The sequence below is a fragment of the Seriola dumerili genome, unplaced genomic scaffold, assembly GCF_002260705.1.
Source record: "Seriola dumerili isolate Sdu_G_001 unplaced genomic scaffold, Sdu_1.0 BDQW01001124.1, whole genome shotgun sequence".
In the NCBI taxonomy this organism is placed as follows: domain Eukaryota; kingdom Metazoa; phylum Chordata; class Actinopteri; order Carangiformes; family Carangidae; genus Seriola; species Seriola dumerili.
In genome coordinates, this window is record NW_019175379.1 from 4,969,611 (window position 1) to 5,032,162 (window position 62,552).

Genomic DNA, 62,552 nt, shown 5'->3' on the forward strand with positions numbered 1-62,552 from the left:
TACAGACATTCATGTTCCCCAGAGGATGAATCCTATTTCCTGCAGCAGGTTTTTACTTATCTGGTGAAATATCTGAACATCTACATGATGGTTCACAGTAAAATGTCTTAACAACTATTACTTGGATTGTCTTGAAATTTTGTACAGACTTCCGTGTTCCCCTCAGGATGAACTGAAATAACTTAGATTGTCCTTAATTTGTCCATTACTTTGGTTTATGACCAAAATACCTGCTAAACTAATGACGCTCCCATGAGCCTCATCTGTACCTTAAGCTTATCACTAATTAGCAAATGATAGCATGCTAAAATGCTGAACTAAGATGAATGGTGAACATTAAACCTGCAACGCATCAGCATGTTAGCATGCTGACATTATCATTTAGCTCAGAGTACCGCTGTGCCTGAGTACAGCCTCACAGCTGGGCTCAACAGCATGGCTGTAGACTTGGTCTTGTTTCATTATAATTTTAAAGGAAAAAAAAGCATCTTGCAAGTGAAGTTGACAGGTGCATGAGCTAACAAAGAAATGAGACGACAGGACACGACAGTAACATTTTTAAGGCGACGTGATTAAAATGGATTATTTCCTGGCAGAGACTTTCTTTTTTGCTGTGGGTGTCGAGAGATTGACAGTAAAGAGAGCAGGACATAATGCATGCTCTGATTTAAAAAAATATATATATATACTCCATTCAGGCAAAAATTAAATAACCTGAAAAGTCTGACAAAAAATAAATTAAAACTTCATGTTTTTCTGTGATGGAAAATGTAGCTTGGAGAGTGTTTTTAGAATAATTTTTCACATGAGCTGCAGCGCCTGAAGAACAAAAAAAAAAAGAAGAGAGTCCTGGTATCGTCAAATGTAATGTTCTTGTATTATGTGCATATATAATGGGTATTACTGGGTTTTAGGTAGGAGTCAGGGGCACCTCTGTGCATGGAGTCACATTTATCCTGACCTAAACCCTCAAATCCATCTGTTTCAGAGAGGAATGCTACATTAAAGCACACATGCCATCACACACATACGCAACCAACCAGCCCCAGATACCACCCCCCCCCTTCCAAAATCTCTCCCTCAATACAGCACATATCCATCGACACATCACATGTCCTCCTGCACACAGACAAACACACACAGAGCAGCTGTAGCTAAGTTTAGCCTCCATCAGGTCACAGTGGAATATTCAGCCGAGAGAGAGAGAAACACTGCCGGTGTTTTAACAACCATACGGGAGGATTTGACATTGTGTGGGAAAGATTAAAAACACTTTGCAGTTTCAAAAAAAAAGAAAAAGAAAAGGCGTGAGTCTGTTTTTTTTCCTCTTTTGCGAGTAGCCTGCACGCTGAATTCTGAACTAGTGTAACCCTTCCATAAAACAAACACACCCACACACACACACACATAAATCGTGAGTGTGAGCCAGCGCCTATTCAGAGACGATGATCATAACTCTCCTGCAAAAAGTACTTTGCGGAGAATGCGGCAAGAACTTGCAAGTGCGCGACAAAGCAATGTTTCCACATTGATGTGCATGTGTGACAGCAGTTGGCAACTGTAAACACACCGGACAACTTGTAGCCTGACACTGTAAATAAATCTCCATCCCCTCGTCTGTCTGCATGAAAATAATAGCATGACATCCACCGGCGTGATTTTTAAGGCCGGTCATTATGAGGTTAAATGCCTCCCCAAAAGGTCACAGCTTACTCTAATGCCAAACGCTATGTGCTACTCCTGACACTTGTAAAATATTTGACAGCTTGGCAAAACTTCGGCGAGTTTGTGTACCTACGCTGAATCCTCTGAGCTGTGTCTGTGTTTCTATTCCTGTCACCATGGCGATGAGGGCACAGATAGGTGCCGTGCCAACGTGCCCTGGAATCTTGGTCACAGACTATAGCAGCTGTATTTACCGATGAGTTCATCTGCCGGGATAGACACTAAACCCCTGCCAGGCTCCCTTTACTCGCTCTGTGTGTGTGTGTGTGTGTGTGTGTGTGTGTGTGTGTGTGTGTGTGTGTGTGTTCAATGTGTTTATCCATGCATCTGCTGGCTTGCAAGGGATGGGGGGCATGTTGGATGCATGAATTTGGGTGATACTCCCTCCCGGACTGAGAGAAAAGGGCAGCAGACAAACACAAAGCAAACAGAGCCGGGATATCACAGAAAGAGACAGGAGACTTCGGGACGGACCATGTCTAAGGGGCCAGAAGCGGGCGGGGGTGGGGTCACAGGATTGGCAGTTGTTAACCTTCCTATCATGGTGTCACATGCTCGCCGCTGCAGACAGAGCAGGACAAAAACACAGATGGAGAGAGCTCGACTAAGGACACGCACTTTACTCTTTTCTACTTATCGCTCCTTTCTTTTCCTCTCATTTCCTGCCTCTTGCTTTTAACATCTCATTATCCTTCTGCTAGTGTCTAATGATTCTCTATAGTACATCTTTTTTGACTACACTCTCTGCTTTTTTGCTTTTGTGTCTTCCTCTTAATTTCCTGAGGTTTCCCTCTCACTGCTGCTTCCTTGCACCCTCCTGACTAAGCTCTTTCTGTAACTTGCTACTCATCCTCTCTTTCCCGCCTTCGAACTTCTGTTCCCTCACCTCCTTTCTTTGCCTCCTCTTTTTTGGATGGATAGCTACTCGTGCCTATACAGTTCCTCCCACAGAACCGGACTCCTCTCCGGCTTCCAGCGTCTTCGCTCTGAGACTAAGATGTGTGATGTTGTCCTGGAGGCCGGCGGCGTATCCTTCCCCTGTCATCGCGCCCTTTTGGCCAGCTCCAGCGAGTATTTTTGGGCTCTGTTTGGAGAGACCACCGCAGAGAGATTAGCGGGCTCCATTAGCCTCCCGGCGCTAACACCTGAGGGTTTAGATGCTATTCTGGATTTCCTGTATTCAGGCTGGCTCAGCGTATCACCCTCCACGATTCATGTCGTCCTGGAAGCAGCCAGGTACCTGCAAGTGGAGCCGGCGGTGTCAATATGTGAGCGCTTCATGATTGATGGTTTAACCGCTGAGAACTGCTGCTGCTATGCTAACCTGGCCGATCGCCATGCACTATCAAATGCACTTGAGGCTGCCAATCAAACCGTCGCTATGGAGATGGGGACGTTGCTGCAGGAAAGCAGGGATGATCTCCTCGAGCTGAATATCCAATCACTGATGGCGGTGCTTGACGCTGACGAGTTACCTGGCGTCAAGGAGGTGGAGCTCATAAAGCTGGCTCTGGATTGGCTGGATGACAACGGACCCCTCCCACTGCTGAAATCAAATCTTCTGCTGAGTCGTCTGCGCTTCGGATTGGTCAGCGCTTCTGATCTCACCAACCTTAACCACAGAGCCATGGCCACGCCTTTGATCAGAAGTCAGCTGACTCGAGCCTTGGAGTATCACAGGATGGGTTCAGCTAAGCCAATCAGACAGAGCAAGCAGTCGACACTCAGAGCCTCGCCCAATCGTGTGCTGCTCGTGGGTGGGGGGTCCAGCGCTGATTGGCCAGAACAGCAGGTGTTGGCGTTTGATCCAAGAAGCAAGAAGTTTTCATCTCTGAGTTCCTGTCTCCCGCTGCGACTGAGAAATCACTGCGTGTGCTCAGTGGGAGGTTTCCTCTTTGTGATCGGAGGGGAGGAAGTGAAAGAGGGAGACGAGGATGGGAAAAAGTCAGTCACCACAGCAACAACCAACCAGGTGTGGCGGTACGATCCTCGCTTCGACTGCTGGGAGCAGGTGGAGTCCATGTTGGAGAGGCGGGCGCAGTTCACCTGCTGCGTGGTGGATGATGTTATTTATGTCACCGGGGGACAACACACACGACAGGACACCGACACACACACCTCAGTAGCCTCTGTTGAGTTTTATGACATGACCACACGGGCGTGGAGGAGAGGAGCAACGATGCCTCGCCCTCTTTACGGCCACGCATCTACCGTGCTTGACAACAGCATCTATGTGTCAGGTGGTCTCCCGGGCAACCAGGGCAGCGTCCATGGCAGTAACCATGGTGATAACCAGGATGAAAACAGGGAGAGCAGCAGAGAGTTCCTGCAGTGGGACCTCAAAAGTAGAGTCTGGGAAAAGAGGGCGTCCATGTCTATCGCCAGGTTCAGTCATCGCTTGGCAACCGCCCACGGCTACATCTACGCCCTACTGGGGATGTATGAACCTTTCTGCGATATAGAACGATACGATTCGCAGTCAGACCACTGGGCACGCCTCAGACCGCTTCTCATTGGCTCCTTCAACTACGGGATGGTGTCAACGCCGTCTGGGAATCTGCTGGTATTCGGAGGGAGAAGGTGGAGCGACGGACAGGAGGTGATCATGAAGAGTGTGTTGGAGTACGACACAAAAAAAGACCGCTGGAGAGAGATCTGCCAGCTCCCCAGACCTCTCACTGGCACTGAGTGCACACTGCTACCCCTGCCTGACTAGAGTGTAAACAATGAGAGAAAATATTTCACAAATTATGTGATCCGGTGCCTATTGAAGCTCTTACAATTACAAGTAGCTGCAAATTAATCTTAAAATGCTGCGAATAAAGCGCACGCGTTAAAAATAATGACGTGAAAATATCAGAAAATTGGACTCTCAATTTTTGTATGTCGAGGTTGCTCAACAGTTGAACATAGGAAACTAGAACTACTGGGTTTCAGTCATAAAAGAAACAACTAGAAAAGAAGAGTATTCCTCATCAGTAGAGAGCTTTGTGGCCTGGGTTGGGGAATGAAACTGGGTTGTCAGAGATGAAATGTTCACCCACTCCAGCTTTGACAGCTCTACTTTCCTACCCACTGTATATTTCAAGCTGTTTGCAGTCCTGTCTCATTAGAGGAGAGCAGGTGTGCATCATTAGTTTGACATTTTCTTGCCGAGAAAAAGATTGACGCTACTCTCATGCCTGCACGAAGCTAGAACCAGGAGTGTTATCTTAGCTTAGCATAAAACACATAATCTCCTGTAAAATCACAACTTGGCATTTTTGCACCTCTGTTTTTGTACAGACAGAACAAACAAGAGATAAAGTAAAGTATTAAAAGGTGCTGGTAGGTGAATTTTTTTCCACCACAGATACAAGTTAGAAATAGTATAGTTAGATGACATTACTGTGCATTAAATTTGAAGCTACAACCAGGAGACAGTTAGCTTAGCTTAACATAAAGCACACAAACTCCAACCGGTGACCGGTCACTTAGGTTTTTGTATGGATTACACAAATCACATACACCATCTTTATTGGTGAGCTGTCTCCCTTACTAGTGTTTATGCTAGGCTAACCCTTACCAGACTTTATGCTAAGCTAACTCTACTACTAATACACGACATTTTGGGAAAAACATTTACTTTTTAAGCAAAAGTTAGATGAGAGGATCAATATCACTCTCATGGATTTTTGTTAAACATAAAGCTAAAAGAAAGGCTAAAACCAGGTTTGTTAGCTTAAACTACTGCAATAGTTTAAGCTACCACAAAACAACATGTTGTTCTACACTTTCTTTTAACATATAAACAAAACAAGATATAAAATGTTAATTAGTGAGTTTTATTACTTATAGACTGCTTTTCTGACCTTTGGATGCAGCCAGGCTAACCATTTCCCCCTTGTTTCCAGCCTTTATATGCTAAGCTAGCTAACTATCTCCTGAATGGTTCTAGCTAGTGTACAGAATGTTTTCTACAGAAGATTATCTTATAATACTATCTTGTAAATGTTGGCAAGAACTCAAATAAGTTGTTCCCACGATGTTGAACCATTCATTCAAGAAAAACACGTCAAGACTTACAAAATGACACAGGCTGAGGGGCATTTTTATTGTATTTTTGTTTTTAATTTTTGTTGAGTGCATGTCCAGGTCAGATAGCTAACATGGATTTGACAGATTTATTTACATTACGTCTAAATTCTTTTAGGTATTTAACTAATACTGTTATTGAGAGCTAATTATGAGTCTAACAGTAGAATAAGCTTAAGGTCTGAGCTCACCAGAGATGACAAGCAACCACTAGAGAGAAGTGAGATAGTTGGTGGTTTGACAGTGATATTCCTGTGACCGAAAGTGAAAATGTTCTGAAAAAGAGAAATGAAACGGGAGCTAAGGACAGAGATAAAAGGGGATTTGGAGAACGAGTGGAGGAGAGGTGAAGAAGGTAATTCTTGAACAGATTTCAGGACGAGGATGAGCCAGGCTGCAGAGGAGGCTATCACACATAAGAGGGAATAGAGAAGAAGTCAAAACAGGAGATAAGGTGATGAAAGTGGAGGGGGGATTTCTTTGAAATAAAAACAACAGTAAAGCTAAGCTGAATATTTTATAGAAGTTGTAGATAAAAGTTCCATGCATGTTACATTCCTGTTTATTTACTAGCGATGAATATTTAAAGTTTTCTATAACATAGGATAGATATAGAAATAGAAGCAAAACCAAAGATATTGAGTGACCCTTTTTCTGTCTTGTTTTCTTGATTCGCCCATTTCTATCTGCACTGACAACCAGATGGACAAAGTGGGTTTAAGCTGCAGAGGAGATGAAACATTAGCAGGAAATCATATGCATGATTTGTGGCTATTAGCGAGGTAACCTGCTGGAATTCATTATTCATGGTCTTTTGTGCTTGTATCCACTTCCATTTAATCCTGAATACATTCTGCGCTGTCTGCGTAAACGTCATTTATTCAACATGGTTTATTATGTTTGAAGGTAATATTACATTCAAAATTAACTGGAGGCCTCATAGTAGTATTTATTGTTAATAAAAGATGTGGGGGGAAAAAACTCCAGTGTAACACGAAGGAACTGCAACTTCTAATCAACTTAAAATACTTATTATATAAATCATTTTAGTCACCTATTACCATCAAAACATTGTTGATTTTAAAGCATTTTTTTTTATTTTGCAAATTTGTACAATTTAACATTCCAATTGGTAATTATCATAAAGTAAATGAATATGTATTATGAATTCTGATGGATCAAATGAACTCAGTGTGATCACAGCTACAGGACAAAATCATAAACCACAAGAGAATATTTTAAAAACTAATGCATTCATTGTGTTACTAATATGTACCAATAAAACTTTGCAAAATTGACATGTTATGGTGTTTTTCATTTTATTTATCTCAGTTTTAGTCTTTTGAACAAAATATCATTTCATCTTTATATCTTGCTAAGATTTTCTCTGACCTGGTTACTTTACAAGCTGGTTTATTATGGAAAACCACATAAGGACAGTTGCTGCATGGGGATGGTATTGGGTTAGCTAACATTTCTGGACAACTAGCGCAGTTTGGCTTCCTCGAATCATGGTGCCTTATGTAATACAAGAACATTCTCGATGAGTCGATCAATCGATTGGTTTATAAAACATCAGAAAACAGTGAAAAATGCTACTCACAGTTTCCCAAAGCACAAGCTGACTTCATTAAATGTTTAATCCTAAACCAAAACATATTCAACTCGATATAGGAAACACCAAAGTCTGACATTTATCAAAATCGTTGCTGATTCATTTTCTTTCAATCAATTAATCTATAGCTATACTTGTTATAATATCGTATTGTTTTACAGAATCTTTTAATATTAATGATTATAAATCAGAAAATTTGTTGTCCAAATATCATTTTCACGGTTTCACAGCCGCTTCCAGCAAAGGTCAACCACTTGTCTTCACTGGAAGTGTGTTTAGCTGGTTGCAGAGCTGCAGCATCTACATGCAAAGGGAGGACAGTGGAGTTAAAAGATAATATAATTTTATATTTGTCACAGATCGGACAAAACAGTGTCATGCCAGTATCAGAATAGTCCCACTGCAGGTCCAGACAGTACAGCAGCTGTTACCGGTGCTCATCATGTCAGCCCCTCTCCTCTTCGACATCCACAACCCCCCCGCCCAAAAAAAACAACACAAAAACACCTGCATCCAAATAACCAAACTTTATTGATCCACCCCTCTTCTTCCGACAGAACACGAAGATTTATCACGTAAATAAATACTGTTTGTTTTTTTTTTCCCAACCATAATTTATAGCTTTAACATTAAACAACCGTTACTCAACGACAGTCTGTCCAAAAAAAACCTGATAGAATTCAAGAACATTATCCAAGACACTTAGTTTGCACTCTACAAAGAGAGATCTACTGTATCTAGAGATTTCAAACACAAAAACAGAAAAGGAATATTGTGTTTATCTACAACAAAGACATGCTACTACAACCAACCACGGGCAGCAGCATAGAAAGAGCATTCAAACTGTGTGTTTCTGTGTGTGTGTGTGTGTGTGTGTGTGTGTGTGTGTGTGTGTGTGTGTGCGCGCGCTCGTCATTGTGTGTACTGTGTGCATTTGTGTACATGATTGCTTTCATAGGTTTTGTGCAGTGTCTCTGAGTATTAAGTCATTTGGCAGCAGCGTACAAATAACAAACTAATATATTTTTATTAGATCCATATTTCAATTCCTATGCAGATAATTCCTCACACTCTCTATGTGGCATGCAGGGTACAGAGAGCCAATTGCTCTCTGAGGAGAAGTCCACCCGTGGAGACTTTAACACTGTTGAAGTATAATCAATGAAACTGTCAGGAGTTGTTTTGTGACAAAGGCTCTACTCTTCTACTTTAATTAAAGTAAAAATTAATTGGATTTGTGTGTGTGTGTGTGTGTGTGTGTTGCTTTTCTATGGCAACCAAGACACCTTTACGACTTGTTTTTGTCTCATATACTTGTAGTCGCCATGGTGACTGTATCTCAGGTGTTATGATGAGGATGAAGTTGCCCATTAAAGCTAGAAAAACAAACAAAAAAAAAAAAACATCCAGAGGCAAGAATCCAGTCTTCCCCCTAGAAGGTGCTTTTCTTGTGTGTGTGTGTGTGTGTGTGTGTGTGTGTGTGTGTGTGTGTGTGTGTGTGTGTGTGTGTGTGTTTTAGTGTGTGTGTGTGTGCTGCCTTAACATGTCGTCTGCGCTCCAAAAGTGGTAAAAATATGAATCATTTTACATTAAAAACCCCTCTGATAAATAGGGGAATGTAATCGCAAAATATTAAATGAGATTGAGGTGGTTTTATGGAGATACAGGACTCATTTACACCTGGCATTAACGTGCAGTCTGTACCTGGATGAGGAAAAGAAAACGCAAGCTGGTCTGACTCGCACTGTGATCGGATGTCAGCCAGGTGTCAGTGCAATTCATACAGCGCATCCACGTTCAGAGTCAGAAACAGGTTTATTGCCAAGTAGGTTTTCACACACAGTGAATTTTGCCTTCGTGTTCTGATGCATAACGGAAGAGAAAAATCACTTTCTCCGAACCAAAAAATTTTGCCTCTTGGGCGAAAGACAAAAGCTGTAGCAGTGGCTAACAAGTCATCGCTCACAAGAGGTGATTTAAAAATTAAAAATCATGCAAGTCAGCGGCATCGCTTCTCTTTACCTGGCACGTGCACTGTTTGTTGACAAGCACACCCCCCCCTCCCCCTCTGATCACAGTGCAGGCACAATTGAGATAATAAGATCGCTTATTAATGCCAAGTGTAAACTGAAAAGCCCTGTGGAGCAGATACGGATCATGTCACATGATCACGAGGTGCAAACGGCATGAAACAATAATGATGATGAGATGGAGAAAATATTTAGGCCTCCAAAAGAATGAATGATGGTTATATATTGAAGATTAAGTGACTGGTATCTGTGAGAATACATCATCGATTACTCCCTGACACAAGACTGTAATAGTGACTGTTCAAGTGGAGTAAAGTGATGATTCCTTCACTTAAAAACAAAACAAAAAAAACAACATTTATCTATCAAAATAACACGTACTGTAGAACAACATGGGCTCTTAAATGCAAACTCAACAGCGTTAAAGTGCTCTGAGGGTGGGTTTTTCCTTTAAATGAGTCCTATCGAGTGTGCATGCTTCAGGTCCAGCCCAGCACAGTTCGCATTTCTACCAAACCAGCACAAACAAAAGTCTCTAAAACTAGATCCAAAACTGAGACTAGTTTAAAAGTTCTGCCGTAACACTCACTGTACAGAAAAATATCATCATAGACATCAAGTATAAGGCTTGATGGGATACAATGTATGTCACTCTGAGGCTATTGGACCGTCTATGAGACACTGTGCAGTCGGTATAAACATTTGCACGACAAGCAGGATGAGATACAGTGTAAATGCAGCTCATGAAGACACTATTCTGACATCTGTCCACGTCAGGGGTCTGATCAACCTCGTCCGGAGTGAGTCGTGTCAGTTCCTTATATCCGTGGAGAGCATTTTAGGTACAGAGCACAAAAGCTAACATGTAATACTTAAGAATCAGTGTATCGTCCGCCCCCGAGCCAGCTGGAGTGGCATAACCAATCAGCTCGTGGATTGATGTGACATGAGGGCACAGAGGCGTCCTCCCCTCAGAAGGCTGTCATGTTGCACTTGTACACTGTGGCTGCTGAAAGCTATCGGGATGTGAATCAAGTTGTCCTTAACGTCCCTCTCTTGAAACAATCCATCACTATCTGCGCTGATGCAAGAAACCTCCGCTGATGCGTCGAAAAACGTCAGCTGTGGTTTTGTTCAGCTCTTTCCACACTCAGGAGAGATGAGAGCAGCTTTAAAGCGATTGTGTGTGTTTTTGTTTGGGTGGGTGCGGGCGAGAGTGCGTTTCACACGTCACACGTGGGTCTCGATGTAGGAGTGCGTGTGAGAGAGCGAGGGGGTCAGCGGGGGGCCGGGGTCTGATTCGGCGGTGGAGTTTGGCTCCTGAGAGAACAGCTCCTGATAGGCTCGCTTCCACTCCTGGAACTCAGCCGACGACAGCTGGGGATTGGCCAACAGCCTTTCAATCAGCGCTAGCTCCCCCTCCCTGTCCTATGGGGATGCAGAAAGACAGGAGGGGCTTTTTAATAATTTTTTTTTTCCTTTAACCACTATTCTTTAAAACGCAGACACACGAAAAGCAAGACACACACTTAAGGGGATACACTGAGTTTGGGGAGATTTGCATCAGGGGAGTGAGAGTCAGTCAATGTGTTTGTTAGGTAATGAGAATATAGACACGAGGATCATCCATTTGCTCTTGGCAGATTATTTGTTTGGTTTTTCAAAGATGTCATTTCAAACATTAGAAGGAGAGAATGAGTGTGCAGCTGCTTTAATACAGGTTTAATAGTTACTAATTGCTTTATTATACCTTTATTAGTGAATTAATCACCGATAAAGTCAATCTGGCAACCCAGATTTCTCACAATTTTGTTGCCAGATTGTGAAAGATCCCTTTGGCTGGTGCTTATCCTCCCCCGGGACGATACAGCTCTTTAATTTATCAGGATGCCACATCAACGGCTGCCGAGCATCTGGACCATTTATCAACATTTACAACTACAATCGTGATCAATTATTGTTAGAACCTTTTCATCAATTTCTTATTCACATTTAGAATTCATGCTCGTGTACGCCTCATTACCGTGTGTCTTTTTAGATTGTTGTTAAGATTTTTTATACCCATTTATGAATATATTCATTATCAATGACCCACTGTCAGGCCGCAGCGTTCAGTTTCAATTTTTGAGAAAAACTTCGCTGAAAGTTGATATTTTGAAGACAATTTGTAATTGTGATTTTTCATTAGTGTTTGATTAATTGATCATTAATCAGGCCATAAACTACGATTCCTCTCTTATTGACACGAGAATTAAATGTTGATAGGACCATCTGCGAGATTAAGTTCTTCAATATCTGAAACTGTCTAAAAATAAAACATTAACAATACTGACTTATTGACATTTCAGCTGTAACATTTATTAAAAAAAAACATAAACTTTGGATTAATAAAAGGTGCTACTTTGTGTCACTCAACATCTTTAGACTGACTCATGTCAAAATTGAGATACTGTTAAGTGATATAAAATTGTCTCAATCAACTGGTGACAACAGAAAACATTACAGCGATAAGTCTTAGTCTGGCTGCTTAGAACAGATTTCAATCCTTTGCCATTTTAACACTGCTGATATCACTTCCAGAGCACAGTCAGTCAGCCATGATGGCGTAATTAAACAGATATGAACCTCCTCTATCGTTATCGTCGTCTCCTACAGAGAAATTCTGCCTCACTAAAGCTTAAAAAAAGAGTTTGAGAACACTCCACTTGTTATCTAGACTGCAGCGCATTGTTTTGGTTCAGTTTTGATGGATGAAAAAATACGGAGAAAATATGCATGCCTTTGTCGTTTCCACAGCAACCAGTGCAGATAAGTTATTACTGCCTGAACACACAAATACAGCAGCCGCAGAGAGACAGAGTCCCCTGATCCCCTTGGAAATAGCAAACCAGGGGCGGGGTCTACCAGGAGGTCACATGGATACTTTGGTGTCTACTGTATGGTCACGGTCTCTGACAGAGAAACGTTTCATCCAAACTCCCCCTGAAACTTGGTGTATTCCTTTAAGAAACGCCAGACAGGGAACAAAACATGTAAGCTCCTCCACCCAACCTGTACCAGCAGACACGGGCAGCCAAAGCCACAGATCGTCCCAGAAAAGAGCTACACGCACAAAAGCCCCCACCCCGCGCCCTCGACAAACCATCCCCGCCCGCGAGCACGGAGGAAGCAACAAAGATACAAACTATAGAGACAAAAAAAATAAAATAAAAACAAAAAAAAAAACAACAGCCACAGTTAATGAGCCATTCACAGGCACCCAGCCAGGAACATAACCACTGCTTATATAGCATGAAGCCACAGATGGCTGCTTGACAGAGCTCGATAGAAAAGACTCAAAACCAAACCGAGGAGACAGACTGAGACAGATGACAGCACTACAACTAACAAGACAGAGACAGTTACCAGCATGTGTGCGTGTGTGTGTGTGTGTGTGTGTGTGTGTACGAGTGTGCATGTGTAAATCACAGTCAGAAATGAACGGTGAATCAGACCTACAACACATGTGACAGTATCTTCTAAATAACCAAGTATCATTTCATCCATTTCACCCTCTTAACACAGTGTGGTGCCTTCACTGTAACCCCGTCCGCACCGGAGAAGTAAATAATATTGGATTAGGCTCCATCAAATAAGATGTATTAGAATATGAAAGCTTAATACAAAAGATGGGCTTGTGAAGGAAGAACAGGAAGAAGTGCACCCTCTGTTTCTGTGGGATTTGACAGTGGGATACGAGATATGTGTGAGATACGTGACACATACTGCAATTATGAGTTATAATCCTTAAGAGTTCCATGAAATCAAACCACGAGTCAGATGTTATGCGATTAAACATTAAACATTTCCTCGTTGCTTCTCAACTGCTGAAACATGGGCGGGCTTTTACTGTGAAACAATATATACAAGACATGATCATCTTTTTGCATTTCTTTTTTGACAGAGGCTCAGTTTTAAATATTGGAGATTATTGGAAGGAGGAGGAGCGGCCACAGTGAGGAGCTGCAGAGTAATTTGTGCAGCATGAAATCTGACTTTTTTTTATTAAAGCAAGTTTGTTCGGCTGCACTGTAAACAGATACACGTCGTAGTAGTGAACCACACTGTTCAACTAAAACAGAAATCTTAAGGATTATAATTTGTTTGCAATAAAATAAAATATATACTTGCCCTGGTCTGACATCTTCTCTAAGTGTGCATGGTATCCACGCTATGTGTATCCTGATACATGTGTCTGTGTGTGTACACATGTGGGGATTAGACTGTGACACCAACCTTCAGTGTGGAGGTGAGTATGCGGAGGCGGTGCAGACGCTCATTGAGCTGAGGGTCGGCGGCCCGTCGCAGGAACGACTGCCTGAACTCTGACTGACCTTTGGCCTCCGACCCGCGACCTAAAGGGCACACCCCGCCCTGCTCGCATGCTCGGAACAGGTCGCCGAGGGACGCGCCTTCGCTGCCACCTTCGACAAAGCCAAGGCAGAGAGAGAGTCACACGTTTAAAACCCTCCTTCAGAAGACTTGGATTTAAAGGCTATGGAGCTGTCAAACATCTGATTAGATTGAGTTATATCTCGGTGCAACCACTGGAGGACAGCAGCACACACCTCAACACTTGACTTCTATTAGTCATAGACAGATTACTAATGATGATAAAATCCTGTTCCGTCTTTGCTTTTCAGCCTCAGGGATAATTTCTCAGCCTCGGGGATGATTTTATTTCCTCTGCCTGACTAATTCACATAGTTGTTATATTTCACTGCTCACATCTTTGGTTAACTTTTCCTTTTCTTTCCCCTAATAAATCTATCATGTCGCCTGATTACATAAATCTGCCTTGTTTACTATTTTATTCAGACACTTCTCTTCCTGTCTGCCACTGGGCTCACCTTGGCAACCAGTGCACCATTGTCTCATTAGCCTCATTAGATTAGAGTATGGATGGAGTGTGTGTTACCCTGCTCGATACTGATGATGATCTAAATGGAAATGTGTCTGCCTGAGAGCGTTTTTATTTCTGGCACATGTACTGACGTCATCGTCTTCACCTTAAAAAATCTCTTTTTTTTTCCCGGTCTCTGGTGGCTGTCATTCAGAGCGAGACACATTTTTGCTTTTCTGCTTTCACCTGACGTGCACCAGCCCACACACACACACAGACACACGCACACACATTACAACACAAAATGTACGATCATCGTGCCCTTTTACTCTCTTGTATGTGCTGAAGTTTTTCATAGCACATGTAGTATGTTCCTGACTCCAACTCACCGTTGTGCGTTTGCTGTTCTTTCGCAGGGGGCGTGAGGAGTGTGTGTAGGTTGCTGTCTCTTGGCAGTGTGAAGCTGCGGGGTTTCCCTCCCTGGGTTGCCATAGGAATCAGCCTCTGCATCGCCATGGGCAACGGGACATTCCTCTGTGCAGGAAGAGTGTAAACGGCTCCGGCCGTCATAGTCCCACCCCCAGGACCAGGCTCTGCAAAGACGGCGTCCTCTGTAACATAAAGAAAACATAAAGGAATAACAGAGACATTATATCTAATGTGTCGTTAATCAACTACTGAACAGAACTATCAGCAAGGCATCACTCATACACAAAGTACATGCATGAACAAACACAACACATTTACAAACAAACATTATGCCAAGGCAGGGAACACTGTGTTAAACATTTTCTTTACTAACAAAACATTTGACCAAATGTATATTATCCATAGAATGAGTGACTTCAGAAATTGAGATATTACTTAAATATCTTTTCGTGCACATGTTTAGACGAGTGTTTGAGGATCCCGGAAAAACTTCACAACAGAGGGAAGTTGTTGAGTTTTTTAAAACATCAACATTTATTTTTGGGGAAAATTGTACGCTTAGCTGCGGCACAGTTTGGGGCTAAGTCAACTTATTATCAAAATAACAGTTTCAGTACTTTGTACAAAAATTAGAAAAGTCGTCAAATGGTTGGCTCCATGAAGCCTCTGGTTAAATGTGGCATTACCTAAAGGTCCAGTTTGTAAATAGTGCAGTCCAGCCTCAGTGAGCGGCGTCTCAATCAGGTCCTGCCAAGAACGTCTCTGAGACGACGAGGAGCGGCCCGGGGACCCCGTCTCACTGCTGCCCCCCGCGGGACTAGAGCGGTACTGCAGGAAGCAAAAAACAGAGACAGACAGAAGGTTAGCTTTGTATTATTCATCAGTGATCATCTGCAACAGGTTTTTGGGAGAATACTCAGGTATACATGTGTATGCAACACATTTGAGTTACTTGTACCTAGCAATTTATTTTGCATTTGCAAATGAAGATTGAAACGCTTCATGCTAACATGCTAACACTCGCTGTGATCCAGGCTAACTAAAAGAAGCTTGGTGAAAGTTGTTGTCTGATCAAAAAAAACTTGTTTGTAGTTTTGCTTTTATTTACATTTACATATACTCATTTGCTTCACTATAGGTAATGTTCGAAGGCTGGTAGCTTAAGTGTGTAATTTTGTTTTATTCATGTGACTTTTACAAACTCTGTCACAAACTGCCAGATCTGGTTCATTTAAAAAGACGTAAATAATGATAAAATAAGTAAATTAAATTAAAATAAAAAAACCTTATGGTCCAACAGTGGCTCTCTAGTTGCAGCAATATTCATTACACACCACAATACAAAAGTTTAGGAAGAACAAACAACATGCTAACAGCTAGCGAGGGGGGCTAAAATGCAGGGCAGCCATGCAACAAAAGCCATTAAAATCATTTCTAAAGGAATAAAAATATTTTGTGGGTGTCGATATGTCTGATGTAGAGAAAAGAACAGTTAGTCACACAAAATTCATTCATAAATATTCACTGCATATTTCATGAAAATCAGAGCATTTGTTCATATGTTTTGAAAAAAAGACGGATGACAAGACAGATTGAACGACCAGTGAACCAGCTGTCTGAAATTATCAATACATACATTTAGTGTCACAGCTGCTCATCACATACAAGATCTTCTATTTAGCCAATAAGTTTACCACCTTCCACCTTTTCCTTTTATTTAATATCAAACATTAACACACACACACACACACCTCTACAGGATCACATCTGTACTGCACGTCGCTGCTGCTGCTGCCGCCTGGTTTTCTCCCGCTGTGTGTGGTGCTTCCTAGAGGACCAGGGTGGTACTGCGGCTCTGCGGCCGCTGCGGGTGGCTCGCCACACAGGAAGTCCTCCTGGGAAGAGCGAGAACGAGACGTCTCCGTGGAAGACAATCGAGTGGTTCGGCCCTCCAAGTAGGCACTCATCTGACAGAGAGAGGAGAGGAGAGAGTGAAGACGTGGCAGACGTCAACTGATCACCTGTGTGTCATTCAATTGTGAAGACAACACTTCAGAAAGGATTTAATCCGGTGGAGGAGCCAGATGACTGCCAAGGAGGCAGGGTGATGACTGGATAAGTGTGTGAGAGGGGAAATAAGAGACGGGAAAAAAGAGAAGAAGAGCATAGAGTGGAAAAGGCAAACAAAAAAAAGACTCTTTATCACCATTATTTTCAAATATTAATATCTTAAAAACTTATCAGCCTTTGCGTCTGGTGTCCCTGATTACTTGAACTAAAAATGTGCTGTAATAATTGTTGTTGTTTTAGTTTTTCATTTTATCCTGGGCTAAAAAAAATATGCCTCAAGACAAAGACTCTTAATGTAGAGCAACCAGTTCTAGGGCCAATTATAGCAACAATTACATCAAATTTAGCCCTTCCACTCCCTGTAGGCTTAATTGGCAATAACTTTAACTGTTAAAATGGACCGTGGAGGAGCACAGAGCATGATTTCAAGTACAATGCGTGCTTTATATGAGTGTGTAATACAGTTGTGTGTGTGTGTGTGTGACTCACTGATGGAGGCCGTGGGTAGGTATCATATGGAGGTGGGGGGCTGTCCTGTTTAGGGCTGGAGGTGGTGTCATCCTCATGTTCACTCTCACTCCAGTAATCTGCAGGAAACCCACACACATACTGTCAGAAAGACGAGATAGTTTTCTGTTTATCTATAAATCCCTTCAGGAAGATCTGACAAGCATCATGAAAATACCTCAGGGGGGTAGAAAATACACTGAAGTAAATCTACTGCATCATAACAACACTGTAAGTCCAGCAGGAATATAGTAAGAGTATGTTTGTGTTCGGCAGTTAAAGACACTGTCGTGCAGAAACCATCTGCTGAAGTGCCCTTCAGCAAGTCCCTCAGTGAACCCTCACCCTGCTCCTGGCGCATCCTCTCGCGCTCAGCGTAGCCCACAGCCGCCATGTTGAGACGACTCAGCCATCTAACAGAAGGACAGAACATCCAGAAGGGAGATGGCATTAAGATTCATGGATTTACAGTATTACACACACAAACTAACAAACAGGATGTGAAATGAATAACTCTGCAGACTGAAACCACATTACACTGAACACAACTGAATGCACTGAGGAAAAATATCTTGATTCAAATGAGAATAGGAAAAGTGAAATAAATAAATAAATAAATACATCTGAATCGACCATTCTGCATCATTAGCACTTTTCTTTAGTAATTTAAGTACATTTTGCTGCTTTTATACTTTTACTTGAGTAACATTTTGTATTTTGTGTGTAACTACGAAAAGTCTTTAAAATATTTTTCACTCATAAAATAGTAAAAGATGTTCAACCCAATTTATTATTTGTTCTCTTATTGGAAGCAAGTGGAATGATCTATTCTAGATGTTTTAACCTGCTCTTTTCTGTAACTACAGTAACTAACATGTTAAGGCAGATACTTATTTTGATTATAATCCTGTAGATGGTGTAAATTACACCATCGTTTGGAGAGTCCTCTTGCACTGAACGACACTGTACCCTCTATGGAAATATCCTGCAAATTATATTTTTTTATACTCATCACTTCCCAAATAAAAACAGGCTTCCTTTTTTATTATCAAATGCAAAGCGTATTTGCTGTGGGGATGGTAAACAGGAAGCTGCACTCTTGCCACCCAGCTGGGAGTGTGCCCTTCTGCATAACCTTTGTCCGCATTTAGCACGTGCTGATTTACCTGTTCATGTCATCTACTCCATCTGCTGCAAAGTAGAAACTCTTGACCTTGGGGTGACATGCTTTGAAAGCACTAGAGAGATGGAGGAACAGAGGGAGTTATTTTTGCAGGCAAACATTCACACATAAGAGCACATCAACCGTACATGCACACAGACAAGTAAATACACATAAATATGCAATAGACCGGTTTTCATCATGCACTTACTACTTCTTGCGACATTCACTGGCCCGGTCGATCTTAAACTCTGGAAGACTGACAAAACCCTCTGCCTTCTCATCCTGTACAGAAGAGATTAAACATATAAATAGAAAGATGAATAAAAAGCTAAAGAGAAGATGGAAATAAAAGGAAAATTACAGTTTATTTCAATCTGGGATATTTTTTTTATAAATGTGGCTCTATGGCTCGTGATAACTTTCTACTCTCCACCTCCGTTGTAGGGATTCAGCTGCACGAGCCTCCTACAGCTTTCCAAATGAACATGATTTGTATGTGAATCATTTCAAACGCTCAGAAAGCATCCACCTGAAACTTGCCATTATGGCTGTCTGCAGAGAGACCTGCATCTGGGTCAACCTGCACTCCGTTTGTTTGCAGTACATTCTGTGTGAGGCTGCAGATAGCTTTCTATTTAGCATGTGTTTGTGCTGAATTAAATGAGACAGAGTGTGAAGCCATGCTAGCTGCTCTGTGAGGCTTCATACATGCAATGTTAGCAGAATGGGAACAACAGCAAAAAAAATCCTTTATTTCAACTTGGGAGTTTTAATGCATTAATTCCAAGGAGGTTAGCACAGTGCTAACCTTCTAGTCACACTAGTAAACAGACTAAATTACCTACTTTTGTTGCGTTCAGTAATTCTAGCAGTTTGTTACCAGGTACAAACAAACAGTTCCTATAAAATGATCGGTGTTAACATTCAATTTAATTTTGAATGCGGCATTAGGCACAGCTATCCTTTAAGCTAAAGGCTAACATCAGCATGCTAACAGGCTCACAATAACAATGGTAACATGCTGATGTTCAGCAGATATAATGATTATCAATCACAGTTTAGCGTGTTAGCACGTTAGCACTTGCTAATTTTGACCTGATCACCAAAGGTCATGAAAGAGGTCATGAAATGTGTGTATTAAATTTAATGGCAATCTGTCCAATAGTTATTGAGATACTTCACTAAAAAGCACAAACGTGAACCTCTTGGTGGCGCTAGAGGAAAAGTAAGGGGATCGTTAACGTCAGTAAGATGAAATGAGTGTCTGTACAAAATTTCAATGGAAATAATTCAGTGTGCTAGACTGACAGACTGACAGACTGACACTGTCAGTCCACTGGAGCATGGCAGAGAAGAAAATGTATTGAATACAGACCCTGAAGTTCTCCCAGAAGTTTGACTCATTTCAAAGAGTTCACAAAACTTTAACTTCATGCAACTTTAAGATGATATCAGCGTGAAAGTCTTCAAGTGTGATGTGCTAGCACAAGGTTTGACTTCAGGGTAACTTGTACTGGGTGTTCTCTCCCTTTGTCTTTGCCACAGAGCAGTAACGTAGCTATTTCAGAAACTTGCACAGCTTCCATTATGTTACAGCAAGTACAGGTTTTGACGAATTTCATCATTTTGTCTTTGTTTCAGAGTCTTGCTTTCTTAAACTCTATGAAATGTCTCACAGTTTTTGGGAAACTGACACTTGAAATCCTCCTCACCTCCTCATTGATGTACCAGTACAGGCAGTTGTCCTTCAGAACAAACCAGTACTTCTTCCATTTCTGAGAAAAGTAACCCTTCGCATCTCTCTTTCTCCACAACCAGCCCTCGCAGTCTCCTCTGCCGAGCGCCTTGCAGGAAACACGCCTCCGACTCAGGGAGGCCAAACCTCGCCCTGGAACGAAATGCAACGTAAATAGCAGAGAATATAAATCAGAAAACTGAAAGAAAACAAAGAACAGGAACATAGTGCTAAAGCTGCTTTTTAAGTGCTGGCTTTAAGTCTTTCACCGCGGTACAAATAAACACATTCATAAAATGCCACATCTTAATGTACCAATAATTCTTGGCTGGAGATCAGTGTGAGGATTTGACAGAACGCTGCTGCACTGCAGTAAGGTAAGAGGTGTTTAATAAAAATTGGCTTTTCCTTCTGGCATAAAAGCCTTGTAACATTTTTCTTAGCAGGCTCCTCATTAGAGATTAGCGAGACTTGGCTTCCAGTTGAGGACCACGGAGAAACTTTTATTGTGCTGTATCAAAAGTCTTGCAACTTTAAAGGGGAAAGGCAATTCAATATTCCATTTAATTCTGTGGCAATGGGAAGTGCAGCACACAGTAGATCTCTAAAGGAAAGAGCTTTCTTCTACAGTGCTACACACAAGGAGACTAAAGCTGAAACATGCAGTGTGAAAAGAGGAGGCTCTGCAGACAATTAATAAGTTATATATTCAGATATAGAGAAAAATATATATCCTGAAAATGTGCAAAAGTGTGGAGGAGATGCAAAACTACATTGAGACGGTTTCTTAAAAGCACAAATATATCTTCTTATGGATCAACATTTCAAACAAAACGGAGGAAAACTGTAAAATATGGGACCTTGAAAGCATCGATAAATCCTTATTTTCACAATAATTTTCAAAGTTTTGTTCGATTGCTGTAAACAAACAACGCCGTCGTCGAAAGAGTGCAGATGGAGCTAAAGCTTTCGGAGTTTCTCACAACGGCAGATGGTGAAACAAGTGAAAGGCCAGTGAAAGAAAAAAAAAAAGAAAAAATCACTCCCAACATGTTGATCCTCGATAGTGTGGTGGAAGGAAAAAAATAAAAGGTTTGGTCAAAGAGAGAAACAGGGAGCAGGCAGTTGGAAAAAAAAGGACAATTAGGAGCTGAAATCACCTCACAAAAGAGGGAGAAAATGAATAAATGCAATCATCTGAACCATTGTTTGAAGAAATAGAGGAAAAATTCTACAAAAGTAATTAAAGAACCGCTCTCACAGTGAGAGGGATGATTAAAAAAAAAAAAAAAAAAAAAGTGACCTTTTATGCTCGGTAATGAAATGTGACCTAAACATAAGTAGTTTTCATCTTGATAGCGACGCCCTTCTCACGTAAAGAAAGTGCTGAATCACTGGATTCAACATCTGGACTGAAGGTACATCGTATAGCAAACTAGACTGAAAGCTGCCTCGCTCGCAGTCCTGTCTGAACTCATCAAACCATGATGTGTGAAAATGCTAATTCAGTGCTCACTGCACAGCATGTGAGGAAAATGTTGTTTCTTTTTGTTTTTTTCTTGACCAGGAAATGATTTTTGTTGCAGAGACTGGAGCTGAACTGAACTCCCAGCTGGCAGGATATAGATTGGATGAAATGAGCAAAAAGCTTCGATCAGGTGCAACAATTAGATTATCCCAGCAACCTCTTTAAATGTGCAGTATGAAAAGATTATTAACCCTATATGTTAAAACGGTCTTTTATCGGAAAGCTTTCATGAATGTTTGATATATTGTTGTGTATTATTTTCCCATGATACAGACAAATTTATATTTTTGTGTAACTTTCTTCTGTTTTATGATGTGTGTTTTTCTTTTGTTCAAAAAAAAACCTGAAGACGCTCTGGGAAATCATGACATGCATTTGGCAATATTTTGTGACATTTGAAAAGGTCAAACTGACAGGTCAGTTAATCTAGAAAATCACTGACATATTGACTGACAATGGAGATAATCAGCCGTTGACTTATTTACTTTATATTCCCTCTATTGCCGGCCACGGCCCTGCTGTGGCATGGGCTGGAATCATATTGATCTATTGACTAAACAAAAGCAGGTGGGTCTACAAAACATGTCGCTCATAGTTACTCAAAGTGAAAACAGCATTAAAGAGTTGAAAAGTAACACTGACACATTATTTCACTGGTCCCATCGTTTCCTGCAGTGATATGGAACTGTAGATTCATAGTAATGACTATGGAATTTGATTCTAATTACTAAATGGTCAAATTGGTTATTTGGTAATTGTTTCCAATTAGTCGTGAAGATTACCTGCAGAGTATTTTACCCAGGTCACAGCAGGTGAGATGAACGTGCCAAAAATCAGCACATATAATTTTGAATGTTTCCAACAGTTAAAAAGGAATAATGGATGATTATCTACTTGGGTAAAAATGCAGCATTTTCCTCCTGGAAATCAATAACTTGTTATAAACACAATATATCCAATAGAAGTCTCAGCACTTTGTCTCAATTTTCCTCATAACCGCACATCTCTTTCCAGGAAGCAGCAGCTGCTCCCACACCTTCACACTGATCTCCATTAGTTCTGCATCCCTGAGAGAGAGTGAAGGAGCGAGTGACCACATCTGGCGAGCATCTGGCCACGACGGCACTTCCTGCTCACGCTAAACGGAACAGGTGGGCTTTCCTGCTTACCTTTATTCTTCTTCCTGTTCTTTGACTGCAGAGAGGAGGACTGCTGGTATGTCTGAGAGAGAGAGGGAGAGGAAGAGAGAGAGAGAGAGAGAGAGAGAGAGAGAGAGAGAGAGAGAGAGAGCAGGCTGTCAGGTTGAATCAGTGGCCTTTGTTTGCTGCAAAGAATCCTGGGATATAAAACATGACAGATCTCAGGGAGCGGAGGAGATGAGGCAGAAGGCACATGGATACAAAAGGGGAAACTCTGTCGCTCATTATCTCTTCCTCTCACATGCACATGAGGGGATGGAAAAGTCAACCTGGTGGAGGACTTTAGCAGCTCTCACACCTCTAAACATAGAACAGAGGGACAGGAAGCGAGGGGAGGGAACGGTGGCACAATAGGACGTCCAGGTGATGGAGGAAAGGTGAGAAAATACAGCTCAGGGGCCTCTGGGATTCAAGCGAACCTACAGTAGGCAAAATGTGAAGGACAAACATATAACCCCATTTATCCTCCAACTAATCTCCTGGAAACTTTCCTCATAATTTCCCTTAAAAAATTAACTGCTATTTAGCTGCAAAGTACCAAGATATTTCCAAGAAAGGCCAATTCAATCTGGTATTAATTACAAAGGAGCACCTGTTTGTTATATTAGACTTTTTATGAGGAGACTTGTAAATGACACAGTAGGTAAGAGAAAAATAATCCATAAACTGGCGTCAGCTTCCATCAGAGTTTCCAAGAAAGACTGAAAAAAAAAAAATGATTTACTTGGATTACTTCATGACTTTGAGCTGCCACACATGGGTTGATGGTAAATATTCATTTAATTGATGTTTACGCTGCATGTTGATTGAACTGCATGCTTACCTATAGTGTTGATCGATAAATAAAACACTCCATGCTATAAACTCAGCTGCTACACTTCATTTCTACCCAATTTCCCAAGTAAAGTGACTCACTGTGGCACATTTTCTTCTTTCTGAGAAACTCTGATGGATATTGACGTTTGTTTATGAGCCATTTTAAATTTACCTAGTACATAATTTTCTAATTTATTCTCCACTTTATTTAATGACTGTAGCGACTAACACCTTCTACATGTCCCTTATAATTAGCACCAAATTATTTAGGCCTCTCTTGGTAAAATCCAAGTAATCAGCAGCTAAATACCAGTTAATCTTTAGGAAAATATAAGAAATGTTTCCAGGATATTAGCTGGAAATTGCAGGACCAGTACAATACAACTTTTTATGTGATTTCAAGGCAGATTTATGGACGATTTTTCAATAGACATCAGAGATGATCACATGCTGGGAAAGTATAAGTCGTAACTAAATCTAAAAAGGAGTGTGTGTCACGTCCGTGGGTTTCAGTTATGACTCTGAGAGGGAGGAGTTACGAGTGTTGATGCTCCTTTCAGTGTCTTTGCTTCACGTCTCTCTCTCTCTCTCTCTCTCTCTCTCTCTCTCCCGCCTCACAGCCTGAAAACCTCTGATCCAAAACACTCAGCCGGCATATTTCAGACGTGACCTCTCCCGACAGGTCAGATGGGGCAGCAGACCAGCTCTGATGTCACGATATTACACATGTCACAGCCTGGAGCTCGGCCGCTCGCAGCCCCACGCTCAGCAAGACAGATGACACGGGCCCGCCCACACCCACTGACACGCCATCTGCCATCGCAGCGTCCATGCACACTGTAAACGCACACTTGAACACGGGCACGCAAGCAAACACACACACACACACACACACACACACACATGCAAACACATTTAATTTCCAAAGAGCTGCTGTCAAGATGTATAAGGTCACTCCCGGCCAAACCGACTGTCTGGACCGGAGAACGGCGAGCTCAGACGGACAGGCAGGGCGGACAGATGTCATGGAAGTGACAGGGGGTAATAACAAGTCAGCATTTGCTCAGATCACACTTCACTACAGCACTTTTTCCATCAGGGTCAAAAGATTTTTCTTTTTTTAATCTCACATCTCCGAGTCCTGAACGTTAGATCCAGTCTAAGAAACAAATTAGAGAAGAAGCACATTGCCTCGTAAAACTTTTTCCTTGAGGGAGGCAACAGAGGCGAAGCCAGAGGAGGTTCCTGACTGCGTCCTCTGCTCTTTGATCTACAGGAAGTTTGATTGTCATTTCCAAACGTGTGCACGTCCTGGGAAACCAAATGTTGTTCCTCATGGACGACAGTGCAACACAGAACAGACTGAGGGCGGGTGCAAAGAAACAAAGTAATGCTAAACTTAAACTGAAAACTGTGAACTAAAACTTAACATGACAGATACAAATAGCACACGGTCTTAAGAGGAGCAGCTGGCTTAAGATATTTAAGAAACACTATTGTGAACAAATGACTGGTATCTTATTCTGTAAAGTGCACTATGTTGCAGTATGTAACTATACAACACAACCCCTCCCTTCATTTTCAGCTGTTTCAGCCTTATATTATATATTATATATACCTTATATTAAAGGAATACTTTGACATTTTGGGAATATTGCTCATTTATTCTCTTGCTGAGACTTAGATGAAAAGATCGATACTAGGGCAGCGACTAACGACTATTTTCATTATTGATTATTCTGCACAACATTTTCTTGGAGGATCAATTAATTGTTTAGTCTCTGAAATGTTAATGAATATATTTAGAAAATAGTTGCAATGGCACAATTTCTCAGAGGCCACAGTAAAGACGTGAAATCCTGAAGATATGTCGCGTATCGTCATGTATGTCGAGGAAAAACTAGCGAATCGTCACATGTGAGGAGCCGGAACCAGAGAACCTTCGACTGAAACAGTTAATCGATTAGTTAAATAGTTTATGTTACAGTCGATCATCTGAACATAAACTTTTAAATTGTTTTAAAATCTATATATTGTAAGACATTATTTTACAGTACATTCAAAACAGTGTCATTTAACGGTGCTGGTTCTTTTGGATTTCAAAAATTATTGTATGAAAGGACAAAAAAAAAAAAGCTGAATTACGTGATAAATGGAGGCTGGGTCTCTGGGGGGAGAATCCCTCTGATTTGTCTGCAGGACGTAGTGGGAGGGGCTTTGGCTGTGGTGGCTCCGCCTCTTGGCGCGCTTGGCCGTGTCGTTGGACCGTTTACCCGGACGAGCTGTGTGGGAGGAGTAGTCGTCGGAGGCGGTCCTCTCGTCCCCGCCGGGCAGCCCCACGTAACGCATGAGTGACGCTTCTGTGAAACACACCATCGAATCAGCTCACATTAATGAGAGGCAAAATATATATATATATATATATATATATACACACAAATACATCAAACTTCTGTTGTGTCTGTGATGTGTCTGAGTTTAAACTTTTACCTGTAGCTTAAACCTTCTAATTAGTGTGATTCTGTCAACAGTATTATTTTATCATATTGATCTCTTTGCTTTTTTAATTTTCAGTCTTGTCACATTTTCTTCATCAGTGCTGTCTGTGAAGTGTTGGGTTAATTAGAGACTAATTTTAAAAATATATAAATAAAACAGTCAAAATGTCACATCACTCAAAGATTCATCAAAATGAAGACGACTGCTGTTTGAGATAATACATCTGAGTTTTGACCTTTAATCAGCGCATCGTAATTGATAATCAGTTTATTATGAAAATATCAAAAGACAATGCCGACGTCTGTAAAGCTTTCAGCGCCGATCAAATCTAAACTGAAAATGCACCAACTCTTTTTCTTTGAGTGTGATTTTCTCATTCTCAAAACGTGCTGCCGTACCAAGTTTGGTCAGAATGAGAGATTGAGATGTTTTGGATGGACTGATGGATCTATATTCTGTTCCCTGTGTTACAGCATCAGAGGCAATTATGCTGTTTTTTGTGACTCTCTCTGTGTGTGTGTGTGTGTGTGTGTGTGTGTGTGTGTGTGTGTGTGTGAGAGAGAGAGAGAGAGAGAAACACATGAGAGCAGCATGACTGAGTGTTTATCGAATCTGTTCAGAAACACTCTCTGTTTAAGTCTCTCTCGTCTTTTTCGACCAACTTCTTCCCGCTGGGGAGGAAACCCAGGTTTCTCTACCCTTCTTCTCAACGGTTCCCACCCTCCTGTCCTTCCCTGGTTGCTAGGCAGCGGCCAGAGGAAAGTGAGACACAGAGAAGAGCTGCTGTCAGCGTCGCCATGGCAACTGTGTGAGTGATTCAGGTGGAGGTCAGGGGGAATAGTTTTTTTTTTTTCCGTTTCTGCGCCCTCCTCTCATCCGTCCTTTTCTCTCTCCTCTCCCCATCCCATCTCTCTTCCTTTCTTTCTGTCACTTTTATTTTCCCTCCCTTTCATTTTCTCTCCCTTTGTGCCGACTGTCTACCTTTTTTTTTTTTTTTTCTCTCCCTCCCTTCTCATCCCCTCTTATTTCATTTCTCTGTGATGCTAATCACAGAGAATTAGAGAAGGGGATGGAGGCGCATTGATCTCCGTGCACACTGATCTATTCATAATACGGAGAGATGGGGACATTTAACAGACTGTAACAGGCTCTTCAGGAGGTGCACACTCACACATATGCACTCCACACGCCGACACTCACCTCTGCGGCTTTCTCTGTTAAGCTTGGCTGGGTCTTCATAGTCGCCCACCCAGTTACACTCCACAGGCATGGAGATGGGCCTCAGCCTGCCTACAAACACACGCAGAGACACGCACATTTACAAAACTTCATGTTTGAATGTAGGAAACATGGCTTTCTCTAAGCTCAGTCCATGACAGGTTTCCAAAAATTAGATGCAACAAGTTCAAGTTTTCGTTTATCCCATGTGCAGTAAATGCCTCTTGGTTCCTCGCACATCTTTTTTTATTATTTTTATTCTGTGTCTTGCAGTTTTTCTTGTTGTTCTCATACACCTTTTATTCTGAAAGGTCTAAACCGAACTGATAATTTCCTCAGAGTCATATTTTAAATGCTGATAGTGATTTTTCGGATTCCTGCAAAAAATGTTTTCATTTAATCTGTGCTGTGTAGAGGTCCATCACTTTCTAAAACTTTTTATTCACCGCCTTGGCCTGGCAGGTCGATTCCTACCCTCATTATTTTTTTTTTATTAAGTGGTTGACTGCAGCAGAATGAGACTGAACTCAATGCCCCCCATCCCCTCCCTCCACTTTCTTCCTCACAGTCTCAGTCATCACAAGAGTGTATACCATATGTAGGCGTGGTGCAGTACACAGGCTCCTCCTCTTCTCGCCGGCGAGACTCTTGATCCAGGAAGGAGTTTGGTGACTCAGAGCGCTTAGCAACACTGACGCCACCGTGGTTACGAGATGCCTCATCTCCAGACAAGGCTCCCGTTTCATCTCTACGGCAACAGCAGAGGCAGGTTTACCGGGAAAACAAAATGGGCATCAACGTCAGAGCTTATCTTTGATGTCACCGGTTCTACTTGTTATGAGTTGAATTTGTTCTTTCTTCTCTGACACACAGACACAGTACCTGGGTGTGTACGGCTCAGCAGGTGGAGGGGGGATGTAAAGGTCCTGGAGGGCCGAGTTCTTGGTGGGTGTGCCTGAGGGTGTGGCTGAACTGCTGCCTGGGCTTCTGGTTGGCTGCGGAGAGCAAAAGTGGATTCATGTGGTTAGAACAAACCATTTGCCCTGTGTTGAGTTACTCAGTTGAATAGGTAACTTTTTCCTTTAAGTCCCCCGACTTAGCTTTAGGACAAACTATAATGAAGTCATAAGCGGCACATAAAAGGACGTTTTAAGTTTTGATTAACGTACATGATGTAATGTTTTTGTCAGCAACTTCTCCTATAAGACTATTTTACATTACAACAGCTGTGTTTTCATTCATTATCTGTTTATATATCAGCCTCTACACAGGTTATAGTCTGTTATAAACCAGTGATTAAATGCATTATACTCATTACAAATGGTAAATAGTGCTGCTTAAAGTAAAGTTTTACCCTTGAATGATATTGGCCTTGGTGATGGCAAATCAGAGAAGTAACGTAAAAGTAACTTGTGCTGAAAACACAATGCTGTTTGAAATAAAAAGGACTTTCTATAAGACTCAAAATATTTCCCAAGTAACAAGCAAACCACTTGTTATTACTCAGTCCTGACCAAAAACACCTGTATGGCTACCTACATTATCTTAAAGCTTTTCCTGTGCGGTAGCTACTGGTTAGGCCACCTGTGGTTGGTGATTCCCTGGACAGACTAATCAAAAAAAACTATGTAAAAACTATCATTACTACATGTAATAACATCACTGTCTAGCTGAATTAGCTGAGCTCTGGGAACATGGCATGAAGCACGAGCAGTCAGGTGGTCGACAGGTTTTAAACAAACCCCTGGGTTAACCAGATGTTTTTTAGGAAAAGGAAACAAAGGCAAGAAGTAAAATTATTACCTGAACTGTTATATATAATATAATAATATAATATCCTGCATACAGCAAAGTTCTGCATACAACTGTACATATAGCTTAAAATCTTTGCTGATTCATATTTCCCTTGGTTCCACATACTGTCAGTGACTTTTAGACATCAGGAAAACTCTGCAGTCTGACACCAGCACAGTGACAAGCAAGATGAAACACAAATACCAGATTAGTGGCCAAAAAACAATAAAGTAAGATCAGCAAAATTTACCGCCAAACTTAATAAAACAAGGAGGAACAAATCACATCAGCCTACTCTTAAAAACAGAACTGTGAAAGATGCTGAATTATAACTCCAAGACCATTTTCATAACTATCTAAGTCATTGTCTGGCCTGCTTCCCATGAGGCGTTTGGGACAGTCCCATCCACTGCAGAGGAGACACTCCATAAAAAAAGCTTAAGGAAACGGCTGCATGCTGCTCTTTATCGGAGGTGGGATAGTTAATATTTGCAGAACCATCCAGCTAGTCTTCATCCTTGAAGACTTGTCTCTTGTAAAACCAAATTATAGTGTTCGAAATCATTTCAGAAAAAGCAGAAATCTCATCTTTGTGCAGCCAGTTGTTTTCTTATTGCACATGTCAGCTGTGCTCACATTCAAAACTCACCTTCAAATGAAGTGGTTTACATAACCTGGATAAACTGCTTACAACCTGTTTGATTGTACTGACTGAATGTTCACCGCATTGCCCGATCTCTGCAATTACTTTTGTCACTGCAGTGTTAGTCTGCAATACTCAACAGAAGTAACGGCCCAAACTACAAAAATAACGCTCCAAGTTATAATAAACATGAATTATCCTTGATGAATCTGTGGCTAATGTGGTCACAAAAGACTGTGATGGGGGGGGGGCGGCACAACTGTTTTCCCCCCTGATCGTGCAGATAATCAGCGTTAATGACGGAGATACATTTCATAATTCGAGGGAGCATGGGGAATGTGGGCGGAGTGTGCCATCAATTTTCCCTTCCTACTCCTTCCAGTGCATTTCAGCTGGCAAACAAAACCAATGCTGAGCCACAGTACCCTGACCTAATTACACACTTTGGCTGCAGTCGTGCGGGGAGGGAGCGAATGCTGTGGGGAATTATGTGGGCCAGTGCGGTGCTTTAATAAAGTCTATAAAAGGTAGAGCCGGTCCCACCTGCAGAGCCAGGGGTTTCCAGCGCATGTTCTTGAGCAGAGCGGGGGCGGAGCTGAGCGTGCTCTGTGGACGCTTCTTCAGGGTCAGGGACACGACGCCTTTATCGGCTCTCAGCGAGCCGACCAGGTTACGTAACTGCCAGCCCACCTGTGGATGGGAGAGGACAGAGGATCAAATCACACAGTGCCACTGACCTGCTGGAAAATATCCTCATCTGGATATCGAACAATGCAATCACAACTTGAGTTATAACCAGCATTCGTATTCAGCATGAAGTTTGAATTCTGGCCATGTCGTGATTGGATCTCGCTTGTTGAGCCTTCTGTGCAAGGCAAGTGGGTGTGGAGGTGGTAAGTCTATCTATAGAGCTTTCATGTGATGTAACCTGCCCTCAATTTGAAAACAAATACTTCTTATGATATATTTTCCTTCATTTTCAGCCACGTTTTGCACAAAACTATGCCAACACTCCTTGTTTGTAGGAGATTTGTGAAGAAAAACCTACTGTAAACAAGAATAAAAATGGCCACTGTGAGGTTCTTTGCTCTATCTCTGTGACTTTATATTTATCTGACCTTTGTGGGGAGATAACTTTGTCATAAAGACGAACAAATTCTCTTAATTGCAGCCACTCTATTCACCTCAGATCTGATCGTAACGCAAGAGGAGGTGCAGGGAAGGGTTGGCGGGATCTGATTACACTAATTCAAATGCATGCCGTGTTCATCTGCACCTTGTAAACTAAGGGCACATTCTGCAATACAGATGTGAACAGATGGGTGGCCCTACCACAAAATATTCAACACATAGAACTGGAGCTAAGGTGCTAAGGGATTTATTCTGATACATAATTAGTTTTAAAAAACACTTGATAAATAACTTCATCTTACTGTTAAAATCTTACTTTAAAGTTTCTGTTCATGAATCTTTTCTCATGATATTAAACCCATGAATTACTGATTTTTGAACATGAACCACAACATTTAAGTTAAATCAAAATCAAACCAATTAGCTAAAACACTCTGTAGAGCTGAGGAGAAAGTGCAGAGTTGTTGATAATTATCTGTAGAATCATCATTACAAATGACCCTGTTCACATTATCATTCATTGATTCATTGTTATGATGAAAATATTAATCATAGCAGCTTTAAAGTTTTGTTTACATCTGCAATATCTGTAAAAACAGGCACATATTTTATATTAATTACATTTTCATCATTTGAAAAACATACAAAGTGATGATTTTACAACAATAAGCCAAATTCTTTAGTTATAAACTGTAATATATTACTGTATTTAAAAAGACAGAAAGGTCCTTTAACATACATTTTATCCTATTAACATAAAGCTTGTCCTGTTCAGGTGAGATATTTAGATTCACCATGTACATGATGAATTCTGAAAGATCACATAACTTACTCTCGCACACATGACAAAATCAATGAATAAACCTGAACAGAGATGGAAGAAGTATTCCGATATTTTACTTAAGTCAAAATACCAAATACAAAATGTGAAAATACTCCATTGAAAGTCAAAGCCCTGCAGGCAAAATCCCACTCAAGTGAAAGTAAGTATTAGCAGAAAAATGCAGTTCTAGTATAAAAAGTCAAACTACTCGTTCAGCAGAAAAATATAACCGACACAAAAAGATATATTTAGAACCTATAAGAAAACACACTCACACACACACATACACACACACACACATACACACATACACACACACACACACACACACATACACACACATACACAATAAGAAAACAAACCACAGTCTGGTGATTGACTTGGATGACTTCATCTCCCGCATGGATCTTCTTACAGCGGTCAGCTGGAGACTACAGAGCCAGAGAGGAGAGAGGGAGGGAGGGAGAGAGAGAGAGAGAGAGAGAGAGAAGTGATCTGAGTTCATCGATCCCTGCATTCCAGAGTGGGGAAGTTTCACAACAAAGTGTACTTAAATAAGCTATAATATAACAGAGGGACTGCCTCGCAGAGTCATCTCTATGGAATCTGATACGCTCTTATAGATCTAAATGTCAGTTTTGCAGATATTCGGAGAAAGGATTGGTTTTCTCTAGTCTTTGTTCCCTGGGCCTGGTGGTAAATCCACTTCATTGGCGGTTTATTTATGTCACAGATACAGTAAAGACTGAGTGCTTTGCTGGAATTTAGTATGTGAACGTGTGACAAACAGGATTGCGAGCGTCTCACCCCCTCAGTAGTTCCTGTGATCACGTGGAGGCCGTCGTAGGTCGACTTGATGTACATCCCCTGATGGACAGACGGACATTAAAGAGGGTTTTGTGTAAATCAGGTGAACTGATGCAAAAAAAAAAACACAAAAATGATTATCCACAGAAACAAAGCCACAGTAACTTTACCTCACATCAAAAATAGCTACAACACACATCAGCTTTGTGCTATTGAGAAAGATGAGTGAAGAGTCATTGCCTTGACGCCTGCTCCTTAAGTATTTAAGGGGACACAATAACATACTACTCTCATTCAGTGGGTGTTTTCTAATGTATTATATTGATTATCTTTGTAGACCTCAAAGACAACACACAGCATTGTCAACAGGCTGCCATTGGCTACTGGGCTTCATTCAAAAGTTGTAATGTTGAACTCGATGGCTAAAGGTTAGCTTTTAGCGGCTGTTAATGTTGTTAAATAAAACCCGAAAATAGCGAAGTTACCGGTTTAAAAACCCCAAAGCCCAGTGTGCACACAGACAAACAGTCAGTCATTACCAGGCCCTCAGAGGGTTTGATGTTGGTGAGGTGAACCAGCTCGAGGTGGGCCGACTGAGAAACCAGTGGGTCCGATGACACGCACACAATGTGCTCGCACACCTCCGACAGAGTCTTACACTGCAGGCGAAGAAGAAGAAAATGAGAGAGGACATGCAACACTGCACAGAGCCTTTATTAAAACAGGGTCACTAGTGGCGCTTTATTAAGAAAATGGAGATGAAAACGAGAAAAAAATAAAATAAAATGAATACCCTGTAGCTCGTAATCGTCAATATTAGAATACGTTTTTAATAAACCTCTTTTGCTTCCTAACAAAAGTGTGTTACTGCTTTTGTTTCTTTATTTATAGCGTGTTCTTTTTTGGCTTCGCTGAGGAAAATAAGCGTATTTGAATGTTTTATGCAGCAGATTTCCCTCCAAATCTGAATACAATGGCTGCCCCCCTGTATCAACACAGCTGTGCTTTAATGCTGGTTTGCCGTGGAATTTAAAAAGGGTCAGTTCACCCAAATTATAAAAAGAGAATATATTTTCTCACTTATCTGAAGCAGCAAGTCATGCAGATAGTTTTAGTTTCATTTGTTTTCAGTGGTTCTGCCTCCACACCAACATCATGGGGGTGAATTTCATTTGTGGTGCCCACAGCTGTGAAAAATTATACCTTTACTATACCATTTAAGAGCAATATTATTTTTTTCCCCAGAAATAACAAAAGACTCCACACAAAATGCTGCCAATGGTAGAAAGCAGTCAGAATAATGAGTGCTGACAGTCTCTCTTTTTTGGGGGGATAATCTACAGCAGTGGCTCGCAAACTTTTTCAAGAAACTTTCCTGCTGTAGTTACAGTGAAACTCAGGAGTGTGATATTCATCATATTGTGGATTTTTATAACCAGGTTTTATTTTGTCCACAGTAAAAAAAAAATAAAAGAAAGTGTCCATCTTGTACTTTAAGTGACATTTTGCTGAATAAATCTTCACCTACGCTGAGCCTCGACAGCCTTGTTAGTATCAGAGCACTGCTGCTTTAATGTTGTTACCAAATGAATCCCAAAGTCTTTTTCACAGCAGATTCGTTGGCTTGTCTTAACAGGAGAAGCACAGGTGGAACTAATGACTGTAACGATGGCTCCGTTCCAGCAATTACTGCAAGGCAATGCGGCAATTAGTGATGTTATTGGACACACCTGTGTTTGACGAGTCAAAACGTCTCCCGTAAAAAGGTCAATTAAACTTCAGCCGCAACCCGGTTCAGAGAGCACTGACTCGCAACAACCTCTTTTTTCTTTTTGAAAAATGTATTTTTAAAATGTCATTTAATTCCATTCACTTTCATTGTATTGGGATGGGAACAAAAATAAAACTATCTGCATGACTAAAAACCACTACCGCAGGAAAAAGTGTAACAATTGCCTCAAAATGTAGTGGAGGAAAAGTTTAACAACTTAATCAGAAGTAAGTACAGATCTTGAGTAAATGAGTCCAACACTGTTTATTCATCCATCCAGCACTTCTACTTCTGTGGGTTTTTTATTGAACTTTAGACAGAGCCATGCTAGCCGTTTTCCCCTGCTTCCACTCTTTATGCTAAGCTACGCTAATTGCCTCCTGGCTGTTTGAAAATGAAAAAGCGTATCCTTTGACAATGCTGCTGCGAGCACCATTCATATTTCCTGAAAAACACCAGAGCCGGAGCTTGAGGTTCCGGGAATAAGGTAAAAAAATAAGCAAATAAGCGACAGCTGGCTGAGGAAGCTGGACTCACCACATGAAGGATTTTGTTCTCCGTCTCAAACACCGTACAGTCCTGGGGGACAAGCAGAATTTAATGTAGCGCGAGCAGAACATCCTGTCTTGCAAATACTCACACACCATCTCATACTGCTCACTCTGCTACTTCTGTATACTGTCCGGGCCTCACATTACTGAGCCCTACACCTGCACACACTCTATACCCCTCGCAGATAAACACACACCCACACAAACAGACACGTTTATCTTTTATATATTTATACGCACATCAGTCATACGAAAAGACAGACTGTAAGGATGTAAATAGAAACGTCTCGTGCACGGATGCAGCGAGCGGGAGTCTGAGGCTGCTGCATCACACCCACACACACTGTTCATAGGGGTATGTGACAACCCAAGGCAGCTATCCTCTGCCTCGCACTTCAAGTGGAGGAGAATAAGAGCTATCAGCCTTTGAAACACACACACACATACACACACACACACACACACACACACACACACACACACAGAGTCAGCCAGACACAAACAATTCCACACACCTGCTGTACAATGGTGGTGAGCTCCAGGCAGAGCTGAATGACATTATTTCGGGTTACTGAGTAGTCTGCCACTGCAGCAAAGGGAGACCTGGGAGGAACAGATAGCACACCAGCATGTCTTATATTGTTTCTGCTGCATTGGATCATGTACAGAGGAGACGGACAGGAGCACAGTTAGAGAGAAAGGGGGGAAGTTGACACGCAACAGACATCTTGTGCAAACATACTCAGTCTAGTCGGTGAGTGCAATGGATTTAGTGGAAGCTGTCGACGACTCATTCATGAGTGAATGAATCGGCGTATGAGACGTGTTGCATATGTAGGATGCAGAGCTGCGACAATTAGCTTTAATTAGATTAATCTGCAAATATTTTAATAACTGATTGGTTTTTTTCAGTCATTTTTAAAGCACAAATGCCAAACGTTTGCTGCTTTCAGCTTCTCAAATGTAACATTTTGCTGCTTTTGCTTTGATCTCATGATAGTAAATTAAATACTACATTTAATCAAAATGATTAATGACATGTCTATTGTACGGTGGCCCTGAGAGAGCGACGCACTGCAACTTAAGAAAACGCATGCAAAGAGACAAACGTGCTGCAAATTCAGAAAACATCTTCATCAATTTGACAACACACTCGCTGCAAAAACACACAACAACAACAACAACAACAACAACTGGAAGTGTTTCCAGGGGGACACCAAAAAGTGATGAACATGGCTGGGACTTGTTGTTCAATGCCCAAATGTGGCTTTTGAAGTTAAAAGCGTTGAATAACAAGTGCCGATAGAGAGAGTGAGAGTGACAGGAAAGTCGAGGAGAGAGAGAGAGAGAGAGAGAGAGAGAAAGAGAGAGAGAGAGGATGATATGGCACAAATGGGCCATGGGTTGGACTCGAACCCGGACCGCTGCGGTTAGGATTACGCCTTCAGGGTACCGCATTCAGCATGTGAAAGACTTGTGTGACCAAGAAAACAAAGGCTCCAAATAAGCTCCAGGATGAGCATTAATGCTTACAAATAAGAGTTATTGGAAGTGACACCTCAGTAATATGAACAATACCAGCTCAGAAAGCCAAACCATTACTGGAGAGAAACTTTGCCAACACTCTCTCGTTTAAGTGATGTTCCTCCACAGAGAGAGGAGGACACGGCTCCAGTGGATGGATGAATGAAGCTGCATTAGTGAACCAGGTAAATAGGCCACCCTGTTCCGAGTGCACCAATTTACACCCCCTCACACTGACTGACTGTCATCTCAGTCCAGGTTTTGGAAACAAATAAAACAAACGAACATAAGAAAAGCACAGCTTATAGGCCTGGATCTTCTTTTAAAAGACTGTGCTTTTAAATTGACTGAACTAAACTGTGTGAAAAGCGCTATTAGACCACTTTGGATTTATTATGCTACTTCGCCACCGGCATCATCATGTCTCCCACGTGTTTGTGTGCACAGTTTCCACTAAAGAGAACATTCAGCTGTCAAGTTTGTTTTGTTTTTTTTTAAATCCTATTTTCCTGTGAAAAAAAGAGGGTCTTAAAAGCCACTTTTTTTCTTTTTTTTCCCTGCAAACACAATGTTTTTAAATGGGGACCCTGGTGTCGTGCAACATAGACTATTCAGGTGTGAACAAGGTGTTAACGATAAGAATAAGATGCAGATAATGGGCTCCTAATGGATTCATGCAGACCACATGCAGACATGAAAAGCTCTTGAGCTATAGAGCTGTACAGCAGAAGTCATTATCATAAGACAATACACACTCAGGCCTAATGACATGTGTGTAACATTATGGCTGCAAACACAACACAGTGATGAAATGAACAACAGAAAACGCACACAAAAGACACACGCCATTACTTTGCTTCATTGTTCTAAAGACCCAGATTAAAATTCGGCCACAGCCTCTAGTGTATGATTTATGTGTGTGGTTTGTGTGTGTGTGTGTGTGTGTGTGTGTGTGATTTAACTCATCAGTATTGAGGCTGAGTGCTATATATACGCAGGACCTAAGGCTACACAGACTGTTTTGCTCAACCATCAGGCTCCGAAACCCTCAAACAACACTCAGAAAACACTTCTGCCCCCCCCCCCAACAGGAGGCAGCTCAGAGGCAGTGACACTGGCTAGACAGACAGCAAGAGAAACGCCCGAGTCCAAGTGCAGGAGGTGAAATGACACTTAAGGTAAATGAAGTTGTGTGTATCTGCAGCGAGTGTGTTGTCAAATTGATGAAGATGTTTTCTGAATTTGCAGCACGTTTGTCCATTTTCATGTGTTTGTCGTCAGTCGCAGTGCGTTGAGCTCTCGGTCGGGACGAAGTGTGTAGTTAGTGCAAAAAGCAGCTTGACCTGTACGTAGCGAGGTGGAGGGAGTGTGCGGAGGTCAGGGTGGTGGATGGGCCACGTAGCGCACCTGACTTTCCTGCAGGATTAGTTGGCTAACCCCAACAACACCTTCACCATGATTCAAATGCACAGTGTGTCCCCGGTCTTAGCCATGCTTTAGTTGCCATACACAGATACGGCAGAGAGCAAGATTTTTTTTGGCATTCAAGCTGATGATGAGGATGATGATGATGATGATGATGCTCACCGTTTTCTACTTTCTACTACCTACAATCACGCTGTAATACAACAGAATACAACCTTCCTTTTTTTTCCAGTGGTAAATGGAGCGATAATATACCTGAAGGTTTCCCAATATAGAAAATTAGTCATACCATTCCCCTCCTCCTCCTCATCATCTGATGCATACACGCTGTTGTGTTTTACAGCTACTGTACAGAGCGAAGTGAGTTCACGACAATACAGACAAAAGATCAGCAGAGATGACTCCACGTTTCCACCCGGGGGGGCAACAACTCATTTCCCTAAACCTCCGCCATCTTCCACATTCCCCACACCCTCTCCCCTCACATCTCCTGTGCCAACTTTTTACAAGATGGACAAGATGTCGCACATCCCAACTATCACACCTCAACTACTTCTTCTTTCTGTTTGACACGTTGGCTGTATATACTACACGGGTCAGTGCTTATCAAATCACGCAACACTCCAGAGTGTCGCATCCCAAAATATCACCACATCAATTTTTATACCTCCCCCCTCTAGGGCATTGATTCAATCAATACCACTTGGCCCTATCCCCATATTTGGATGAAAATTGAAAAGTCTGCTCATTCACTACATCGGTTATAAATAGCAATTTATATATATATATATATATATATATAAAAAAGAAAGAAACTACTACTACATTTTGAAGCTATCAGCAAAATACACCACACATAAACTCCAGCCTCTATGGCCATGTTATTAATTCATAGATAGGTGCTTTCAAATGTGCATATAAAGAGGAAATAAGGAGTTCAAAGAAGCAGAAATAGGGCTGCAAATTTCAATCAACCTGAAGAGATGAACCCACTTTTCTTCCTGACAGCTTTAAAGAGGAGGTGTTTGTCTCCTGCATTGTGGCTCTGCGTGCAGATCAAAACAGTGTTTGTCACCCCAGAGAAGAATAAAAGTATACAGATAAAGAGACACCAGGGTAGAAGACGATGTGCACTGTACTCATGCTGGTCTTTTATACATGAAAAAGGCTGCAAAATATCTTCTCGAGTCATTCAGACGAAGGAACGAGAAGCATTTGAAGATGCCTGAGCGGTGAACCGATGCTGCGCTTCTCCTCCGTCCCTGAGAGGTCTAACAACCGGCAATCAGAGAGAGATGAAAGTTCAGTTTGAACAGGCTTTATGCTAATTTGCCTCTGTTGTAAACCTTTTAGGAAGGAGTCATCCTGCAGGTATTAATGCAAGACTAGATTCAAGCCTAACGTGTGTGGAAATCATAACCTTTTCCCCGTCGTTAGTGTCTGTTAATGAGCTCGGCATATCATCCAGCACGCAGCTCTTATTTCCATAAGAGATTCATCTTGTTTTACTCGCTCTTTTTTTTTTTTTTTTGCTCAGTGGTTTAAAATCATTTGCAGATGATATTTCACTGAAATAAAAGCCCTGGTGGGATCATGTGCATGTTAAATCTACCAGCGTGCCCTCACGCAGATGCTCTTTTGTCCATGTTTCGGTTGTGTATAATAAGCTGGATAAAACCATAAAAAAAAAACCTAAACCTGAACAGAGAGCATGAAGCGGCGGCTCTTCTGCGTCCACCCATCCCTCTCTCACTGTCGCTTTGCCATTTACAGTTGCATCACCATTGCTGCGTGGGCGATCCCGCGCCCGCGCTTGCATAAGTGTGTGTCAGTGCGTGCGGATGTGGGTGTGTGTGTGTTTGTGTGTGTGTGTGTGTGTCTGCGAGTGAGTGTTCGTACGAGCGTGTGGGCGTTTCTATGGGTCTAACACACCTCAACTTTGTGTCGAGTGTGCTTATGGACATGGCTCTATGCATTTATGCCTCTCTCTCTCTCTCTCTCTCTCTCTCTGGGTGTGTGTGTGTGTGTGTTTATCTAGATGGTGTGTGGACAGATGTGGGTGCCTGGCATTTCAAGAGCCAATGTCTAAGACCTTTAGTTCTGTATCTGATGTGTGTGTGTGTGTGTGTGTGTGTGTGTGTGTGTGTGTGTGTGTCGTGTGCAGGGGATCGTGTTGAGTCATGAATAAATGAAGTGACAGAGAGAAGAAGAGAGCGAGGGCGAGAGACAGAGACATGGTGAGAAAAAAGGTCTGATATTATCCCTTTGAAAAAAAACAACAACATATTTCTCAAAAGATGTCGGCAGCCAACAGCTGCAGCAGAAGGTGCAGCTGAGTTTGTGTTTAGCAGATGTGAGCTTTAGTTGTACAAATAGAGAAATGTAGTAGAAAACTTCTGGATTAAAGACTTAAGACTTAAAGATTTCTAACTCTAGTTTCCATATTAATTATTTCATACATTACAATTGATGTAAAATTCAGAAAAATATCCGTCATATTTTCCTGAAGTCCAAGGTAAATATCTTTAATTGTCTTATTTTCTCCGACCAACTGTCGGAAACTAAAAGATATTCACTTTACAATCATAAAAGACAAAAAAACCTGAAAAATAAAATGTTTAAGAGCCTAAATGACTTTAATTAATAATCGTAAATTGTTGCTGCACTAATGTACAGTGTATATTTAGATATTTAGCACATACTCTAGTTTATCTATCTATAAACTTTACTTGCAGCCAATTTTTTCTGTCATACTTTGTGTTGCGTTTAGTGCTGCTCAATATTTCAGCACACACATTTCTTTTGTCACTTCAATCTCTTATTCTGGATTTGAGGATTTCTGTGTCTTTGTTTGTTCAGATCTGGGTAGAAATTTTTCATTTTTATTTATTTTGGGCGTTTTTTGTTTTTTGTTGTTAGGAGACAAACACGATTCTGATTTGTATTCATAGTGGTTCACTCACTGTCTGGAGGTTGTGTTTTCACTGTTGTATGTAACTGATAAATGATTATCTGATGTCGCCATGGCTACAAAGCAAATTTCCCCCTTAGGGACAGTAAAGAACAAGAGACTGATTGATTGATTAATTGATTGATTGATTGTAATTGACTTGGAAAGTCATTAACGAACAACAGGATAAAATATAAATCAGTGATTCTGAAACTAACCCTCAAACATGAAAAGTCTGCACCAACCTGGTTACCAAACATAACTACTGCGGCCTCTCCCATTCCCCAGCTGAAAGCATCTAATGAAGTAGACTGATGGGCCCCATTCAGCACCAGCAATCTACTCTATCACATTGTTAACAGGCAGAAGATACAACATAAGGCAGAGTTTCAGTTAAACCTCAAAGTCCCGAAAACCATTCACATCAGTCTCCTAGTTATAATTCCAATTTAAGACATCCCTATTTCTAATAGCAATGATATCTCACTGCAGAGCCGCCACTGCTACATCTAGATAAATCCAACATTAACACCAATACAGTTAATTGAGCTAATTTAATAGAGCTACTCACTGTCTGTGTCACTTTTTAACAAATGAATAGACATAAAAAAAAAACTAAATCATCTAATTGAGTCACGAACATTCCCAAGTTAGAATAACAAAAAGTTTTCCTGTTCTTCTCATTCTGCCTGCACTGTGATAATGCAGCCAAATTATATTCTTATAACTGAAATCACTGAACACACCTGTGTGGGTGTACTGCGTCTCTAATGGGCCTTTTTTTCAGAGGAAGACATTTTGGCACGTCGCAGCAGGAAAAGCAGAGGCGTAAATAATGAAATGAATGACACGTGAGTTCTGGAGACATTGTTAATGTCATTAGGTAGGTTCCCATCCACCTGCTTTTTATATATGCATTTTCAATTTGTGAATAAAACAGTGGAGTGGAAAAAAAGTGAAATATTGGGGGAAAAAAACAAAACGTTTTTATGCTACAAGCAGTGGATGGAAGCGTGGATTAATCTGCAGTTTCTTTAGCTGAATTTTTTAATTTGGTTAAAAGTTGGATGGAAACCTGCCTATAAATAATATCTGATAATAAAATGGAATAGTAATCCCTCTGATGTAACAGCAGTAAACATTGGAGAGAAAAAAATTGTTAAAAATCCAACCTGTCAACTCAACACACCATACGTAAAAAACAGAGAGCATTTGAACTTATTACCTGTCCAGCCAGGCGAGCAGGCTCTTGGCGGCGGTGATGAGGTCGACCACGGAGGTCAGCAGATCGTTAGGAAGCCGCCGCGAGCTTCTGCTCTCCGATTGGCTGCTTCGGCGGCGGCCGGAAATAAAGTTCTGCAGGTTTTTGGCCGAGGCGCCGAGTTTGTGAGCCAGAGTCCTGACGCTCTCCGTCTCCAGACCTGAGTTCTGCGCACACGCACAGACACACACAGATAAACACACACAAACACAAATTAGCTGAAACTCCAGACAGGGGAACGGCCATGAATAAAAATGAAGAGTCTCATTTGTCAACATGTTTACCAGGTTTTTCTTGAGGAGTCTGGGGAATATTAATGACTTTATATTAGAGAGGAACAAGGCAGTGGTGGAATGGAACTAAGTACATTTACTCAAGTACTGTGCTTGAGTACAATTTTAAGATACTTTTACTTCATCTCAGACAGAAACATTACTTTTATTCAACAGTTATGGTTAGTAGTTATTTTGCAGATTCAGGTTTTTCTATACAAAACATAGTTACCTTTTAAATGTGATGCATTCTTGTAGATTAATCTATCCAATAATATACAAAGCAGTTACCAGTAGCTTCACTTCCACCAGCTACAGCATTATAATGGTGCCCATATAGTAATTATGTCATGTTTTTGTGTGGAACAAAGTTATCTAATGTCCCTAGAGGGCCCCTTTTGTATAATGTGAACCGTCTTTATTGGTAAAGTAACTTTATGTTAGTGTGCGACTGTGCTTGGATTTATATTTGAAGAGCTCATTGACCTTAATATGTATGCAGGAAAGTCTAAAGTGTTGCTGTTTGTCTATATGAACAATACGAACAACAACATCACAACAGTGTGTGGGATTCTTTGTTTTTCTTTCCAAGCTTCGCTTGTAGTAGTCATGGTGACATATATATATATATATATATATATATATATATATATATATATATATATACATACACTATATAAATATACAAATTCAACAAATAATCATACATTATATGAATTGAGTTTAGTTTTCTTTATTACCCAACAGTCTAACCATATAATACACCGGTTGTCATTTCACAATTAAGTAAATATACCCAAGTAATCAGGTGCATCTTTTCCAGTAATTCTATTTTTGCAAACCCCCATACTTTAAACTTCTTCCTCCATAATATGAAATGGATTTATAGTTGCAAACTCCATTTTTATTTTAGATTGTTACAGTGAGAATTGGGAGATTCACAGATTTGATGCAGGACACTGACAATTTACCTCCTGCAATCTATTACATTGGGCATTCAAGCAGAACGGCATACATTACATCTGCAGCTGTACAAACGGGTAATGGGAGTCCAGCCCTGCATTCAAACTAAAAAAAAACAAAACATACACACACACACACACAAACTCACCAGAGCACAGAGCAAGTCGACGGCCTCCAGAATGAGCTCCTGGTGTCCGATGCGAGAAACTCCCAGTTCCTCCAGCTCGGCGTGGCTAATCCTCAGCAGCCTCTCCCCACACACACCTCCGCGCTCAAACACACACACATACTGCTGCAAGCAGTCGTCCAGACCTGCAGCAAACACACATATTATCAAGGTTACTCACAGTAAAAAATCTCAGATTTGTTCCAAAATGAGATCACGACCACAAGGGAAAAAAAAAGAATAGTGAGTGTAAAACCTGATACAGGATTTGTTATGGATAAAAATGTTTCTTTTACCTAACTCCAATATAACTGCAGTAAGCTGTGAACATCCAGCATTATATCCTACCTCTGATTCTTACATTTTGTTAACTTAAAAAAAAAAAGTCTTCCACTGACTTTTCCTCTAGCACCATCACATTTGTCTATTACTTAAGTTTACAACCAAATACCTGCAAAGCTAATCATCCTCAGCTGTGCCTTGTGTTTACTGCTAATTAGCAAATGTTAGCATGCTGACACGCAAAACTAAGATAGTAAAAACAGTAAACATTAGCGTCAGCCATTTTAGCATTGTCATCGCAAGTATGTTAGCATGCTGACGTTAGCGTTTAGCCTGAAGCGCAGCATCACAGAGCTGCTAGCTGCTAGTTCTGGCTAGCTAGAAAAATAAGGACAGGTTGCAGCTCTACAATCAGGAAGAAAGCTGATTTTCACTGACACACATTTTCACTCACTTAAAAAAAAACCCAAAACTTTAGAGACTCAATTACAAGCAAGTAAGGTCGTTCTACATGTTATTTCATATATCGCTCATGTACTTTCAGTACCATGAGGGGTAATTACCTCACATTTCCCCTGAAGGTGCTTATATATTGCCTTTAATTGTATCTGTTTTTATGGCAATCATGAGAGCACACATAAGGTAGCTAGAAATGATGGGCTGTCGGCACTGGAGGGTACTCTCATCCTCACAACACCATCACTCTTCATGACCCCGTCCACGGCTCAGACACTCTTCAACACATTCATACCCCCCCCCCCAATCGATACCTAGACGTATCCCTACTTGAAATTATAGGTTTCGGGCTTCACTCCAGAAGCACTAATCAGCTTTCATTGCTTTATTTTTCACCAGCGGTTCTCCCTCTCTTCAAAGTCTTGCCTATAAGGACGACGGATTTCTTTCAGTCTGCGCAAGAGAATGTAAGAAACACTTTTCCTGCAGCTTGTTCCACTTCATCTCAGATCATGCAACAGCTGCTGTGTAATATTTCAGCTTTTTTGGCATTTTGTAGATTTCAACCCAAAGCAGCTGCGAAAACCACAGGAGCATAAGGTAGAAGGATGAGTTGAGGATGAGTTCATTTTAAGAGACATTCAAGGGCCACAAAATTAGAAACTTATTTTGTTTTCTTTTCCTCTTTTCATATAACATTTTGTTTGATTTTGAGGCCTGTTTCACCACGCAATGAGATTAAATGGAAAGAGAAAAGAAAGACAGAAACTCCCAGTTTCCCTCTCCCACAGTGTTGAAGGGACTGATAAAGATGATTTACAAGATTTGGACTTGTATCGTGGCCAGAAAGCTTTACAACCTCAAAATCTACCAAAGCCAGTATGTGTTTGCAAGATTTAATTAAATTACTGCAAATCATGTTGTGTTTATTTTATATTTTTGCTGACAAATTTCAAATGCAGGTAATACAAGTTTTTCCTACCATTCATATCCAGACATCCACTGGTTTTCATTCATTTCTGTGCAGTATGAAATCAATGAGCAGACTTCTGAAACTTGCTTGATCCATGACGGTGAACATCAGGTCAGGACTACAGTAAACTTACACTACTGTTGCCTGGTTGTTGCCATTAAAATACCAAAGTTGCCACATGGCAGCTTTGGTATATGGATAGGAACGAATCATGGAAAATAATCCCATGGCTGTAACAAGACATGAACTCAGAGTTGAATGAGAAGTCAGACGCAACTTTTTCTACTGTCTAGCAGAAATTACCTCTATATGCAGCTAATTTGCAACAGCAAACGCATTTTTCCATTAGTCAAGTATGTTTTCTGTTAACATAATGAGGAAAGTGTTGTTAATTAATGTATCTGGCAGGCATTATTAAACTTTTTTATGGTTGTGTTAAGGGACGTGCAGCATTTGGTTAAGGTTATAGGGAAGGATCGTGGTCTGGTCTAATACAGAAAAGGTTCAGTGACTTCAGACACAACATCTTTATTTAGATTTAACCAAAACCATCTTTACCCAACCTCAATCCAACTGCTTTTAAACCTAGACACAGATGGGACCGTGGATGTGAACCCCCGTCTCTGGGGTTACAGTCCTGCACTTCGTACATCCACCATACGTCCCGATCACTTCCTGGCAACTCCGCTAGCGCTTCATTCATTACAAAAACACTGTCTCTGAACATAATCCGGCCAGTGTTTACGTTAGTCAGCACAATGTGATTGAGAAAACAATATAGTGATAAATAAATGTAATTTACAGGAGACAGATTTATTAGATACACACCCATCCATAAAGGACAGACTGGCACTGAACATTGGCACTAGTGCAAAATTATCCAATATGAGTGTAATTCCTACGGCTGCCTGGCTGCATCCTCTAGTCTCTCTTCAAGAACTTTGTGTCTTTGTAGTATCAACACAATGAATAGTAAACTTTCAGACAGTCTTTAAAAGGCATTCATGGTGTTGCACTCAGCTGTAAACGCAAAAAGTAATGGAAGTACATGTGCAAACCCTGCTGATATTTTCACACTTCTACGCGCCTGGCCAATTCGCTGCGCACATTGTCGGATTATCTTTTTCTGAAAGTTACAAAAACTGCAGAACGCGTTCCTCTTCACTGTGCAGATATTTTTTTAATTGATTAGTAATATTCACATTTCATATAATCAATCATTCAACATTTTCTGGTTCCAGCTTCTAAAAACGTGAGGATTTGCCGTTTTTCTGTCAATACAACAATGAATATCAAAAACAAGCAAATTGAAGGCATCAGCATGGGCTCTTTGTCAGTTAATTGAGAAAGGTTAATTGATGCTGAGAACACTTGTCAGTTTGCAGCTCCAGCTGGGAATCTCAACTAAAATAAATCCAAATTTGTGACACACAGTGGCAAGGCTTTTCAAATGGTTTGTTGTGATGTATGAATCTTTTGTGCTTAATGGATTTTACAGCGTAGGACCTCCATATTATCTGCATTTAAGTATTGTATCCTGGAAGAGAACCACTTGTGGATCCTGACTTGCTGACTACTTGTTGTGCACCTGTGACCAAAACTGCAGCAGAGAAAGAGGCATTGTATGAAGTTTTAGAAACAAAGTGGCCTCAGATCAACACTATTTACTGCTTTGTGTCCAGCCAAGAGTCTCAAAAGGACCCAAAACAAACTCTGTATCTGAAACATGAGTCAAGAGACTGGAACAAAAGCGGTAATGGACGGGCAATCAGGCAGCCGTCCAGGTAAGACTTTACACTCTGCTGGATTGTGTAACGTCTGTGTTGTGAGTATATGTGGGACGATCTCTCTAGATCTGTTAGTGTGTGAGTGTGCGAGTGGATGGGTGCGTGCATTGTTGGTGTTGTGCATGTGTGTGTGTGTGTGTGTGTGTGTGTGTGTGTGTGTGTTCGTCTGGCTGGAGCGGGTTTGCTGAGTCAAAGGAAAGCAGATCAAGACAGAGCTGCTCAGCTGCAGCCCCTGGCTCCCAAAACAATGAATGTATCCAGCTTCTAACCTCTTAACAAACAGCCAACTGGCAAACACACACACTTCAAACACACACATACACACACACACACACACACACACACACACCTCTGAGGAATGAGCATTGATTTCCCCCGCTTCAGGTCCCCGCTTTATAATACACTCATCTATCATAACCACACTAACAAAGATGGGGGGTGGGGGGGTGGAGCAGGATGGCAAGAGAGTGGAGGAAAAGAAGGAGAGAGAGAGAAAAAAAAAAGGAAAAAGGCAAAGAGGAAAAGAAAAAAAAAAGAAGCCAGCTGCTAAATTGCATGCAAACTATTTCACACACACTCACACACACACACACAAATTCCATCTCTCATCAGCGTCAAGCAAACAGCATTTGTCGGCCTCTGCACCCTCCCCATGCTTCCTCCCTTCTCCCCCATCTGAAGTCTAAATGAAGCGTGCAGTTCCAAAATGCCATATCGAGTTAGGGGAAAGAAAAAAAGAAGTTGAAGCCTGAAATCACGTCATTTTATCTTTTGCAACAAGAATTAACAAAGCTTTTATGGTCTGAAAATGAAATGAAATACAAGCAATCAATGTGAAAGATTAGGCATCGTCTTTTCACCATTATCTCACCCGACAAATTGATTCCACTGACCCCCCCCCCCAAACACATGGAGTCGATGTGGTATCTTAGCTCACAGCTTCCACTGGCAAGCATGAAAGGACTTGATAAGAATGAAGAATCAGACCATTCAGATGTGATTTATTTGTGTGGTTTCCGGCTGTAATGTTAGGTGAAGGTCACTTAAAGTGCCACTCAAGGTTTGGAGACGGTCTGAACGTAATTAGCGTAGCTTAGCTTAAAAACTGGAAGTAGCAGTAAACAGGTGGCCCAGGACTGTTACAGTTCAGAAATCCACCTGACCAGCACCCATAACCCATAAACGTCACTTTGTAATAGCCTATAGTCACAGTCGCATGATCAAGCAGCACCTGGGTGTCAGGTTTACTGCAGAGCAGAGGGTTTTGACGGTAGCAGCTCTGCGAGTGAAGATGTGCCTAAGGCTACTGATGACAAGGACCTAGTTTTTGTACCATCCATGAATCAGATCTAAAAGACTTTAGTTTGTCCACAAACGGGCTGAAAGACGCACTTTGTACAATATCCACGTTGTAGTAACCACAAGCAAGTGACTGTGATTAGTGATTACTGTGTTCACTGATTTGGATTTGACCATAAATGACCAAATATATACTTTTTGTGTTATTGTTAATAAATCACTAATGACCCAAGTTACGTATCACAGTATCATCATTATATCATGTAACTCCCTGTTAAACCATATTGTTGTGTTTCGAATAATATCACATGTAAATTATTCTTTAACTTTGGATAAACCCAAGCAAGCCGTTCCTTTAGTCTTTATTCAGCTCTAGTTTCATTCTTCAATGTTCTCATCCAACTCTCAGCGAGAAAGCAAACAGGCATATAAATATATAAAAAGAAGCTATTCTGCGTGAATACTGTATACTTTGCCGTTCATACCGCAATACTTGTATATAATTCGTATTCTGAATGCAGGACTTGTGCTTGCAATAAAGTACAATATGTGACCAAAATTATTTGGACAGCTCTATACTTTTGGTTTAAGGCTGTTTGTCATGGCCCAGTCTAGGTCCTTTACTTCCAATTAAGGGTAAAGCATACAATTCTTTGGCAGTGATGCGCTTCCAAGCTTTGTGGCAACAGTCTGGGAACATGACAATGATCTTATGCACAAAGCAAAGTCCACAAAGTTATAGGTTTTCCCAGTTCGGTGTGGAAGAACTTAAGTGGCCTGCACTTTGGGATGAACTCGAACACAAAATGCGAGCCGGACCTTATCAGTGGAAGATCACCAGTTCCCGAAATCTTGTAGAAAGCCTTCTCAGAGGAGGGGAGGCTGCTACAGCAGCATATTAATGTCCATGTAACGACACACATTTAAGTGTAATGTGGACATACTTTCGGCTATGCGGTGTATTTTTACATTGTGGTATTGCTAAGTGAGGTGTCTGAGCACTTTTCCCCTCTAACAGTGAGACATGTTTTAATGAGCGCTAATAGCGGCTGATTTCTAATAGATGTGAAGCCGTTTTAAACAATGTTGGCTCTCACAGGCAAAGTGTTAGTTGCTTAGAGGCAGAGAGAGGCAGACAGAAGCAGAAGGGGAGAGATACACTGCATAGCAAAAGTTCAGTGATAATCAGCATCGCTTATCACTGGCAGTGAGGGAGAGCGTGAATGCCCTGAATACTGATGAGTCAAACTGTAAGTGACGTCAGCAAGCACACACACGCCCACGCAGACTGAAACAGAAACTGAAAACAGTGCTATACAGCTAATACAGTATAATGACTGATGTTTAGGATTCATTCTTCTACTGCAGTGGTCCCCAACCTCTTTTGTCAAATAATTACCCCACAGCCCTTTCAGGTGATCTGAAGTATGACACCGCCAATAATTTCAGCCATTTTTCTATTATTTTAGCTCATAATGTCAACCATTTATTCGTTAAATCAACTGTTTATTTTTTAGGTTACAAGCTAGCTATTAACTAACTAAAACAGCTATTTGTAAATTTGGCTAAGCAACCGTTAGTAGCGTTAGCAGTAACAACTGTTTACTTGCCTGTCTAGAAGAAACTTTGCAAGTTCAGCATCAAACTTCATTCCTTCATTCACCTAGAGCTGTCTCCAGCGCTGGAAAGCAGCGTTAACTCTTGTTTTGCTTCTATTTCTATCACTACTTTTCTTCTGCTGAAGTTAGCATACTAACCAGCTAGCCCTGGTCCGGCTGAACTTTCCAATACAGAGTCACTTAGCTAACACTGTGAACTCTTTAGCCATTACTTTGATAGAAATTGTTTCAATCCTTTCCATTAAGCAAACTTTTCAACTTCTCTCACATTCTGTTGAGGTATTACAGTTACTCAATATATTGTTTTTTTTTGTTCGTTTGTTATAATTCAAGTTGTAATTTATCCTTTTTTTTTTCTTTTTTTTTTTAATTAGCGGCTTTGTTTTTAATTAGTTCCACCTGTGGTGTTCCTACCACAGGTGGGAACAAGTAGGACCCCAGGTTGTCATTATTCTACTGTATATGAATATGCTAAAATGTACCTGTTTTAACATATTCCAGGTTTTGCTATAAATTGACATTCACAAGGCTCAGTGTAAATGTCTGCGTGGGTTTGTTGTATAACGGTGTCTAATCTGTACAATCACGCACTCATATCTCTGGATGTACAGTACGCGTGCACATGTATGTGTGTGTTTGTGAGAGTTCATGTGTTTGACTGGTAAAGAAAAAGTGTGATTCATAGCTGACTCACACATTGAACTCCCACAGAGGCACACTTTTCACAACAGCAGGCAAGCCAAACTCCCACAAACACCTTCTCTCTCTCTCTCTCTCTCTCTCTCTCTGAGACACACACACACACACACACACACACACACGTCTAATAAAACTAGATTTTGCGGTGACTTCTGGGATGTTCGAGAGTCCTATAAAAGATCTGGCTCTCCCTGTCGGGTTATGTGTCATCTGTTCCAAGCACTCTGAGGCTTCGGTAACAATAAAAGTTAGACGAGCGTTCACCGTGTCCCTGGGATTTGTAAATGCAGGATCTTAGAAGCCCGACAGCTATTCAAAGTGAGTTTATGACCAGAAGGTTGCCAGTTTCAATCCCAATGTTGTCTAGGAAGATTTTGCATCAGGGAAATAAAAAACACACCCCACTCCTTCTTTAATAACAGCTTTTTGTGCTTTTAGTGTGTAATTTCTTGCATTTCCTGAGAGTAATTGTTGGAATTCACTGTAATGTATTCAACCAGAAGAATCTCTTCATTTATCTGATTTAATACCATTTGGGAGACCTCAACTTCAAAACAGTCTGTGCTCCTTTTCTCTCCCCATCACATCAGTTTTGTGCCAATAAAATCAGGCAAGCTAAAAGTACAGACCTCATGCATGGGAAAGCAGTAGAAAGAGGAAACTCAAGCAAGATGAAGGCAACCCTTTCCCCAGGCAATGCTAAAGCAAAGAAATGTTGATTTGATTTAGAAATTTTCTCCTTGGAATTTTGCACTTCTCAATAAACACAACATCGTTCACATTCAGTTCCCTGAATATTTCTGTTTATATCTGGTGTTTACAACTAGAAAGGTTTCAAAAGGTTTCAACGCCATGAGCACAAAAAAACTTTCTTCTTTTTTTTAAAGCATCACATTTTCAAGGTAAAATAGTAAATATATTATAGCCAAGTTAAAATGAAGATACTTAGGGTTTATGAAAACGACATGATGAATTTGGAAACAGCATAAACCAGATTGCTGTAGCGTGTTTTTTAACCCTGAAATGGAAAAATATAGTTCTTTTGTTTAATAACAACAACAAACATCTTTATCCCTTTTTTTTGACCACACATTTTGTGTCAAATGTCAAAGGTGTCGCCAATACTGACAAATGTTTCTCCATCTTTAAGCTTATTTGTTTTGGCGTTACAACCTACAGTTTAACTGGCCTTACTCCCACCATTCTGCAGCAGACAGCTGTTTTCAGAAATAAAAACAACCCATTCATTAATTCATTGTACACTACCTGCTCAGCACTGACTGCTTCCTGTAGCTCACCTGTTAGTTTATGTTAGCTTGTCGTTCTCATACAGCATACGCAGCATGCAATATTATTGGCAGATTTACCACTTGAAATTCTTAGTAATTTTTAGAGGCAACTGGTCCTTGATTTCAGACAGATGTTGGAAAAAAAACCTAACAAACTGTAGCTGGTTAAGCTAACGTAAGTCTTTTAAAACAAAACCTGTAAAGGGGGTCTTGAATATGCATGATATCATGCTAAAAGACTGCGGCTAAAGCTAACAGCGGAAGTTGGGTCCCATATGATGGGATGTTTTCCTGAATTTAAAAAAGTATATCTATCTATCTGTCTGTCTCGAAGACATGGAAATAAAGAAGCAGCATTGTTCTTCTACCTCCAAATGATAGACTTGTCTTTTAATCTTTAAGTGCATGTACCAAACTGTGGAAATGACAACGGTAAATTGTCTCCATTTAGGAGGCTTTCTAAACCCCTTACTTTGACTCTAATTGTTCTTCCTGTTGAGTGCTGCGGCAGCAATCGGGTTTAAAATAAGAAAATCATTGAACATAACACTCAGCTTTATCGCTGAGTATGTAAACCCAGAGCTGTATCACGCTGGAGTAACATTTAGAGGCCTGCCTGGACTCTTTGGCCACCGAGTGACCGAAACACTTCAAACCAAAATTTCCCAAAGCACCACACGTTTGCTCAGTAGACACACAAACTGACGGATGTTTTAAGTAACATAAATCCTCATGAGTCTTGTCATGTCTCACCTTTAATTTAAAAAGTCTAAAAAAGATCAAGCCCACAGACCAAACATCCTCTGATCCTACAGGCTGTCACTATCTGGCAGCTTTCTCTTGTGGTAAGAGGTGTCATCAGATGTGCTCACGGTGCTGTCGCGGCAGTTTCACTGCTGATTTTCAAGACTAGCGATCAAATTCATGCAAGGGAAATGAGGTACGGCTTCCTGCATGAGCAGATGATAGCAGGGCACATGGCACAAATTCCCACCATCCCCAGCAATGTACAGTAAGTTCTCATATTACTATTGAAGTCTACCACTCCCATATTGTTTCAGCCTCAGTCGTGCCATTGCAACACTGTCGCCAAGTCAACAATGGCCAGACCTTCTGGCCTCAAGCGCCTGTGGTATATGTGATCTGTATATGTTATTGTACACACACTCACACATATATACACACACACACACACACACACACACAGTATACAAATACAGTATATCATGTTTCCTTCTGTCGCCACAGACACACCCGAGAGACCCAGCATGAACCGAATACCACACTAAGGCATGCCACGTGTGTTGTGTGTATATGTAAGTGTGTGTGTGTGTGTGTGTGTGTGTGTGTGTGTGTGTGTGTGTGTGTGTGAGTGTGTGTGTGAGTGTGCAACCAAATGTCCGAGGACCCGGGTGGAGCCTTCTGTTCAGAGCGGGTGTGTGTGTGTGTATGTGTGTGTGTGTCTGTCAGCTGTTCTGCACAGACGGTCTGAGGCGAACAACTCACCATACACCCACACACACTGACTGCACCCACACACACACACACACACACACACACACACAGGGGCACTAATAAACACATGCCATATGCACATGACCAACCAATAACCCATCCAATGATGAGGCTCTGAGAAAGTGACACAGTACATCATGTAAATAAGTCTTTGTCACAATTTACATTTGCATTTTATTGAAGCATGTGAGTCAATAGATGCTTGACCTGCTTTTTATGCACGAAACAGACATGATGAATAACAATTATTTCTAATATTAGTTATTATTAATCATTTTTTCTCAGTTTATGTGGAGGGTGGGACTTTGCATCAGGCTGTGTTTGATAGATGTGGTATGAAACATGGAGCGATGATGAATGTTGGCACCACTGATCGTCCTGATGAGAGTGCTGTAAAAGGTCAAAAGGTCAAATTCAAACATAAAACAATTTGTCATACAGTAGGTGGTATTTTTTGACTTTGCTGGGCCAGTATTTTTTTTAATAGACTTCTGTTGGATGATGCATTAAAACCTCACAGAAATAACAAGCAACAACAGTGAAAAAGCAGGAAGTTTTGGAAAACTAACAACATGGTATCATTTTTAATGTGATAAAAATATATCATACCATGATACTATTGATCTAATGACCTACTGACGTGTGTCCTAACCATGTCCAGCAGGAACAAGAATGGCTGAAAGCTAAATGAATGTTGACGACACTGACGCGTAGAAGAAATGTTAGAAGACTGTAAAAAAAGAAGGGCCCACAATAAGCTTATATTAACATCTCAAGCAAGAAGCGTTCAGTTGAGCAACGAGGACAGCCAGTAAATTACAGACCCTGATGTCGTGAGGAGAGAGCAACAGCTGATGCGAGAGCTGAGCAACCAGACAAACTACATTTCTGCGATTAATAGTGGCAATAAGAACGTTTCTCTGCATCTTTTACAACAATATCAGCCGGTTGTTTTTTTTACAAAACTACCTTCCAACTGGCGCCATTGCGGATATAATTTGTTTCACGTTTGCTTTTCCTGCTTGTCAACAAGTCAAAATGTCTGCTGCGAAAAATATCAACTGGAGCTTATTATAACTGTTGTGAATCAGAGTTGACCACAGCCTCCATTTTCCAAAAACTACAGCATTTTTACAACCACCATTTGGGAGTGTTTGATACTAAAAATATAGATTTTTGGTGGGGTATCACAACCCCCAATTTTGTTTTAGCACCTAGTAACTCCCCCAGATCCCATAAATTTCCTTCCAGCTCTGAGTTTAGTTTCAAAAACGCCAACAGCTGGGAAACTGGGAGGAGATTTTAGGATATGATGGCATTATTCACTGCTACCAAAGCAAGAATTATAGCCTCTGTATGAGCCCAAATTGCTTTTATGAACTGGATACACCCTCCCAGAAAGTTCGGAATGACCTTCATACAGTTGTTATTTTGGCAGAACTGGATATACAGTAGATTACTTTTTTTAAAATGGAAGTTATGCCATTGGCACCTCAGCTAAAACTTGGCTCTTAATTGAAACTAAATGAGGTAAGATAATAACTCTCATCATTGGACTGCTCTTAAGTGTGGCAGGTCTCCTTTTGGCAGGTGTTTTTGGGGAAGCCTGTGTGATATTGGCACTGGATGTTGAGCCAAATGGAGTTGTTACCAACATACAAAATGTTGTAATTATGTTGGCAACAAGTCGTTCTGAATGTGTTTTATGAGAGGTAAATTAAAAGAGGAACAAATTATAATTGGTGCAAAACCTAGAGCCTAAAGGGAAAGTTTCTTCTTTTCAAAACTCGATGTTCATTGTTGAAGATTTTTTGAGTATTTTATTGTGTCAAATGCAGGAAATCTGTCAGTCACATTGTCTACACTGGGTCTTTATCCACAGGAACAACAATGCTGCACTGTCAAACAGCAGCGTGGAGGCTGGAACACACAATGTATCAGCAACAGTCATTCTTTTTTTAATGTGTAAAGGAGTTTTACGATGTTCGCTCAGGCCGCTGGGTACAGACCTAATCAGCCTGCCTGCTGAATTATGCATGACCATAATCTCTGGTCTGATCACTGCGAGATATCACAAACACTGTTATAAACAAAACTCAATTACTCTTTCTGATAAATACTAAAACACTAATTTAGACTTTTTGTGTGTTTTTAATTGACATTTTTTTTTTCTCCTTAAAGACTCTGTACTGCTTCTCACCCACTAATCTCGGTTTGACAGCACTTGAGGGGATAGGACTTTACATAGTCAGTCTTACAGGATGGATGAATTGACCTCAATCCTGTTTTGTCAGTCGTCTCATGTTAAAAGTCTCCTGTCTGTCAGAGGCAGAGCCAGAGGAGGGGCAAAGGCCCCCCTGATGCCCCCCCCCCCCCCAGAGTAAGAACTTGTTCAGAACCTCTATATGGGGCAACTCTTGCGCTGGAAACTCAAAGAGACACAAAACAACAGCAAACAGATGCAAAAAGGCCATAAACAGATGTAAAATGATTAGAAAGTGATGCATGGTGCACTACGCGACACAAAACCACCACAAAGAGATGCAAAAACAACCACAAATTACGTAAGGCACTAAAAGTATTGACAAAATGAACGACCACAGCAACCAAAAGACCACAAAGACATGAAAAATGACCACAGAGTGATGCTTCACCACTACAAAGAGACACCAAATTGCACAAAATGACTACAAAGAGATACAAAACAGAAACGAAATGCAAATAGACATGAAAGGAGAACAAAGATCATTTCCCTCTCAGTCTGGGCGTCTTGCTCCTGCTTTAACGCTCATGTATTACACCAAATAAATAATGTATCTACAGTTTGTTATTACCAATAACCAGGCCTTTCTTAGTCATCTCCCAGATGGGCCCCCCCTTCATTGAATCCGTGCCCCACTCCGGCCCCCTCATCCAAAGTTTCTACCCCCGGCCCTGCTCTCAGCACTGAAGTTTGGCTGCTTGTCCTCCAGTCACTTACACATTACATCATCACCCACTGATCATCAGGTGCTAGGATGATGCATGGACACACCACACACTGCACACACCACACACACACGCACACACGCACACGCACACCTCCCACGCAACATAACATCCTACCAGCCTCCGTCTCGCCTGCGTTAATGATCATCAGTCATGTTCATCACTGTGTTTCTGCGCAACCAGGTGTGTCATTCTAGAGGTTTCAGTCTATTAATTGATCGTGTTCATTAGAGATGTGTTGAGCGTGCATGTGTGACTGTGTGCGTGTATGTGTGTGTTTCTAAAGCCTACCTTTCATCCAGTCCACCACCTGGCTCGTGCTCCATTTGCTCACCGGCTCCATCACCAGCGCCATCGAGGAAACTTTGCGCTGACTCTCCGTTGCGCGCAAGCGGTGTCGTTAACCCAAAACAAAGCGCTGTCAGCCTGGCACACCTCCCCCCCGACCCTCCCGCCCTCCTCCTTCCCTCCCTGCGTTCCTTCCCTCCCTCCCTCCTCCGCAGCCAGGTGACTCCTATTTTTATTTTTTATTTTTTACACTATCCCGGTCCGGTCCCCCTGTCGCCTCTGGCTCAGCCCGGTGTCGTGTCCCGTTAACGAAGCGCAGCCCTCAGTGCGGGACAGCCCGGGCGTGTGTGCAGCGGAATCCGGTACATTCCCCTGCTCGATCCGGTCTGACATGTGTCGCCTGTCTCTCTCTCTCTCTCTCTCTCTCTCTCTCTCTTGCTCTCTCTCTCTTGCTCTCTCTCTCCCCTCTCCCTCTCTCTCTTCACTCCCTTCTTCCCAGTGCACCAGTCCTGGCTCCCAGTGTGTGTGTGTGTGTGTGTGTGTGTGTGTGTGTGCGCGCGCGCGCGTGTGTTAAAGGAGAACCAAGTACACTGCTTTACTTGGTTGCTGTGTGTGTGATAGAGAGGAGAGAGTGTGAGTGTGTGTATGTGTGTGTGTGTGTGTGTAGGTGTGTGCGCAGCCGCTCCGTTACCGACAGCAGCAGTGTAGGATAGAGAAGTCACACCGGACTCCACATCCGACAGCATCTCTCTCTCTCTCTCTCTCGATATGATTAAACCGTGCACGCGCCCTGTGGGTGGCTCCGCGCGCACTATATATCAGTGTATTTCCCTCTGGAGCGATATAACCATGCAGATATGAGGAGATATGGGGGAAAGATATTCTCAGAAGATGTTTAATCAGGGCATAAGTGTGTGTGTGTGTGTGTGTGTGTGTGTGTGTGTGTGTGTGTGTGTGTGTGTGTGAGAGAGAGAGAGAGAGAGAGAGAGAGAGAGAGAGAGAGAGAGAGAGAGAGAGAGAGAGCCTCTGGGGACGTGAAAATACGGAGTACCTACACACTTTATACTGTGTGAGGAAAGTTAATGAATCCTCAGCCAACGTCTCCACCTCCACACCTCCATCATTTCACTGGAGCTTCAAACTCTTTCCTTCTTTCTCTCTTGCACCTGTTTCACATCACATTTATTCACAGTGATGGAATATAAACAGTCCAGACCATTACTATCTGGACACTTCCACATTTTTTTTTTTTTTTTGTTGGTTCCTTTTGCTCTTCCAATTTGAAAGTAAACAAACATTAAAGTGCCAAGTCTCAGCCCTGTAAAACACACAGTGCCCTAATTGCAAAAGGGTTCAAAAGTAAGTGGACACTCAGTTACTGAATGTTTCTTGGGCAGATGTGAGTTCTTACACTGTGTTGCACAAAAAAAAAAAAAAATGTTAAACCCTAAAGAGGCCAGGCTGCAGTTCACACACAAAAAAAAACCACACAAGAAGAAACTGACAGAGCTCTGGAACAAAAATGAAAGTTAACCTCTATCAACATGATGGAAAGAGGAAACCGTGGAGAGAGAAAAAAAGAAAAGAAAAAGGGAACAGCTCATGACCCAAAGCCTCCACCTCATCTGTCAAACATGGTGCTGGTTCTGTTACTGGCAGTGGAGCTGGCACGCTGGCATTTATTGACGATGTCTCTGGTGACGGAGGGAAGCAACGGGCTTGAATGCAGAGGAACGTACAGGAGCGTTTCTCCCTGAGCTCAAGATTCAACCGAACGCATCGAAACTCACTGGACGACTTTTAAATCATTCAGCAGGACAACCGACCTCCACGTGACGGCGTGACTGATCTCAACCTGGTGGAGCTGAGTTTGTCTTGAAGGGTGAAGATCCTGAAGGAGGCTGCAGTGAAGAAGACAAGAAGAGCTAAGAAACTAAAAGTCTGCTGATGTCTGGGTCAAAGACTTCAGGCCGTCATTGATGGCAGAGAATTTCACGGAATCACTCTTACAATTCAAACGGATGTATCTCCCCCACAGTCCTTTCTATATTCATGTAAACCGAGTCAAATCAAAGCTGAGACTTGGCACCTTAATGTTACTTTGATATTATTTCAAATTGAACAAAAAGTATGAACAACCTGTCGACAAATTCAACCAAAACTACCCAGATACTGCTCGAGGTAAATAAGAAAATGTTGCTTTCGTAACTTTTTTTGGCAAAACACACCGTTAATCTTACGTCCACGTTTTCATTTATAAGAATTCTCATCACACTACCACATGGTGACATATTCCCCTTCCTAGCTTTATTTCCAGTGCTGCAGTAATTGTACATCGTCCCACATTTTTCTTACAGAGGTGAATAAAGCTCTTCCAAGTCTCACTAATGAATTCTTATACATATTTATGCTCACCAGTGGGATATTAACTTAACACGCTGTAGTAATTTGAGTCAGTGTGGCCATATAATGAGAGTATGATGAGAGCATTATTCAATTCAATCAAATCATTAAAGATTTATTGTGTTGCACTAGTATGTGTGTGTGTGTGTGTGTGTGTGTGTTAAAGGAGAACCAAGTACACTGCACACACAGTTTAGCTTTGACAAAAAGGAACTGGCAAGAAGTGCTGGAGATAAACATCAGGTCTGGTTTCTTTTGATTTGATTCACTGCTGCGTCATCTCCTCTGTAGGTGGATGTATGCTCATACAGTAGATACTGAGGCTGTAATCCAGCGAACAGAACCAGGACGGCAAGAGTTTCCTTTCCCAACTGAGACCTCTGCTGGCGACAAGCGAAGCTGATGATAGTTATCGTGAAAGAGAGCAAGAGGAGGGCGTTAAGCTCTGCAACTACTGGAAACAAGGGGCAGAGACATGAGATTTGATGTGATGTGTTTTTCGGAACTTTAAGCTGAAAGTTGCCAGACAGTTTTTTGGTAAGGAGACCTGAGGAAAAACACCATCAAAAGCAGTGTGGAAATAAAATCTTGTGCAAGTTTTTCTAAGTCTCCAAGTCTTTTTCTAAGACTCTTCGTCCTAGAAATAAGATGAGGAGATTGATTCAGCTCTCATGTCCATACTTTACACATAGTCAGCTGCTGATCATGATCACAAATGTAGAAATCAAGATTTCATCACCTACGAACACCATTGCCCCATTTATCTGTACAGAACTTGTGAAATACTGGGGGAAACAAAATAATGCAACTCCTTACTTTTTTTTTTTTTTTTTGACTATTATTGTTTCACATGTTCAATTATTTTGATGCTGTTTAGGGACCAATGACTTTGACCACTTAAAGCTATTAAAAGTTTGAGGGTCACCTGTATTCTTACAGTCATTGCTCACAATCTTAAGTTTACAGAAATGTTGTAACTGACACAATGACACACAAATCATTTACTCAGTCAAGGAACAAGTGATTAATAATACGTGAATAGGGAAGTTGAAAAGGGGATTCGAGAATATGTAAACACTCATAAAACCCATAAAGGTGGCAGCTACGAGATACAGAGGGAAAGTGGAAGGTTTAATTCCCTAAATAAATCATGCTCTTATTCTGTGACCACACGCAAGTGTATATGTGATACATCTATAGTTTTAGACATTACAGAGGATCATATATATTCATTTATGAAAGAAATCTCCCATAGAACGAGAATAACTACAGCACAGTTGATTAGTGAGGACACTGTGATGGAGAAGAAAAAGGTTAGCAAGTAAAAACCAGCAATTCTTTTTCTATTCATTTCCATCAGATGCTAAAGTGTAAAACATTTCACTGATTGCAATATCGCATGTTTCCCAGACAATCTCAGACAGGGATTTTTTCTGAAGCAAGGTTGAGTCACTGTTGTATGATGTAAATCGGCCGCACGGAGGAGTAAACTTTTCCTTCAGTGACATCATTTGAAATACAGTATATATTAAATTGAAGGGTCTCTTTGGCTTAAAAAAAAAAAAAAAATTAACTCAAGCGAGTGGGTGCCATCTTTGAGTCCAGTTCCATCAACTAAAGCAAAAGTACCTTGAAATGTAACTTAAGTACAGCATTAATGTAAGTGTACGTAGTAACCTTCCACCACTGCGTCGATGTTTCATTTAGATGCATAATAGGAGCAAATACACGATGCCATCTTTAATGCCTAAACCCCATCTCTTGTGAACGCACCTGCAGCATTACGCTGAAAATAATCACCATCAGTGTAATTACAAACGGTCAATTTGCACCTGTTTACTAATTCACCTCTTCCCAGCGTTGTTTTAATGAGCTTGAGCAGTAAAATTACTCAGTCCATATTTTCTCCAGCTGTAGGTACTATAACTATAAAGCGGCAGAAAAGAGGAAGTGCTGGTTTTGACGGACTCTTGATTCGTGATAATCATTATTGGGCTTTTTAGAGGAAGTGGTGAAATTCACAGCCTTTGTACAACATGTACAAGAGTAGTAGAGATCAGCCTATGAATGTTCATAAAAGGTAATTGACATTAACATCTAAGCCATTTGTATTTGTTGTATTTGTCTATTGTTTTTCACAGAAATGTATTACTGTATGTCAACACACTGGCACTGCATTGTAAAAATACATAAAAACAATATAGTTAAGTTTCTATAAAATCCAAGTAGATGATGGTGAATTCAGCATTCTGAAAATGCTAACAAGATAATTATTTTATCATTACATATTTAACATGTCTCTTGAATATCTTATTAAATGCTGAGAGGCTTGAATGAACTGTAAATTTCAAAGATACCCAACCCTGTAAGCTACTCTCACTTCCTCAGTTGATCCATGAAAAAGAGAAGAGATGCTGAACAGAGGAAAGCTTTAGAGCCACAGAGCAAGACGAACTATTTTTCTCATGCTCACTGGATGTTAAAAAGGATATTTTCATTTCATTCGAACAAAGGAAGATAATTAAACTACAAGATCCTGTGGATCGGAGATCAGTGACGAAGCAGCTCTTCTTTGTGTGACGCAGTAAGTATCAGAAACTGTTATTCGCCGTTCGTCATATTGTTTGGTAACACTTTATAATACAGCCTGTGATTTACAAGGGTCAGGGTCAGTTTTGTCGGTTTAGATTTGTTTAAGTTGTGCATTCATGTAACTGGGTTAGAAAAGCTTTCAGATCTCTTCAGATTTCAAGACTCTTTAGTCTGAGTCGCAACAAGCTTTCATCTGTCCCAGCTGCCACAAGGAATCTATCGAGTTGGATCTGAGCTCTAATAACATCAGCAAACTTGGACGTGACGATTCCACCAATCAGACAATGCTTACAGTTCAACCTTCAACAGAATTCAATCAAATCTCTAAAACAATGTGATTTCAAGGACCAACCTCAACAAATCTTAGCCAACTACTTTTGAATGGGAATGAACTTTGCCATTTTAATTTTATCACAAATAAAAGACTGACCTGCTCCTACTGACAGTTGAGTGTAGTGGAAGAAAACAGGACATTTTAGAGGAAAAGTAGAAGAAATTCTGTACAAAACTTAGTGTTAAATTGTTAAATTTTTTCATACTGCACAAAGATATCATAATTTATTATACCGTTATAGTTTTTGAGTATTTGTTGTGTATTACCGCTTCTGATGGCCTTTATGTGTCTGTTTCCTTTCATTTTCAGGATTATTTTCTACAGTTTCACTGGTTCCTTACTGGTTGGGCTTCACTTGTTTGTTTTTAAGGGATACTTTAAAAATGGGTCCTGGAGTGAAAGAGAACGAAACAACAGCAACAGGAGGAAGAAAACAATTTCAACTCATAATTTTT

The 62,552-nt window shown here is 41.1% G+C and overlaps 2 protein-coding genes and 1 long non-coding RNA gene across 5 annotated transcripts; 2 read left to right on the forward strand and 1 right to left on the reverse strand.

The window, feature by feature from the left end:
* The first annotated feature begins 2,344 nt into the window (after nucleotides 1-2,344).
* klhl34 (kelch like family member 34) lies at nucleotides 2,345-4,441 on the forward strand. Its single transcript, XM_022767249.1, has one exon. The coding sequence runs from the start codon at nucleotides 2,639-2,641 to the stop codon at nucleotides 4,439-4,441; it is 1,803 nt and encodes a 600-aa protein (XP_022622970.1). The 5' UTR covers nucleotides 2,345-2,638.
* Nucleotides 4,442-5,341: 900 nt separating this feature from the next.
* cnksr2 (connector enhancer of kinase suppressor of Ras 2) lies at nucleotides 5,342-56,897 on the reverse strand. Of its 3 annotated transcripts, none has more exons than XM_022767187.1 (24): nucleotides 56,772-56,897; nucleotides 43,556-43,719; nucleotides 42,137-42,339; nucleotides 35,528-35,615; nucleotides 34,999-35,040; nucleotides 33,230-33,349; nucleotides 32,691-32,750; nucleotides 32,246-32,314; nucleotides 30,473-30,619; nucleotides 28,375-28,487; nucleotides 28,086-28,240; nucleotides 27,475-27,564; nucleotides 25,921-26,135; nucleotides 22,930-22,981; nucleotides 20,210-20,385; nucleotides 18,706-18,779; nucleotides 18,499-18,570; nucleotides 17,678-17,745; nucleotides 17,315-17,412; nucleotides 16,507-16,722; nucleotides 15,442-15,583; nucleotides 14,716-14,937; nucleotides 13,720-13,907; nucleotides 7,595-7,714 (listed from the first exon to the last, which is right to left on the reverse strand). In XM_022767187.1, exons 1-24 carry the CDS (start codon nucleotides 56,833-56,835, stop codon nucleotides 7,661-7,663), a joined length of 2,892 nt encoding a protein of 963 aa, XP_022622908.1. In that variant the 5' UTR covers nucleotides 56,836-56,897; the 3' UTR covers nucleotides 7,595-7,660. The 3 variants fall into 3 exon arrangements, with proteins under 3 accessions (XP_022622909.1, XP_022622908.1, XP_022622907.1); XM_022767186.1 differs by lacking the exon at nucleotides 7,595-7,714 and adding an exon at nucleotides 9,847-10,872; XM_022767188.1 differs by lacking the exon at nucleotides 13,720-13,907 and having other exon boundaries at nucleotides 5,342-7,714.
* A 4,323-nt stretch (nucleotides 56,898-61,220) lies between these two features.
* Nucleotides 61,221-62,545, forward strand: LOC111237935. Its single transcript, XR_002665795.1, has 3 exons — nucleotides 61,221-61,251; nucleotides 61,560-61,755; nucleotides 62,407-62,545. It is a non-coding gene; the product is annotated as an uncharacterized LOC111237935 (long non-coding RNA).
* Nucleotides 62,546-62,552: the final 7 nt, after the last annotated feature.

What these genes read in the sequence shown, in the direction of transcription:
- klhl34 (XM_022767249.1), top strand. Translation starts at nt 2,639, where the DNA reads ATGGATAGCTACTCGTGCCTATACAGTTCCTCCCACAGAACCGGACTC.
- cnksr2 (XM_022767186.1), bottom strand. Translation starts at nt 56,835, where the DNA reads ATGGCGCTGGTGATGGAGCCGGTGAGCAAATGGAGCACGAGCCAGGTG. An exon ending in CTGCTCGCCTGGCTGGACAG is followed by an intron (nt 35,616 to 42,136) that starts GTAATAAGTTCA and finishes TGTTCCTCCCAG; the next exon opens with GTCTCCCTTTGCTGCAGTGG. An exon ending in GGAAACCCCTGGCTCTGCAG is followed by an intron (nt 28,488 to 30,472) that starts GTGGGACCGGCT and finishes TGCTCTCCGCAG; the next exon opens with CCAACCAGAAGCCCAGGCAG.